The following is a 71,734-nucleotide window of genomic DNA, read 5'->3' as shown; positions in this document are numbered from 1 at the left end:
GTATGTTGGATTGGGAAGACTTACTACCATATACGACGATGAATGATGTAAGTTAACACACAAATACTACAATATAGTTAAACAAGTTATTACTAGTACACATTTAACTTTGTTTGAGCTTTTATATTGTTAGAAGACCAACTATCCATTACAGAGACTGACACCCACAGAGGCTGAGCTTGCCACTGATTGGTGGCAAGCTAGTAAACGGTTTTTTGATGGGACGGATGATGAGAACCCCCCACTTCGAGAGCCATCACCTGATCGGGCCGATTCTACAGCTCGACATCTGGAGTCATCACCAGATCGAGCCTCTTCTCCACCATCACCTCATGATAGGCGACCGAAAAAGAGGCCACGATATTTATCTCCATGTTCTCACCTCCACGGGATGAGTTAGGGGAGTTACGTAATGAGGTCGGTGCTTTACGTCATGAGGTCGGTACTTTACGTGAAGACAATGGTGCATGGCGTGATGAGGTACGGTCTTTACGTGGTGAGGTAGATGTTTCACGTGATGAGGTATCTACTTTACGTGATGAGGTAGTCGCTCTACGTGAGATTGTTTCATCGTTATAAAATGAGGTTCATACTCTATGCAATGAGGTAAATTTGTTTAATATTATACTAAAAATGCAAATAATATTTTTTCGGCATTATTTATTTATTTATTTACTGATTTATGTATTAATTTATTTTCAGCAGCCCGATAAGGTAGATACTTTACGTCGGGTTTTTCTTGCACGACGGAGTTCATGCGTCAGACGTCGTGCACGTGCCATTACGTCTCCTTTCACCCCACTAGTGCCAAGACTCCATAAGAAGAAGCCCGATTCACCTGTCATCGTTCAAGAGACGCCTCCTATCATTCAAGAGGCTTCTCTCATCATTCAAGAGGCCCCTCCCACCGTTCAAGAGGCCACTGTCATCGTTCAAGAGGCCCCTGTCATCGTTCAATGGGTCTCTCCCACCATTCAAGAGCCTGATTCACAATACGTCATTTGTCGACATATTGATAAACCCCCTCCCGTGCCTAATATGCTCCCGTGCCCAATATGATGGATGCGTGTTGGCTTTCGTATGAGTTATCGGCCAGTACCATTCCTCAGCAGGAGAGGGGAACACTATTGGACACAATTACGGATAATACCCTTTGGGCTAATACCACAGTTGATTTTTATCTACATGAGCGGAGCCAGGGGTGTTATTCTAACATATGCAAACTCGACGATGTTATGCATTTGTTTCTTGATCGGTATTGGTGGGGTATTTTATTAGGGGTTGAAGATAATGGCTATTTCGAAGAGGGTAAGTATTACATTCTTCTTATATTTCATTTTGATTAATTTTTTTAAAATTTATTAATAAATTCACTAATATATGTATTTTTTTTTATAAAACAGCATATTGATGCATGGGTGTCACGTCTTCTAGTAATAAGGATATTGAAGAAAATAAAAAATACTCGATAGACTATTATGCTGACATCTTTTCACGTAGCTCACTTGAAGGATCTGAGAGATTCTTCATATATGTTGGGTAATGAAAAAGCTAAACTTTATCCTGCGCGGTGGGAGGTCGATAAGGTTAGTATTTATTTTTTGAATATTTTAAAGGTGTTCATAAATTTTATTTGATGTGCGTAATTATTTATGATTGCAGGTGTTTATCCCTGTTTTGGAACGTCGTCATTGGCTTCTCGTCGAGCTTCAGCTCCCATCCCTGAAGACAATGGTATATGATAACATGTTGAATTATATACCATTGTCTGATTTGAGAGATATTATTACAAAGGGATGGAGCGCTCATTTGGCTAAATACTTGGATGCGATTGATTATTGGACTAATTCTGGAAACAAGAAGCCAAAGAAGTTCAAAGTTACAATGATCAGAGACGAGACTGCGCCACAACAAACGTAGGGAGCCATAGGGGATTGTGGTCCTCTCGTATGCATGAGCTTGGAACGTTTGACGACAAGAAGTAAACAGTTTCTACCTCCCACAGATAGAGATAGAGGTGCAGTATGCTTGTGGTTTTGGCATTTTATGGCTAGAGCGATATATGTGAGACGCTGTCTACCTGCATCATCGTGCTGAAAGTCTGCATAAACAATTGGTAAGTTTGAGCAAGTGTTGTTAACATATATACTCTTTAATTGGTTTGAAAATATTTGGTTAAGTACCTAAAATTTAGTAATTTGTTGTTTGTTGGTTTTAGATGTGTAGAAAATGTTGTTTGAGCAAATTTTTGGTTTCTGCAGGTTAATCCTGAAGTGAGCTGTGTGAAATTGATGTATTTGTGCATAAACAACAGTCTGGGGTACACCTTTTTTGCTTGTTTAATTGAATTTTACATTGAAAGTTTATTTGTTTAATTGATGAGGAAATAAGAATTATTTTTTGCTTGTTTAATTGATTTGTAAAAGTTGATTTGTAAAAGTTGATTTGTTTAATTTGATGTGTAAATAAGAATTATTTTTTGCTTGTTTAATTGATTTGTAAAAGTTGATTTGTTGTTTTAAATTCAATCTGCATTATGTTGAAGGAAAAAAGACCTATTGAAGTTACAAATTCGCAACGCGAAAGTCAAATTCGCGTTGCGATTTTATCGTTGCAATAGTCAAATTCGCAACGCGATTTTCAGTTTACGATTTCGCGTTGCGAATTCAAGGAAAACACCTTCAAAAAGATAACAGACAACAATCTGATAAGTGATAACAACTGAACAGATCATAGCAATGTTCAAAATCAAGTTACTAATGAATGTCTAACTGAAAATGTATGCATTCACACATAAAATACACATAATACAACGTTTGCATTTAAAAATCACCTAAGTTAATAAGTCCCAAAAGGTGAAGCCGGTTGTGATTTTGATTTTGATTGCGATTTTGATTTCCTTTTGCTTGGCACCATATGAGCTTTGGATTTTGATGAGGATCTATATTTTGGTAGAGGAAAAGATGATTTGATGACACTGGTAATCCACAGGTCAACCTTGTATGACCACTTTCCTTACACCGACTACATGTCGATATCCTCTTCTCTTCACCCTTAGACGGTATACGATAGTGATTTTTTGATCGGCCATGTAGCATGCTGTCCATGACTGGTGGCAAAACTGTTTGTAAGTCATCTGGTATGTCCCACTCAGAATGATGTGAAATAGGGTAGACAATCTCGGCATAAGTCTGTCGATATATTTTTGTAGTGTAGCAATCCATAACGTATGCGCTTGAATCATCTTGGTTTAGATGAAGAGCAACTTTTATAACATGGTCACACGGATAACCAGATGTTTGCCATTTCTTATAACTGCACGTCTTTGCATTTAGATCGACAAGCCCATTTAAGTTATTATCTAATACTTCAAACAAAGTGTTTGAATATGGTTCAACTCTCCATGACGTTGACTTCACAACACGTTTTGTTATCTTTTTTTCAATCCATGGTGTAACACGACGTTCCAATGTTCCTGTAAATTTAAATAAATAAAACTTAGTAAAATATATGATAAGTTATGAATTTAAATAAATAATACATGCATGGTTTCTTTTCTTGTAGTATCATTGTTGAATAAAGGCTCAAAAAACTCCATTAACATAGTAATGGATAATTTCCGGGAATGACGACTTAGAGCGTTGATTGATTCTGCACTATTAGACGTCATGAAACTATATCTTGCTCCAAGTTGATGTACTCTTGACCATCTTTCAAACTCGACATCTTCTAGTGTTTGAGCACATTGAGGCAAAACACGTCTTAAACATTTTATATGCTTATAAAAATCCACTTCCCGATAAGCTTTTACAGCCTTCAAATATGTTCATTTGTGATTTTTTATACCAGCAGACCTTGATTTTAGATTTATGTACAAATGAACACCACAAAGTCCATGAAAAGCATCTGGGAAACACCTTCTAACAGCGTTGTCAATTGATTTTGCCCTATCGGATATGATTATCAGATTGCTAATAGGACCTATGCAATTCCTAAGATGCCCCATAAACCATATCCATGAATCAGAGGTTTCAGATTTGCCAACCCCGTAAGCTATTGGCAGTATCCCATTGTTAGCATCCATGGCTACTGCTAATAAGTTTACTCCAAGGTATCGACCTTTCAAATGTGCTCCGTCAACTATAATAACTGGGCGCATGCAAGTAATAAATGAACGAATCTACAAAATCATATACACAAGAAATATAATCATTTAAATGTGAAATGCATACAACTAACAAAAATGAGTCAACAAAATTATAATGATTTACTAACCGCAGCACCAAAAGCGATAAACAACAACTCAAAGCGACCATCTCTATCTGTTTTGATATGAGTTACCGACCTAGGATTTTTCAGCTTTAAATTGTGAAAATAATCCAGCAGTTGGGCAAACGATGCTTCTGGCGACCCCCTCAACAATTCCAAGGCATAACATTTGGCTCTCCAAGCTTGAGAATATGAGATACTAATCTTGAACCGAGCACTCATGTCAGTCATAATTTCATGTCCTCGATATACCCTTCCATTCAAAAACATTAACTCGGCCAGAAAACCACCCAACACCTTTTTGTTTGCCTGTCTATGGTGAGGAAAAACTTGGGTTCTTGAACATGTATGTTTATCAATAAAAGTCCTAACTTGAAACATTTCGCAATCTTTTATCCTCTTTGCAATCATACACCACGTATAGTTTTTTTCAATCATACACTTTGTTTCGAAATGATCTTTGCTTGATTTGTTAACTTTTAGTTGATAGCTATCTTCCACACATTTCGTATATAAAGCTATCTTCAAGTCTTCCTTTGTATCAAAACAATCATCTTTCTTGATACGAATAACTTTTGTATAACAATCAACTGCTATCTTTACCAACTCTTCTTCCGGTATCTGAAGTAATTCTGGTATATTCCAGTTATACTCCCGTGGCATTTTCTTCTTTTTCTTTTCTTCGGGGACTTCTTCTTCTTCTTTTTCTTATTCAGGGTTATATGAATTACAAAATGGATGTTCAACATGTTCATTCACAGTCGTAACTTCCTCCTCATTATCATCAATAACATCTTCCTCGGCAGCGGCTGTTTCATCATCAAAATTTGGGTATTGACCAATATCAAAATCATTACATGCAGTGTCTGTTTCTTCTTATGAAACATCATCAAAATCCGAGTATTGACCAAGATCAAAGTTCGGGTATTGACCAAGATCAAATTTTGAATACTGACTAGTACTTACAATTTTTTCTGTTGGCTCATAATCGTCTAACTGGTCAATAGGAAAACCGGAATTTGGTGCTGAAAGTTTATTGGGATTTGGATTAGGAAAAGGTTGTGAGTTTTGAGATTGTGTTTGGTATTGGAAATGTGGTGAAACAAAATTTTCTTGGTGATGAAATTGTGGTGAAACCATTAAATTTTGAGGTTGATAACAACGTTGTACATTGTGAGCACCATAAACTGGGGTTGAAGAACTTAGTTGATTACTACCGCTACTGACCCAACTTCACTACTTCTAGGTTCAACAACATAAAATGTAACATCATCTTCTTGCGAAATACTAATGTAAGCAATGAATCGTTCAATAACTTCATTGTCGGTTAACAAATAAACTTTACCTTTTCTATGATAAGATAGCCTAAATCCACTTAGAGTCTCTAAATTCAATTTCTTTGCAACACATAACATTAGAGTTTCATAAGTTAACTTTTTTAATGACAATTTTAGTTGAAGATTCATGGGTAAAGGCACATATTGTAAAACACCATGAACATTCTGCCATGACCCTCCAAAACACAAATCTATCTAAACATGATCAACATTAGATGATTTCATTCTACAAATTGTAAATTAATTTACTAAACAAACGAGCTATAAACTACATATCATCACTAACTTAGAGAAAAGCATACCTTTATTAAGTTGATAGTTGATAATTTGGGAGAAAAATCATTGAAAAATTATATAGAAATAAAATTATGTAAAAGAAAATTAGAGATGGAGAAGGATGTCGTTGGATATAGGAACAAATGTCGCCGGAGAGAGTGATAGATGAAGATGGAATGAGTTGCAATTTAGGGATTTAGGTTATGAGTTGTTGATGTTGCGTAGTTATATACCCAAAACATTTGTGTTGCGAAACTAAAACCTGTTGCGAAATTAAATTCATGTTGCGAATTCGAAAATCGAGTTGCGAATTTGAAATTCAGTTGCGAGTTTGAAATTCAGTGTTGCGAATTTAACTATCGCGTTGCGAATTTGACTTCTGTGTTGCGAATTTGACTTCTGTGTTACGATTTACAAATTCACGTTGTGATTTACAGATTCACGTTGCGAATTTGACTTTTGTGTTGCGAATTTGACTTCAATGTTGTGAATTTGACTATCGTATTACGAATTTGATTATCGCGTTGCGAATTTGACTTTTGTGTTACGAATTTGACTTCTGTGTTGCGATTTACAAATTTGTGTTGCGATTTACAGATTGGCATTGGGAATTTGGAAAATCGCAACCCGAATTTGGAAACTGGGTTGCGAAATTGGAGTTCGCGTTGCGAATTTATTGGTCATTTTCGCAAATCCAAAAAAAGTTGGTTAAAATCGTATATTATAAGACATTTTCGGTCACTGAGGTTATTTTCTCTAATAAATATCAAGGACCGATGATCAATACCAAGACCTATCAAACAAAGACAGAAGAAAGAACAGCCGGTGCTAAGAAGTTGAGCGAAAAAATTTCAGAGTTTTATTTAAATAACATTTTGTTCTTTTTTTTTATAAATACGAGGTAAATATAAAATAGTTGAGCAATAATGAATTCTAATACTTAGGGATGGCAATGTGTTGGATATATACCAGATCCAGCTAGACTCAGATCCAAATTTATTTTCACATCTTGGATCCAGACCGGGATCCGTGGGTCTAAAAAATTGAGACCCAAATCCAGATCCAATGGATCTCACAGATCTGGGTCCAAAACGGGTATGTTAAAAACGACCATTCAACCTATTTTTAATGTAATAAAATTATCATTGACTAATTTCACATCACATATCCAATAGAGGAAAGATTAATTTCAACAACTAGTGACATAATAAAAAACAATGAACTGAAGTCTAAAAAAATCCAACACAATTACACAATTAATTTAGCCGGGACTTACGTTTCTGTCTATATGCAGAGATTTTTCACAGGGATTTATTTGCAGGGATTACTTCCCATTACAGACGCGCATATGAACACTGCATAAAAGACTGTTCAACTATGTATTTATTTATTTATTTATACATGCATTGTATTTTATCTTTATTTTTAATTTTCTGACTGCTGGAGGTCTTCCACGGAAGTTGCTCTCAACCTGGCGTTGGGGGCATCCTACTACCCTACCTCCCCTTTACCCCATTGCATATTGAAATAGGGTTTTGTTGTTGTTGTCTTTTGAATAACACAAACATTAAAAAATGTAGATCATGAAACATTCTATTATCGCAAGCCGAGTTTAAAATCTATAAGAACTCAACCTTATAAAAACTCAGGCATCTCTCCCTATAAAAACATTTATATATATATTTTAAAAGGCTTAAAGGTCACTTTTGCCCTTGTTGTAGACCAAATTTATTATTTTTCGCCCCTATCGTATTTTCACATCAATTTAACTCTCAAAGTTGTTTAATTGCATCATTCTATGCCCTTCCTCTAACTTAAAACCCTAAATTATAAATATTAAGTTAGTGTTAGATGTAATAGGGTTTAGGGTTTATAATTTAGGGTTTTAAGTTAGGGGTAAGGTTATAGAATGATGCAATTGAGCAACTTTGAAGGCTAAATTGATGCAAAAATACGATCGGGGAAAAGGTGATAAATTAAGTCTACAGGTCAAAAAGTTACATTTTTGCCTATTTTAAAATATATGTCATTTATATAAATTTTAAAACTAAAGGTGGATTGTTCTATAAACGGGTAAACGGGTCTAGACTTGATATCTTAGTGTTAAATTCAGACCAGTATTTATACTTTAATAAACGGATTATGATTCGGTCTGGATGCGTCGGGTCCAAAATTTTAGGATCCAAACCAATAAAACAGATTTGGATCTACGAATTCAGGTTGGGCCCAAGATCCAATGTCATCCCTACTCATACTCTTCATATTTGCGATGCTCGAACTCGAGATCTCAAGGAATAACAACAAATCTCTTAACATTCTATTTCTTTTTAATAGAGGTCGCTAGTCTTATTAAAAAGTGAAAATATAAAAAAATTACAATATCACCGACGATTAAACAAAATTAAAGAAAAAATTGAGCTAATCTATAAGAAACAACAAAAAAACCTACCACTATTTAAACATTCAACAACTCAATTATTTTCATTTAATTTTTTATAATTTACTATAATTTAATTCATTAATTATATATAAAAATTATACACCATTAATATAAAATATTTGAATATATTTCACTAAATTTATTTTAACTAATAAAATATTTTAATTTTTATTCTTGATTTCAAGCTCAATTGTAGGAAGTTGTACTTAAGTTTAATTTCGAATTTTAAATAAAATTAAGGTATATTAAAAACTCTATTGGGCTCTCCTGCATAACTCAATAAGAATAAGACAGCTGGTTGATAAAACTTCGAACTGCATTGGATGCCCTAGTATTTGGAAATATAATGACATGATACTAGTAATTCCATTGTCGTCCCGTGGTTAGGATATCTGGCTTTCACCTAGGTGACCCGGGTTCAACTCCCAGCAATGGAAATTAAACATTTTAGGGTAAACTTACATACAATGTAACTATAAGATTTTTAATTCAACGAAGTCTTTAAGGAGAACTGACATGATACATTATTCTTCTCTGAAATATTCTAAAGTCACCTTCTTCTAAATAGCCATTTATTACTTCTCATTTCGTTGTTATTTTTATGGTTGGTCATAATTTCCGGTCGAAAATAACATTGAATTATTCTTTTTTTTCCCTTTGACACAACTCGTTGGAATTAGGGTTAGGGGTGTTTAAAATTGCGTATCTGGTTTGTCGGGTACCAGAAATACCGGGTATCGGAAATTTTCAGGTACTAAAATAACGGTCCCTATCCCGTCTCATGACATTAGGGTACCTGTAAAATTCGAGTACCCATATTTTTCGGGTAATGGGTGTATGGTTCATAATTTTTTTAAAAAAAATTGTATTATTTTTTAAAATATATATATATATATATATATATATATATATATATATATATATATATAATTCTAAAATCCTAAAGTTTAAAGTTCTATAATATATAATTCACACATAAAATTCAAAAATTCAAATTACAAAATTGAAAAAATATTAAATAAAAAAATAAAAAATATAATTAAATTTCAAGTTTTTCGAAGTTAAAATAAATATTTTAAAAAATAATTTAGATTGTTAATGTGAAATAATTTAAGAAATTAAAATTTTAGAATATTATGGTAGCAAAATTTAAGAAATTAGAAATTTAGAATGTTATAGTGAAATAATTTGAAAATTATAAATACATTTAATATAAAATAATATATATATATATATATAAATAAACCTAATATCGGGTCAGCGGATACCCTATTAAGTAACATTTTGTGACTCGGATACCCAAAAAATTTAAAGGACTGAGTACCCGACCCAAAAATTCGGGTATTTTTAAAATAAATACCCGATATTTTTTAACCGAGTCAACGGATAGTCGGATTGGGTTAACTGGATTGAATATTTTTGAACACCCCTAGTTGGAATACCTTCTAATCTCCTCCAATCACAATCTAAATTAAATTTAAATTTTTTATTTGTCACTATAAATTATTTAAAAATATTAAATATTAATATTACATGTTATTTACGAATTAATTATGAAAACTATTAACTGTATATACAATTTTGTTCATAAATTATCTAAACTCAAAAGATTATTTTGTAAATAATTTAACATAATTATAATGTAATGTCTGTTTAGAATTTTTCTTAATTACTGACAACACAATTTATAGACGTAACTATTCTAACTTAGGACCTCTATAGAGAGCAGTACTTCTTTTAATTATTAAGATCACTTGATAGCTCTCTTTTTAATTATTAAGATCACTTGATAAATTCAACTCTATAAATTATTAGATACTCTTAAAATTTTTGACGGTTCAAAATATATCTTTCTCCACACACACAAAAAAAAATCCCATAATATAATTAATGTATGCATGTTTTTCAGCACAGTTAATGTACCATATTGTGTATTAGTAAAAGACAGACGTAAACCTGATTGCTATTAAATTGTAAAGTCGATCTCAGATGAACAATTAATTGTTTAACGTATTATATTAAATGTATAATTTATTTTTATATAATCATTAATCATATGATTGTATGATTAATTATGTATTTTATTTGTTTATATTTTATAGGTCGATTAAATAACCTAGTGTATGATTTAATAAAAAATTGGGTAAAGAATCAAAATGATATTTGACTATAGAACGTTACTTTGTTGAGTCATTCGACTATTAAAAGTTATAAAATGATTATCTAACTATATGATGTTTTTCAAACTTGTCATTTTCTATTAAAAATTGACGGTTGTCTAAGTAGGAGGTTAACATTGTTAGTAATGCTCAATCCTACATATAGTGGGAAATACATTGGGATTGTGTATTTGAGGTTTTCATTCTCCACTCCCTTGTTGAGTGATAGTGAACAAGAGGGCTTATCGCGCACTTTCGTTGTCGTCGTCCGTCTCGTCTCGTCTTGTAGTCGTGTGCGAATTTGTTTCTAAGGTAGTAGTTTTTACCATGACACAATTCCGGTGTGATTTTGCAGTCAACTTTACCAACAATTTAGAAATGAATTCATATACTGCAAATATAACATTGCCTTTGAGTAAGCTGATTCCTGATCTTTCCATGCTCGACGCACTCGATGGAAAAAATTACATGAGGTGATCCCAATGGATTTTGTTATTCTTTGAACAGCTTGACCTGGATTACATTTTGCTCAAGCCATCGCCTATCATTATGCCGAACACCTCAATTATCGGAGACAATGCCAATGCGATCCAGTCTAATGTCGCCTTTGCAGCAGCTGCTGTAACTACCGCTACTACCGATAAATATGAAAAGGACAATAAGATAGTGCGAGGACATCTTCTTAGCCACATGTCTAACAAATTGTTTGACATGTTCCTTAGAGAAAGAAGTACCAAGGTGATCTGGGACACTCTAGAGAAGAAGTACAGTGCTGACGATGCGGGCATAAAGAAATACGTTGTCGGAGAATGGCTCAAATTCCAAATGACAGACGATAAGCCATAATGGATCAAGTCCATAACTACGAGAATCTGGTGACCGACATCGTTGCTGAAGGAATGCAATTGTGTGAAGTACTCCAAGCCAATGTCCTCATCGAAAGCTGCCCAAGTCCTGGTCTGACTATTGCAACTCTCTCAAGCATAAGAAAATAGATATTTCACTTAAGGAACTGGTGGGCCACATGAAAATTGAGGAGGCCAACCGTATAAAGGATATGTTACAAGTTCCTTTAGTAATATGTCTTTTAAATTTAACTTGGAAAGATTGTGAAACGAGATAATCTGAACAAAAATATTAAACCTCATAAGGATGCCAATTTTAAGAAACTGGGAAAGGCCAAAGCTGATGGAAAGACGCTCAAGTGTTATGTTTGTGGTCTAGCCGATCACAAAGCCTATCAATGCCAACACTGCTCAGACTGCTAGAATGACAACAACCCAAAAATACATGTTGCAGAGAATGATGATGACAACATTGATGTGGTGGTTTTTGAAGTTAACTTGGTGGAGAATATTTCTGAGTAGGTGGTTGATACCGACTCTTCCAAACAATTATGTGCAAGGAATGATTTTTTCACTGAGTTCGAGGATGGGAACGGAGGTGAACGAGTGTACATGGGGAACTCTAGCAGTTTTAAAGTGTTGGGTAAAGGCAAGGTTTTACTCAAGCTAACTTCCAGTAAAACTTTAGCCTTAAATAATGTTATGTATGTACCTGTCTTGCGTAGAAATTTAATAAGTGGTGGTTCCTTCTGAATAAGAAAGGCATTAAGTTAGTTTTTGAGGTAGATAAACTTGTACTTTCCCAAAACAGTGATTATGTAGGGAAATGTTTTTTTAAACGGGGGTTTATTTGTCATAAAAACTCAACTTAATAAGAAAAAAGCTACCACTTCCACTTATATTGTTGAATATGTTGATATGTTGCATACTAGATTAGGACACGTTAACGTTCATGCTTTAAAGAAATTAATGAAAATGAATGTTCTTCCTAAATTAGACATAACTAGCTTTAATAAATGTGAAATTTATATAGAAGCCAAGCATGCTAAACCTCACTTTAAGATTGTTTCTAAGAGAAAGACTGAATTGTTAGAACTCATTCATACTGATCTAGAAGACTTTAGAAACACTGAAAGTAAATGAGGAAAACACTACTATATAACTTTTGTAGATGATTACTTGAGATACACAAAGGTTTATCTCCTTAGAACTAAAAACGAGGCTGAAAACTTATTTCTTATTTATAAGGTAGAAATTAATAATCAGTTTCATAGGAGAATCAAACGTCTTAGATTTGATAGAGGTGGTGAATACATATCAAATTTCTTAAAAGAGATGTGTGAGAAAAATGACATAATTCACGAAACTTTAGCCCCTTAGTTTCCTCAACAAAATGATATAGACAAAAGGAAAAATAGAACTTTAAAAGAGATGATGAAATCATTGTTGATAAGTTTTGGATTATCTGATAACATGTGAGGGGATGTCATTCTATCGATAAATCATATCTTGAATCGAATACATCATAAGAAGTTAGATTCAACTTATATGATTTGTGGAAAGGATACACTCAAAATCTATAATACCTGAAAGTGTGGGGGTGTATGGATAAAGTGGGATTGTCGGGTTTTAATAAGTCTAACGTATGATCTAAAACCGTTGATGCATTGTTCATATGGTATGCTACAAACAACGCCACATTTAGATTCATGCTTCTACAAGACTATTCTATTTGTGAGTCGAGAGATGTCATTTTCTTCGAAGATTCTTTTCCCTTAAAGAAACCTATATTGAATGATAAAACAGAAATAGAAAACATTACATCCACTTCTTCTAGTGTACCTGCTAGGTCTACTCAAGAAATTGAATTCGAACCTAGAAGAAGTAAAAGACAATGAATTGAAACATCTTTTGGACCAGATTTTATAACTTCCTTTATTTCTGAGATAAATGATTTAGACTCTCTTTCTGATCCTATAGCTTAAATATTTCTGTTAGATGAGGATCCTAAGACTTATGAGGAAGCTATACGATTTATCAATGCTAGTTTCTGGAAAAGCTCTATTAATGATTAACTGAAATCGATAATGTCTAATCATACTTGGGAATTGGTCAACTTGCCTAGGGGATTTAGAACTATCAACAACAAATGGATCTTCCGGAAGAAATTGAGGTCATATGGTTCTATTTAGAGGTACAAAACAAGACTAGTTGTCAAATGATTTATTTAAAAATTTGGTATAGACTTTTTCGATACCTACTCTCCCGTAACGGAAATCTCAACGATCCGGGCATTATATGCTTTAGCCTCTATTCACAATTTGCAAGTACATCAAATGGATGTAAAGATTGCATTTCAGAATGAAAACTTAGATGAGGAGATCTATATGGAACAACCTCTTGGTTTCGAGGCGTTTAGTATGGAAGACAAAGTATGCAAACTTAAAAAGTCGCTTTATGGCCTCAAGCAAACTCCTAAACAGTTAAATAGTGGTATGAGAAATTTCACAGAACTATTCATAGTTTTGGTTTTGTTGTGAATGGTTTGGATGCATGCGTGTATTCGAGGATGTTTAGTGTTGATTGCATCATCATAAGTTTATATGCTGATGACATGTTGATTTTCAATAACAACATTGAGTCCATTAACAAAACAAAAGATTTCTTGTCCACTAAGTTTGAGATTACAGATTTGGGAGAAGTCAATGTAATCTTAGGAGTCAAAGTTACCAAAACTGAAAAGAGATTTTCTTTGAGTCAAGCACACTATATTGAAAAAGTGTTGAAGAAATTCGACAGTTTTGATGTCGTCCCGGTTCGAACTCCTTATGACCCTAGCATACATCTCTTTAAGAATAAAGGAAGTAGTGTTTCTCAAACTGAATATGCTAAAGTGATCGGGAGCCTAATGTTCTTAATGAACTATCATAGGCCCGATATTGCTTATGTTATGAGCAGACTTAGTAGATATACCCATAATTCAAGTAATGAGGATTGGTTTGCTCTCAAACGCTTACTCAAGTATCTTAAGGGTACAATGGATTGGAAACTTGAGTTTGTTGGCTATCCTGCAGTACTGGAAGGATATTGTGATGCCAACTGGATTTCTAACAATGATGAGGTAAGCTCTACGAGAGGGTATGATTTTACTTTGGGTAGAGCAACAATATCGTGGAAATCTGTGAAACAAACTTGTATTACCCATTCCACTATGGAGTCAGAGTTTATAGCTCTTGACTTAGCTAGGCAAGAAGCCGAGTGGCTCAGAAATTTATTAGCTGAAATTTCGTTGTGGGGAAGACGAACTCCTCTTGTTTCCTTATTATGTGATTTGTAAGCTGCGATATGTGTGGTGAAGAACCAAGCTTAGAATGGTAAAAAAAGACACATTCGCGTAAGGCATGAATTTGTTAGACAATTGATAAGGAATGAAGTACTCTTCTTAGAGTATGTGAAGTAGGAAATGAACCTAGTAGATCCGTTTACCAAAGGGTTAAGATGAAAACTGGTACTAGATTCATCAAGGAGGATGGGTCTAAAGCTCATTTGTTGAGGAATTTGTGGTGGATACCCAACTTAGTTATCTAAGTTTAATGTGGTCAAACAAAACCATGAGAAGACTCATAGTGTACATTTATTAATCTATCCCTATGACGAATAATGTACATGCCCAGGTTGAGCTTAATTGCTCTTAATAAATTCATAGTCCAAGCTTTCGGTGGTCTTAGTGAGAAAGACTTGATAAATTTACTGATTTTGGTTTAATATCTATTCTTAATAAGTTCATAACCTAGAGTTGAGTGGGTAGTCCTAATTGATAATGACAAGATGATCTTACCGCTAAAAAAGGTTGAATTTTATGAAAAACTCTTAATGAATTCAAATCCAAAGTTTGGATGGTCATAGTGAGAATGACATATTGAATTCATTGATTAAAGAGGTTGAATATTTATTCTTAATGACTTCTTATCCCAAAGTTTGGGTGGTTCATTTATAATGAACTTGAAGAAAGTAACTATACCCTCTGTGAGGTTGAGCTGTTGTTTAAGCTCTTAATTATTTCATAGTCCTGTTAAGGATGATTTATGCCGAGATAAACATGATGAAATAACCTACGTAAATAAGAAGGATTAGCCACCTTCTATGAAAAACGTTGGCCATTTTTCTAGCACGCTTACTAGAATCCTGAGGTAAGATGATCAAATATATATTTTTGTATATATATTATCTTACAAATGAAAAAATATGAAAGAATTTTTATGGTATATATACACCTTTCCCCTATTTTTATATGAAAATTTATCTAACTTTTAGGTAGTAAAAATTTTGAATTCCCAGACTTAACACATCGACATATGCTTATGAAAATATTATACTAATTATTTTAATTTTTTTTAAAAATATTAAATAATTTTTATTATTTTAAAATCAAATAATTTACAAATCTTCAATATTTGGTTTTAGTTCTGTTTTAACCATAAATATTATAAACAATAGACTTAAATATACAAAAGGTGTCCAACCTATGTCCATTTTTTCAGTTTAATGCTTAATGCTTATTTTGTTCCAGTTTGTAAATTCAAATAATTTACAAATCTTCAGTATTTGGTTTTAGTTTTAGTTTTGTTCTAACCATAAATATTATAAACATTATGTTTAAGTATACAAAAGGTGCCCAATATATGTCAAATTTTATAGTTTAGTACCTAACGTTTATTTTATTTCAGTTCGGTGCCTAACGTTTCATTCCATTACATAAAATGGGTCAAATTATAACGAAGTATTAAATTTGGTCATTAAGTGACATGTGTCACAACCTTGTAGTTTTAAAAAAATTATTTAAAATTTAAATTTTAAAATATATATATATATATATATATATATATATATATATATATATATATATATATATATATATATATTAAAAACACAAATTTTGAAATAAACCAAAACTTTAAAAACCTTCATTTCAATCCCTAAACCCACGTCGACTGTCGCCTTTTGCCATCGATGAAGCTCCACCCGACCTCTCCCCCCTTAACGACTAAAATTCCCATGAAGTCGTGACCAATCGACAGTTGTTCGGCCTTCGAAATCACGTGGGATCGCGATTATCATCCTAGGGTTTGCGGGGTATAAAATGTTAATTTATCGTCGATCGGTCACGATTTTATGGGGGTTTTGGTTGTCGAGGGGAGGGGAGGCGGGTTGAGCTTCGTCGAAGGTAAAAGGCGGCAGCCAGAGTGGGTTTGGGGTTGAAATGAAGGTTTTTAAAGTTTGAGTTTATTTCAAAATTTGTGTTTTCTTTATATATATATATATATATAATTTTAATTTTTAATTTTAAATAAAAATTTTAAAATTACAGATTGTGACACGTATCACTTAACGTGAAAATTAACGCAATTGATGGCTCAGGAACCTAAATGAGTAACAAAATAAAACGTTAGACACCAAACTGAATCGAAAAAAATATTAGACACTAAATTAAAAAAATATAGATTAAATATATTTTGTATATTTAACCCTAAACATTATGTTACTTACAAAAGAGGTGAGCGAGTAAACGACGATATCCACCGAATCAATAAAATTGTACGGACAGATTGGGGACCCCACCGAGGATTTGAAAGAATGGAGACATTCTTTCTATAAAAAAGGGATTAGTTTGAATTTAGCCATTTTGGCGTTTCTTCCGTTTCATCCCTTTTTTCTTTTCTTACATTCATCTCCCGATAGTCTCGCTGTTCCCTTCGATTCAACGAAGCAGATTTTGGATCATTCCTGCTATAAACCCCTTCCCTCTTCTTTCAGAATCAGGGTTTATCTCATTCATTCATTCATTCAATTCCTTTTCTTTTCCTTGTTTCCTAGTTTGCTTCCCTGGCCAAATTCAATGGAAATTTGAAACTTTCCACACATTTCTCTCTCAATTTCGGGGAAAAGTGCGGGACACATACATAGAGAGAGAGAGAGAGAGAGAGAGAGAGTGGTTTCGCAATTTCACGACGATTTCTTCTTTGTTGATTAATTGGGAAACAAACGAATCAATGCTCTCCTACTTTTAAAGGAAATAGACACTGAAAAAGAAATAGATCAGGTAATATAAGATTGCACGAAACAAAGGAAAGGAATGTTTGAATTTGTGTGTATTCCTTTTATTTATTTATTCTTTGGCTATTAATTTTCGGTGCTTTTAAGTGCAGTGGTCTTGCAGAGAAAATTTGTGTGAAACCAAAAGAAAGAAAGAAGAAATGCTTAATGGAATCGGTCAAGTAATGGAGGAGGAATTTTACTCCATCGAAGAATCGTTTGATGATGGGCAATGTTTCGATCTTGATTACGAGTTTGATGCACCTCGATGCTTTGATTTCAGTAGCCCAGAAACTGATTGGGAGGCTGAAGAAGCAGAGCTCTGGTTCGATTCAGCTGAAAGCTATGCGCCTTCGCGTAAGCCTTTTTCCCGTGTTTGTTTATAATTTAATCATTATGCTTTCAGGCACAACCTTTTTATTGTCAATTCTTCTGATGATCTTATAATATATTTTATTTTTCAGCTTTTGTAATAAAGTTGAAATGGAGATGTGATATAAATGGGGATGGAGAATTTAGCAATGGTTCAACAGAATGTGATGAATACAGTGGAGGTATATTCTTGTCTTCATTTTTTTAATTAGCTTGTTAGTTTATAATTAGTGCTTTTCTTTGTAACTTTTGTTTGATTTAGCTGAATCAATGGGTTGAGATGAATATGGTTTCTTTTTGAAAAAGAGTTTTTTTATTAATCAGCAAAAAAAAAAGACTTTTTTAATGATAAAAAAAGAGCCTAGAAATTCAAAGTACTAATGTTCTCCCCCCCCCCCCTTTATTTGTGGATCAGAAGCATGTAATGGGTGTTGCGGAGGTACTCAGGTGGCTAAAACTGATAGTCCGGCCAAGGCATCTCCATCAAAGAGTTCAACGTTGATGCAACCTACAGCAAGTTACTTGGCGAAGCAAAACCAATCTCGAACTGGTCTTTCCAATCAATTTCAAAATAGGTGTTACTCTATTGTTGTCGGATACCATTATACACTGACACTTGCAGTTGAATTCTGTTTTAATATGATTTTTCCCCAAATGCAAGGGTTAATTCTCTATTGGAGTCGTGATAAATTTAAAGGCTTTTACTTGTTGGTTCCTTTATTACACAGGTTACACAAGTCTGCTGACAGATTCAATAAGAGTGTTTCCTTCAATGAAGATGCTACCAAAAGACAAAAGCTGGAATTTGGTTACTTACGCAAGGTGCTGTCACTTATGTTTATCTGATATTAGTCTGGGCCTTGTTTTCCTGTATTGCGGTTAAATGGTCTCTGTGATTATGGAACCAGATCAATCATTATTATTTGCATGTGTTAATGTCTCAGCTTACCTCCTATAATATTTCATGTGATGCTGAAAATTGAAATAATCTGACTGGTCAGATTTTAAGTGACAGATTCCGGGAAAGCAATATACTCCATGAATATGTTACGTCCAAGAGTATTTTTTAACCCAAACTGTAATTTGGCTTATGATATTGTTATCCACCTCCTCCTACTTCTTAGTTGTATGTATCACGCCATACAGTCGTGTTCCTGCTTTGGTTTTTTGTTTGTTGTTACGTGTTACTTCACTGTTATTTTTTGGTTTTATTTGAAACTGCATATACAGATCAAATTTTTTTGCTAAACGTTGAATTTTGTACTAAGAAGATGTTCGATGATTCTAATTTTTGTAAAGCAGGTTGCCCATTTGAAGCATCAATCTAAGTTTGAGCACAAGGAACCAAAAACAGTAAGTTTTAGAAGTATGACAGTGTTTTATGTTAGACTAATATCATATTATTTTTCTTTTGTTGCAAACTAATCATGGCTTATTCAAACATGCCATCACCATGTGTGTCTTTGGAGGGACAATATATCTGCAATAACAGTTAACAACTTAACATTATCGGCATTGTCAATTTTGTAAAAACTGAGTTTGTTTTCCAGGTCAGATCCCTTGATGGTGTTCCCAGTAAACCTAAAGCCACAATTCCAAGAGAACCAGAGCTACAAACAGCAAGAAGGGCTCAGAGAAACATGTGCAATTGATTTCCTATCGTTTTTTGCTGTCATTTGTCTCAAGATTATGTTTTTGCACTTTGCTTAAAAACTGATAGCGAAACAGTGTCAATTTCAGGTCTAAGAATAAGGAAGAGTCAGATGAAAGTGCAAAATCAAAAGTTCATTCGTTTAAAGCACTCCCCTTAAACAAAAAGGTTAATACTTTTAGATCTTGAAAACTAATGTTACTTGAATTTTTTGACGCAATTTTTTAGAGAAGTTTCAAGTATCTTTGCTCTTGAATGTGTAATCTCGATATTTTCTTTGGACTTGATAGATTCTTGAGGCTCCTTCACTGCCCCTTCCCAAGAAAAGCCTGCCCCAGCCGCCAGAGTTTCAGGTATTGATTACCACGCGAACTTTCTAGTTTGTATCCTCTTATGATTGCCTTTTTTGTCATTGTCTTGAGAAATATCCTGCATGACCCTGTACTGGATTATTTCATTGCTTTTAGGTGTTTCATTTGAGGACATCTGAGAGAGCCAAGCAGCATGCATATAATAATGTGGGTTATTTAAAATTTTATTTATATTACAGCTCTTGTATTGTTTTTAAGATTTCTCTTAAGTTTTAACCATATTTGGATTCTACAACTTGTCATTACCTTTTCAGTTATTGGGATTCAAGAGTTAATAATATCCTCTTTGCAGGCAATGAAAGTATCTATGCACGTGTCAACGTCAAGAAATGAAAACGCCCGCCTCAGAAGGTAATGGCACTTTGGCGTTTAGCTTCACTCAGTTTTTCTTTTTCTTTCGCATTCCTCCCAGCTCTTGATGTTCTTTTCCTTTGTTTACATAGCTTCAATTCTATCAATTCACTAAAGGAGGAGAAACATGAAGCTATTAAGAAATCTAAAGCTTGTGCTCCAAATAAGAAGGTTGCTTTGGTATACCGATTCTTCCTTGTTCTACAGATATTTTATTAAAAAAATATTGCATGCAGAATCATTTTGTTGGCTTTTCAGGTAAGTTCTGGTAAAGGTGCAAATGGTGTCCTCCAGAATATGAACCAAGCAACAGCCACAACGAGGCTTCCAGATGAACTACCAATAGAACTACTCAATAAGGTATTAGATCTTTTACCGAACTTTATTCGGCAACAACCTTTAGCCTGAAATGAACCTCCTAAAATGTATTTGGAATAATTCACTCCTTAATCATCCTTAGAGAAAATTCTCAATCTTCTCTTGTTTTGGGCTTGATAATACTTCGCTGTTCACTTGCATGTATATCCAGCTCTCGCTGTCATCCGAACGCCATTCTGGTGAGAAGTCTCAAGAAATAATGGCTATATCTGAGGTTGGTTCCCTAGATTTTTATTTTTTTATTTTTCTGAACCTAAAGCATATCTATAAATTGTTTTCTTATTAAGTTCTTCCACTTGTTGAATTAAGGGATTGAAAGAGAATGAGCCAGGTACTTTACTTCTGCAGCGTCAGGTACATTGAATGATGTTTATATGCACCCACTAGATCACAGAATTGAAGTAATTTGACACATCTTCCTTCTGATCCTGCCTTCACATTGAATATAAAATGTGCAATTTGTAGATCATGAAAGTGGCCAAGGAACTTTTGCAAAGGAATGGGAGGATGCAGTACCCATGTAGAAGGGTAAACAATATTGAAATTGGGCGACAAGAGAACATTAGTAGGTAAAGCCTATTTTACCCTGTCGAATTTGAGATGCTCGTTCCCCCATACTTTTATCAGTAACTTTGATCTATTAATTTTCCTCCTTTTCTCCTTTTATCTGAGATTATTGGCAGTGTTAGTTAAATTTATGCCAGATGATCTAATTTAGCTTTATGGATCAAGAATTAAACACAAACTAGCCTGTTGCCAAAAAAAAAAGTTCTGTTTCGAGTTTTAGAATTCTCGTACAAACCGAAACTACCTCGTATAGATTCAGGCGTAACTGGAAACAACATAAAAAATCTTGACTAGTCAAAGAAATGGCTTTCTTATGGTTTTGGGGTTGAGTGTTTGAAATGAACATGATATTCTTGAGTTAGGCCATTAGATTTATGGTTGAGATACATCTATTTCAGCTATTATTTTTGTCCACTGCATATCTTTGAGAAGTTTCTCCATATAGAGGATAAACGAACGTCAGAACCTTCTCATCTTCATGTAATTGGCTGTCACAGGAGATTGAGATTGGATGTAGTTTGAAGTCCCTCGCTGGTTTCGGTCGTCACGCTTCAAAAGCGGGCAAACGTCAAGCAAGTTATTGTTGACAACAGTGGATACCTGTTTCTAAATAATTGAATGATGTTTATTCCTTGGGAAGAAAAGGAAAATATAAGAAAAGAAAATTGAGTGATATTTATTCCTTGAAAAGAAAAGAAATGCTTTTGAGAAGATAGCAGCCCCACCATTTGTTTTTAGCCTTTGTCATGTTTTCCAGGAAATGAGAAGTGCACCATGGAAGCTTAGGTGTTAAATTTGAGCAAACTGGTCAAGCTGATCTGATCCTAACTTCTGGATAAGTTCTTTAGACGCTATCAAAGTTTGAACTTGATTAAGCCATTATCCTTCTGTCTGGGAATTAATTTTATATATAAAAAAAGGTCAAAAAGATCATCAAAACCAAATAAATTAAATTAATTTTATAATAAAAACTGAACTAATTGAATAGAAATTGTAATGACTGAACAATTAAAATATTATTACATACATTTGCTTCATTGTTAAAGTTAAATAAACATATAAGGTAATTTAATATAATAATTATTATTATTAGTCTCTAAAACTTATACATTTTATCTATTTGATTTTAATTTAAAATAATTTAACCCGTCATATTTAATATATCATATTTTTACGATACTATCTAATCAAGCGAGTCCATCAAATCAAAGTAATAATTAGATAACAATATTCTACCATGAAGCAGGAATAAATTGTTGGTAAATTGTTATTACATCATAAAAATAGCTCTAATATAATGTTTTAAATTTAAATAGTTAAATCTATTAGATTATTTTAAATAAAAATTAAAACGATAACTATAAATTTTAAGGACAAGTTATATTATATCAATTTATCATTTCTTTTTAATATTTAATAGTTGTTCGTCATAATATTTTAATTAATTAAATTATATTTTTAAAAAAATAAATAATATATATATAACCAAACTAGTAATTGACTTGGATACATTTCACCTAATGTTTTTATTCCCAATCAAAGTATGTGGGATAACATTATCTTGGGATCTGAATTGATTTAGACCATCAAGAAGAAAAATTGAATGTTCATGGCCTATGGTACATTCAGCTTGGAATTTCTTATCAAGGATATGGTTTTCAATGATAAATGGCTTCAACGAGTTCGACAATGTATCAGCACAATTTCCTATCAAAGTTGATAATTACACACGTGCTAATTGAAAAAGGGTATTTGGTTCTCGTTGCTTTCCCTATATAAGGCCATTCAACAAGCATAAGCTTGACTCTCTGTCATGACCCCATGTATTTTCCATTTGTTGACTAAAATCACTACATCTAGAGAATTTGCGTCTGACGAAGTTCTTGTTAAGGTCGAGACAAGGACTGATATTCCAACTGATCGTCTCACACGGCACAAACGTAGGTAGTTCTGTTAATTTTTTAAAAACGGAAGATCAAGTTAAAATCAAAATGTAACATCAATGATGATTTTGAAAAGAAGAAATAATTGGGTGATCAAAGTGGAATTAAAGTGATAAATGTATGACTAAATGCATAGTTAAACCAAAACAATAATGTAAATCAGAGTTTGGCTCATCATTTCCTTTTAACGTTGTTATTGCAATTTCGTTTTTCCCTCGAGACAAAACCTACTGCACCGTTCGTTGCCTACATCAGTGGTCGCCGATGACGCTGTTAACGGGAATATGGCGTATTTTAAACAGAGATGATGTCCGATGGTTTAGTCCAACATGATTCTTAAAGTATCGGTTTCAGCAAAATAGCTTGGGGCCCAACATTCGATGGAATGTTTTCAACTAAAACAGCCTATAAATTAGCACTACGCCAACAACAAGCGGAACAAGCTCCGGGATGTTATAGCAAATGGAAATGGACAAGGTTTTACCTGTGAAATCTGAACTGGCCGAAACGAGGAATCCTCACTAGTGCACAACATGTAAAGTTAAAATTTCTCAACCCTTTGCAAGCTCTTTGAATTTCAGGTGGTGGACATGAACAATCCAATTCAAATTTCAAATACCATGTTCGTATAAAACAATTAACAGACGTCTCAAATGTTTTAGCTGCAAGATGAGTGCAAGAAGAATACTTCCACCACATAGACGATGCATATCCTAGATTACAGTTGCGGTAAATAATCGGAAAGTGACTTCAAAAAAAGAACAAAAAAGATAAAAGAAACCTCTTTAAGATGACGAACTTTATCCTCCTCATGGAGTCATGCTTATGGCCTAAGGCATTGGATCAGCATTGTGCCACCCATTATTGCATGGTGGAATGGTCATAAACTCGTCAAATTCCTGAACATATATGTCGCAGCACTTCCACTGTAGAGAGATTAGAATGAGTGATGGATGGTAAGAATAGAAAAACAGGCTAACAATATTTAAAATATTGTAATAAATGGCAACATTTCATCATAAAGAAGGATTATATAGCATACCCCTCTCACTCGGTCATGGAAAACAGCAGGTCCAGGATGGTAACTACATGCAGTCTCATGGTTATCTATTTGTTTGAAAACTTTACCACATCCTTTATTTTTGCATGTCTGAGGCTGGTTTATATCAACTATCTTCTTGGGTGGAGGAGGAGACTCCTCAACATCAGCACTGCAGTTAGCCGGTGCAGCTGGGGTGGGGTTCGGTGCTTTGGGCTGTGAACCTACAACGTACACAACTTCAGCTCTATATATGATAGTATAGCAACATAATTTCTCTACTGTAAGGAATACTTGATGATTTCAAATTCTATGATACAGACAATATTTGGATATTACACTTGGCGCTTGCAAAATATAAACCTCAAAACTTAGGCTAAAGTTCCTAAGCAGTCAGTGTACTATAGTAAAAGTACAATTTAATCTACATAATATAAAACTGAGTAATTTCATCATCATATGGTGCATACAAGTAAAATTGATAACAGCAATTGTGAAAAACCATCTAAATATTGAGTTGTCTCTATTGTCAGATTCCAATTCATGCTTCGTCAGATTTTAGAAATCCACATCATCATGTAGACGGTGTTTCCATCAAAATCAAAATCAGTTTTACTTGTTTGCACCAATACCAAATCTACAAGGACTACAGTATTCAGTACAGACCGCCTAAATACTTTAACCCAAAACTGAAGAGCTCAGAAACGAACCATTAATCAAATCCAGTTTTCTGAATACTTCAACTTCTAAGATACACAAAATACTCTTGATATTATTGAGTGCAAAATGTAAACCTCAAAAGTGAACAACATAACCCAGTAAGAGTTTTTGCTTTTCTTGGAAACCAATCATTAATAATAACCAGGTTTCTGAAAGAAACCATGGTCCAGAACAAAGACTGCAATAATTTTCCTTTTTTGGTAAGTACTATTTTGTTTAACACAAAAAATGTTGGAAGATAATCATAAAATTGAAAGAGAAACTAAGATATTAAATTTAATGAGAACCAAAAGACGTGCCAATTTCTCAAGACAAAAATGGCATGCAGCAGATAAGGAACGATGATGCACGGGATTTTATTTTTGGAGGATTGATGCACTTAAAATTTCAACTCACTTGAGGCATGATGTAAAAAATGCATTGACCAAAGGAAAGGAATACCTATAAAACAATATTTTTAAGCTTTCCATCGCTAAGATTACAAAGTGCAATTGTGCCCTATTTAAGATGATATTCATTGTAAGAGACCTAAGTAGCATTTTCTCTTTTTTAGGTTTTTTAATATGCTAAACATGACTTTTTATGGTCTAGAAAAACGGCATGAGAAAGTACTATGATCATACCATGGTCAGAGCAAAAGAAACCCTGAGAGCACCTAGCACAAGATTCTTTTGATGTTGCACTGGTGGAAAGAGTAACAACAGGACTAGGAGTTCGAATTGTCTTAGTAGCAGCTAGCTTAATCGACACTGGCTTCTCCGTTGTGTGCTTACCTGTCTTACATCTGCACTAAAAAACATTACATTGACTAGATGCAAATGAACGATTAGATTTATCAAGCAGTGAATTTTTTTCTCCATAGAGGATCCCAAGCATTCAATCCTTCTCTATATTGCCTACTCAGAAAAACAGCAAAAATCATAGTACAAGACCTAAAAGAATTAAGAGAGGTACTTACCCGGGAATTTCTAGGAATAAGCTGAAATCATGACTTCTTTTTTTGCAACAGCTCCACTTTTTCATTCCATCATGAAATATAGGCTGAAAAAGGAAGTTAAGTTTGCAGTATCAGCTAAAACTGATGGTACAAAAGATATTTTCAAAAGAATAAAAATTGTTTATTGTAACAAATTTATATTTACACCCTGTTCGCATAAATTCACCCATGCAGAGGAACCAAGCCAACATGTAAGACAGCAAAAAAAATAAAATAATAATATTAATAATAATAATAATAATAATAATAATAATAATAATAATAATCAGAATGATTCACTAGATGTAGTAACATTCCAAAACTCATATTTAACCATGACAGTTACAGCAAAGTCATTCTTGTACAAGCTGAAAATATCACCGCCGAAAACATGTCAAATTTTATAAAACAAGCTGCAGAAATCCACAATATATTGCTTAAGGTGCAAGGGAGGGAGGTATAACACAAATTTGTACAATTTATAACCGGAACACAGAAAGCCTCATTATTTTAATTATAAGAGGAAATGAGGAGGAAAAGAAAAAATTAATTTAACCAAATCTAGGGTTAACTGCAGCTTCTTTATGAATACATTAACTTCAAAATGTGAATATAATAGATGCTATAACTACTCATATTGCAAGAGTAAACCATGCAAGCAAAAACAAAAATCTAATGCTAGAATAATAATAAAGCGACCATGAACTTTATGCCTTCGTTTTGATAACACCCAAATCATCACTTCCTATTTACACCTAAATAAACCATTAACCCAAATCAAATTATTTGAATAAAAGCTAATTTGGGTACAAATCAAAGCATACTAAAGGCCTGCTTAAGAAAATAGGTAAGTAGGTTAGGATTTCTTTAGTATTTTAAAACCAAAATATTAACTGGCAGTCTGACATCTCAATTAACCGGTCAATAAGACATGTTATTTTGATTAAAACGATGTAACCCAGTGAAATTACAAACTCAATCATAGACTATGGGGAAAAAAGGTGTAATATAGATTAAAAATGGGAAATTGAAGGAGGTGGATACCGAATCGTGGAAAGAGCAGGAACCCTCGGGATTATCGTCTTCCGTGAACGTAGCGTTGCAGCCGATTCGCTGACACCGTAGCTTAACAGCTTGCTCCGCCATTAATAGCACTTTCGAAAAATGCTGTCGTCTTGCCGATTAATTTTCCTTGTGATCTTCACCCCTGTTTTACAAGTCGGTTGACTTAGACGACGGCGAGGAATTGGAGGGGAATCACCATTTCTTCAAGTTTCACGGGGTGCTATACTACTTGTGCGGTTGTGCCGGGTTGGGGACGCTGCTTCCCTTTTTTCCTTTCTTCTTCCTAGGATACCACGTGGAAACATCATGACGGTTTATCACCGAATACCTTTTTTCTTTTTAGAAATCAAATTAAAATATCACTATATTACATTAAAAATAATTTTTATAATTAATTTTCTAAAATTACAGAATATGTATTAAAATTTTAATGTTCATATAAATAAATATAATTCTTTTAATTATAATTAATAAAATGATAACGCAGTTGCTCAAATTTACAACTTACACCACTTTGATACAAGGATTAGAATTTACAAGAGACAAAGCCATACATACCATACACACAAAAATAACGAAGAATATAAGAATGTATTATGCACACCAGATGACTACTCTGACAGTGTCATAAGATCCTAACACTTCCAGATGACTGAGTTGTAAACTGCAGCAACACGAAATGTCACAATAATCTCTTGTGTACTTCCTCCATGGAAACTTTCTCCTGCGAAATCAAGAGTCGTTTAAACAAACAATATTTGATGATCCATCCATCCATGTATCCAAATCTCTGTAATGTATTACAAAATCCAATAATGGAGAAGAGATCAGATCAGATCAGATAGAGAGAGAGACCTCATTGTTTTGGGCTGCTCTCTGAGGGAAACCATTGCAAAAGAACACCCAAGTTCATCACGAAAGGTATCGATTTGAATAAAATGGGACTTGTTACCTGCACAATATCATGATTTGTAATCGTTGCTGCTGTTGGTTTTGCAGCCAAGACGATAAAGAAAAGAACAATGTGAAGTTTCAAAATGTGGTTTTTGCAGCGGAGATAGTTACCAGACTAAGAGCTGTTGTTCCAAGGAGAAGCAGATACATCTTACCTTTCAGCATCAGCAAAATTCAAGTCAATAGTTGCTACACAACATTTGCAATAATACTGAAATTAAGGCATATTAGAGTTTGATTCGAATTCGATCTGACTCGAATTGATTGGGGACAATAGGAAACGTATTTTATGCTGATCGAGAGCAGAAAACATAGTTAGAGTAGATTTCTTGCTATGCAAGTACCGTAATCAAGTTTCTTGCTAAAAAAAACACCATATCCTTAAAATTTGTTGTTGACTAATGACATACAAAAATGCAACCAGGAATATATTTATGGAGCGAGAATGAGATTAGGTACCTCAACAAGGTGAAGATTTGAGGCACGACTTAGAAGAACAAAAGCAAATTCTCCAACTTGAGCAAGCAACACTCCGATCTATATCATGTACGTGCAAATTACAAATGATGCTGAAATTGTGTGATGAAATTAGATGTTCCCTGTGCATTTAAGAGACGACCTTACATGGAAAGATGTCCTGACATCATATTCGAAACACTTGGCGACCACAGTAGCAACAGCTGTCTTGACAACAATAACTAGAGTAACAGCAACCAGTAATACATCCACATGGTTCCACAGGAAATGTACGTGTACGAGCATCCCGATACCAGAAATGAAGAGAGCTGCAAATAGATTGTGAATTGGTTCCACCTATAGATTGCACAAAGCAACAAATCCAGAAAAGGTTTTGATTTCATCATTCCCATGAGAATAGAAATATGAATTATGAAAGAGTGAATGTTGCATAAACAAAGAAATACAGCCACTTGAGCCTTTTAGCTTATTTGTAGACTCACTCTCCTCTAACAGACTGCATACCGTGTCCAATGTCTAATACGAAACATGAACACTAGCATAAATTCAAACATGAATGTAGCATCAATCTCCTTGAGTTAAATACGATATAGACCATCTGCATTTATAGATATTCACTCATGTCCTTACGTACTGAAAATGGAAGATCGAGAACACTTAAAATACGAAAAGTAAAGAGGCTAAGCCTTAAAAAAATTTAAGACGAGACTAATTGGAGAGTGATTACCTGGTTTAAAGTATGCTGCGCAAAATCAGTAGTAGATATCATTACTCCAGCTACAAATGAACTCAACTCAAGGCTGAGACCCAGATTATCACTGCACTGTGAAGATTAAAGAAGTTCAAGAGCGTTAAAAGGGTGATGGGGAAATTTTGCATGCAGTAATACAGCAGTTCGAATCGTAGCTAGCAGATTGCTTACCCAAGCAGACAATAAGCAGAAAGCCACAGCAGCAAGCTGATAAAGTTCATTTGTCTGGACGATAATATCAAAATGTACTTATATTTTTAATCACTACCAAGATAAAGTAACAGAACAGGAGAAAATGAATGTTAAAAACTTACTTGAGATGATATCTGCATCATTAGCTTTAGGAAGCGAGGAACAAACGACCAAGACAATACCGATGCAATGGTAAGAAATAAAGATAATACAAGCATCCTGACATTGATCATCAGTAAGTGTTAGATCTCAAATCTACTGCAACAGATCAGAAGCTGTTTCTGAGAGAAATGGAGTAAAAAGGAAGAATCAGGGTAAGAAAAAACAGGACAGGTGATGAAACCAAAAATAAGCTTACAGCTTTCCCACCGAAATCATTCCATGTAGTAGGCCACTGCTACCACCCAAAACCGAGAACAATGCAAATAACAAGCCAACGGCACAATCCTGAAATAGCCAGAGGTGAGGGAACGGATGTATATGCAACCAAAACAATAAATAAAGTCTCTGAATCCAAATTCTAATTAAACTGATGATAGTTTAAATCATTTCTATTTAACCTGAAAAATAAGAGTCCCAATGGTAACTTGACCATGAAGAGCATTAGTGCTATACTGTTCTACTAAAAACTTCACAACCTGATAAAAGGAAAGAATGGATGAGTATTAGATGCATCAAGTAGCAAACAAGAATGAAAGAAAATACTAGTATCCTGGAATGGTATGGGGAAGTACAACTGCAGTTGATGACATCGAGAGGAAGGAGCCAACAAATACACCCTCAGACAAATCTGCTCCACATATCTGCAGGTCAAGAGATGTCTAAGTTTAACATCCATCTAATTGGTGTCTTTATCGGAAGTATAGAAAATGTACTTGAAACACTGTACTACTGAAAATATGCCACACAAGAGCTTGAATGTCATAATTTGAAGTAGTCCTCCAAATACAGCAACTGGCCCCACAACTTTTAACTGCAGCACAAGAATTAGTGGACATAGCTTTACTAAACTAGGATAGACATTTCCAAGCAAGCAAAAAAGTCCGATAAAGAAGAATTCCCAAATGCAGTAGACATCCTACCTTTGCCAAAGAAAACTCCAACCCAAGAGCAAAAAGAAGAAAGATAACACCAAACTGTGCAACAGTTTCAACCTACATAAGGAGAAACGAGAAAGAACTCATCATCAAAATAATAACAATATGAAAGAACATATCCTGATCACAAATTTCTATAGGACAGCATCAATAAAAGAATTTTCAGATAAATAGTTAGACATTATTTGTTGCTACCAGCTGGAAATAAACTCGGGAATGTATCAACAAAGAAAATGATCATCAAAGGCAACATCTTTGGAAGATGGCTCATACAGGCTCCCTCCGAAGGTTCCATCAATGAGTCTATCTCAGTAGTAGACACCAAAGCATGATCAAATACTGACGCATCTGATTTTTGGAAACAACAGTGCCAAGCTATTGGTGGTGCCATACCTGTACCATTTCACTAATGAATTTCAGACCCCCTGGTCCATTAAGTGAACCTGCAAGAAGATAGCCCACAATTGTTGCGGAAGACGGCTATCGGATAGAGCAAAATCGCAACTGATAATTTGAGAAAATAAAAATGAAGATAAAAAAGAGACAAAATTTACGTGGAAAACCCCTAAATAAAATAGGGTAAAAACCACGGGCAACGGTAGAAGAATTTCACTATGAGAAAATAGGAATTACAACCTCTCTCGATCTACCAAGGAGAAAACAATGATAATTCTCTCTCGATAAAAAGGAGAAAACAACTCTCAAGAAACTCTCTAAATTCTCTCTAGTATTGGAAGAAAGCTAGAATGCTTTGAGATGGTTTTGAAGCTAAATGAGCTAGGGTATTTATAGTTGAAACTTAAGGACTAATCTTATAAATACCCTAAAGTTTAGTGACTAAAGTTTATAATTTACCCATTTAATTTTCAAACATTATTGCACCTAATTTTGACATTGTTGCACCTAATTTTGACATTGCAATATTAGGTGCCTAACTTGAACCAATTTTCCAAGCTTTGACATTTCAACAATCTCCCACTTGAAGATTTGATTGGAACAATCATATCTTCACACCATTCTTTCTACCTTGTATCATCATGTTGCTTACGTCTCTGACAGGCCACAAGAGTATCGAAACCAGGTAAATTTATCAGCGTTGATCGCCTTCGTCATGAAATCTGCTATGTTGTCTTTGGTATGGATCTTCTGTATATCTACCGTTCCTTCTTCCACCTTTTCACGAATGAAATGGTACTGAACTCATATGTGCTTAGTCCTTGAATGAAATGCTGGATTCCTTGCTAGATGCAAGGCACTTTGACTGTCACAAAACAAAGAGACATACTCTTGATTGTGCCCAAGCTCCTCCAATAGCATCTTCAACCAAATTGCTTCTTTACTGGCTTGTGTAGCTGCTACATATTCTGCATCTGTTGTGGACGTAGCCACAACTGACTGCAATTTTGAAACCCAGCTTACAGCTCCACCAGCAACTTTGAACACATATCCTGTAGTAGATTTGCTTTTATCCAAATCCCCTGCATAGTCAGAATCTACATACCCATTAATTAGTAAGTTTGATCCTCCGTAACATAATGCAATATTTGAGGTCCCTTTGATGTATCTTAGGATCATCTTTACTGTATTCCAATGCTCTTTGCCTGGATTCGCCATGTACCGACTAACCACTCCCACTGCTTGTGCAATGTCTGGTCTTGTGCATATCATAGCGAACATTAAACTTCCCACTGCTGATGCATACGGTACTCGAGACATCTCCATCCTCTCTTCTTCACTGTTAGGACTCATACTGGAGGATAATTTGAAGTTAATAGGAAGAGGGGTAGAAATTGGCTTACAATCTTGCATGCTAAATCGTGACAAAATTTTCTTCAAGTAATTCTTTTGTGAAAGCCAAATCTTCCTATTACTTCTGTCTCGATGAATTTGCATCCCTAGAATCTTGTTTGCTGATCCCAAGTCCTTCATTTCAAATTCCCTAGCCAGTTGTGCCTTCAATTCTTCAATATGATCTTTGTTGGGTCCTGTAATCAACATGTCATCCACATACAACAGCAATATAACAAAATCGTTATCACCAGACCTCTTGAAATAAGCACAAGGGTCTGCATTAAGTCTGTTGTATCCAAGGCACATAATGAAGGAATCAAATCTCTTATACCAACACCTCGGTGCCTGCTTTAGACCGTACAGAGATTTGTTCAACCTGCAAACCAAGTTCTTCTTTTCGTCTTCTTCAAAACCTTCAGGCTGGAGCATATAAATCTCTTCTTCAAGATTTCCATGAAGAAAAGTTGTTTTAACATCTAGTTGTTCCAGATGTAAATTCAATGTAGCACACATTACCAAGACTACTCGAACTGTTGTTAGTTGAACCACAGGAGAAAAAATTTCATTGAAATCAATACCTTCTTTATGAGCATATCCTTTGACCACCAATCTTGCACGATACCTCTCCACTTGATCGTCACCATTTCGCTTGATTTTGAAAACCCATTTGTTACCAATTGGCTTTCTTCCTTGTGGTAGTGGCACAAGGTCCCATGTATTATTTTTATGAAAGGCTTCAATTTCTTCTTGCATCGCCATCATCCACAGTGAAGCATCTGAGCTGTTTATTGCCTCCTGATATGTTGATGGCTCACCGTCCTCTGTTAAAAGACAGTATGCAACATTTTATTCTATAACATAATCTGAGTGCCAATTGGGACGTCTTCTCACACGATCTGATTGACGAGTTGTTGGAGCTTCAGAACTCTCTGGTTCTTGTTCATCATGTGCTGGTTCTGCTTCAGAAGAATCTCCTTGTTCAAACTCCTTTTCTACATGTATCTGTGTAGTATTTGACTTTTCAGCGCTGTCATTGTCTTCTTTTCTTTGTAGCTTATCTTCTACAAAGATAACATCCCTGCTAATGATCACTTTGCGGGCAGTGGGATCCCACAAGCGATACCCCTTTACTCCATCAGCATACCCCAAGAATTTGCATTTTCTGGATTTTGGATCCAGCTTTGAAATTTCTTGGGCGTTGTACATCACGTACACAATACTTCCAAATACATGGAGGTTTGAATAATCAACTGGTTTACCAGTCCACATCTCCATTGGTGTCTTCAGCTCTATTGTAGTTGATGGAGCTCGATTCACCAAATAACAGGCGGTATTGACTGCTTCAGCCCAGAATGATTTTTCTAGGCCTGCGTCCCTCAACGTTGCTCTTGTTCTTTCTAACAAGGTTCTGTTCATCCGCTCTGCCACTCCATTTTGTTGAGGAGTGTTCGCCACTGTGAACTGTCTTTTATTGCCTTCTTTCCTGAAAAAGTCATCAAATTCTTCGCTTGTGTATTCTCCTCCATTATCTGTTCTGAAACACTTGATCTTATTTCCAGAATCAAGTTCCACCCGCGCTTTGAAGTTTTTGAAAGTTAAAAACACGTCTGACTTCTTCTTAATAGGGTGCACCAAAATCTCCTGGAGTAGTCATCAATAAATGAGACAAAGTATTTTGCTCCACCTAGGGACGTTACTGGTGCTTGCCATACGTCAGAGTGAACCAATTCTAGAACACTTTTGCCTCTAGAATTTGATGTGTTGAATTTCAACCGGTGCTGCTTACTTGTTATGCAATGCTCACACAAAGGAAGTGATACCTTTGTTAAGCCTGGAAGTAGCTTTTGCTCCACAAGGACTTTCATTCCTTGTTCTGACATGTGTCCAAGTTTCTTATGCCATAGCATTGCAGAATCTGAACTACATGAGGCAACAGAGGCTTCTACTTCTAGCAATGTCTCTCCCTTCAGCATGTACAAGTTTGCAGCTATCTTTTCACCTTTCAGCACCACAAGCGCTCCACGGAACACCTTCATGATTCCTTTCTGTGTTTCAATCTTGCTTGCATTATTATCCAACAATCCTTAGGATAATAAATTTTTCTTCAGGCCTTTCACGTGCCGCACATCTCGAACAACTTTAATTGTTCCGTCATACATCTTTAATTTGATGGTTCCCACGCCAACGATCTCTAAGGCATGATCATTGCAACTATAAACAGATCCTCCTAAGACAGGTTCATAATGATGAAACCATTCTCTTCTTGAGGTCATGTGATATGTTGCTCCCGAATCAATGAGCCATATATCTGCAAATCGTTTTCTTCCTTCCACGGTGGTTGACGCTTCACAGTATAGAGCATCTCCATCATCTGAAGTGTTTGCGGTATTGCCTTGTGGATTGGAGTTTTTATTTAGACTCCAACAATCCTTCTTCAAGTGACCCTTCTTTCCACAGTTGTAACACTTTAAATTCTTCTTGCTTCTCGACTTCGATCTACCATGTTTGTGACTGCTGCTTTGGCCACGTTCTGTTGATCTCCCTCTCATCGTTGTCATCGTTGTCAACGCTTCTGCTTGTTGCAGATTTACTTGTCTGACTTCCTTGTTCTTGCGTCGATTTTCTTCTTGTAGAACAACAGCTGCAACGTCATCGAAGACTAGACTGGTGACATTACTGTTTGTCAAGTTGATGATGAGTTGATCATATGAATCCGGTAGACTTTGAAGTAGAAGTTCAACACGTTCTTGTTCTCCTATTTTACAGCTTAAGGATGTAAGCTGAGAAAATAAAGTGTTCAGTGTATTTAAGTGCTCCGTCACTGAAGTAGATTCTGGCATACGGAGAGTGTACAATTTTCTCTTAAGGAAAAATTTATTGTGCAACGATGTGGCCTCGTACAGTTTGGTGAGATGATCCCATATCTCCTTAGCTGTCTTCTTCTCCTTGATACTTGACAATACTTCATCTGTTAATGCTAGATGAAAGTTTGCCATAGCATTTCCATCCATTTCGATCCATTTGTTGTCGTCTGTGAAATCTACTGGCCTTTCGCTGATAGCTGCTAGACAATCGTCTTTCCTCAGGATGGCCTTCATCTTCAATTTCCACAATGAGAAATTTCTCCCATTGAATTTTTCAATATCAAATTTCGTTGCCATAGCTTCTTCTACGGATAGCTCCCACTATTTCACTATCGTGAATAGTTCTCTGGAACCTTCAAAGAATGGGTAATAACTTCTTATTTTCTTATGTTGGAGGATCCACCTTTTGGTGGCAACCACAAAAACAATAAGCAGATATTACACACTCTAATCTAGCTCGGATACCAATTGTTGCGGAAGACGGCTATCGGATAGAGCAAAATCGCAACTGATAATTTGAGAAAATAAAAATGAAGATAAAAAAGAGACACAAAATTTATGTGAAAAATCCCTAAATAAAATAGGGTAAAAACCACGGGCAACGGTAGAAGAATTTCACTATGAGAAAATAGGAATTACAACCTCTCTCGATCTACCAAGGAGAAAACAATGATAATTCTCTCTCGATAAAAAGGAGAAAACAACTCTCAAGAAACTCTCTAAATTCTCTCTAGTACTGGAAGAAAGCTAGAATGCTTTGGGATGGTTTTGAAGCTAAATGAGCTAGGGTATTTATAGTTGAAACTTAAGGACTAATTTTATAAATACCCTAAAGTTTAGTGACTAAAGTTTATAATTTACCCATTTAATTTTCAAACATTATTGCACCTAATTTTGACATTGTTGCACCTAATTTTGACATTGCAATATTAGGTGCCTAACTTGAACCAATTTTCCAAGCTTTGACATTTCAACAACAATAACCTATCACAAGTATACATATAGAAAAAGTAAAGAAATGCAACTTCTTCTTTCACAACTTAGCTGATATAGCTACACAAGATAAAGAAAATGACTATTTAATGCAAATTAGAATAATGATAATTGTAGAATACAAACCGGTTGCCCCAAACATGAAAATACAATACCACCAATGGTAGCAGACATTATGATAACCACCAAATCTGAAATTAACCTGCACAAGGGAGACACAAAATATTACAACATCTTTGGATTTGATAGTTAAACAATTCATTAAATCATAATCTCAATTGGTATACATGCTATACATAAAATCAAAGCTCAAAGGCAGAAACTAAAGCAAGAGAACAATTGGTTTCAAGGATTATCCATTACGATGAAGATGTGAGGATAAAGGAGATGAAGATGGCAACCTCAAATCAACTTGGAGTACTGGATACTTGGATTTTTTATTGGACATTACAAACACATTATCCTAATATCATATGAAAAAAGGAAAATTAAAATGATTAGATCAAAAATAAAAACAACCTACATAAAACTATACAATCTTCCTATACACATAAGAGAAAAAGAAATAACATCAGTCCCCACCGTTATGTCAATCAAGGTTGTTGTCTCATACGAATCTCCATTTTCCAGGGAGAAAACAACTTGAATCAAGAATGATCCTGTGCCACTGTTTAAAATTTTAAAATTTCGAATAAGTTCTCAAGTGATAAAATAAGAAAATATTATTCTATTCAACAAAATGTTTATTGCCCTAAAAATTTTTATTGACATACTTTGCCTCTCCCGTATCATTTCTCTTCGTCTTCTCATGAGTGATTTTAGCTACAGTCTCCAGGACAGCCTGAAAAACATTGAGGAAATATTTTTAAGACAACAAAATGAAGCATTACACAGAGCAAGTGGATTCCTTAGGAATGAAGTTAATAAAGGGCATATTCTGTATCTATTATGCGTGATATTGACGCCAGACAGAATAGTGATTATCCTGTAGGCTAGCTCCGACAGACGATTCACAAGAGAAAATTCGCCCAAAAACCAGAGAAAAAAAGTCTCTAGGGTTTAATAAAATATTATAAAATCAATAATCGTCAAAAGCAGTCCACAAGCCGGACTGTTATAGCTAAAAAAAATCGTCTTTATTCGAATTTTGCCAAAAATAGCAAAAATCGTATTTATTCGAATTTTGCCAAAAATAGCAAAATCCCGAAAATCACTCTAAATTGAAATTCGAAATAAAATAAGCAATCTCCCAAAAATCCGGTCTAAATCGGATTTAAATTGACTTCCTAATTAACAATCGAAATATTACCATAAATAGTAAAAAATAACTAAATCTAGTGATTCGGAGGGGAAAACGGCAGAATTTGAGGTTGAAAAAAAGGCCACATGGAGCGTAGCTCAATGTGGAGAGCGTGCGCGTCGAAAAGAGCTTTCCGGATTGGGGTCTTATGCGCGATTCTGACACCTGTAGCCAAAGTTATGGCCAAAAGACTGAAACATACTCAAAACGACCCCAATAAGGAACATGTCACAATCAATTCCCGCCTTTGCGCTGATCTGCCAACTCATGGTATCTCAGCGCCATCAACGTGCAATCTGACAGCTCAGCATCATCTGTCTCAGATCCCCCTGCATCAGATATCCAAACCCAAATCCCCCTAAACAACTACATGAACCCCAATGAATAGACATTACATCAACCAGAAATTACAAAGAGAAATATGATCAAAGGAAAAAAAATATACGCATAGAAGACTGAAACTGCAGATGAAACATAATAGTCCAGTTATTGCAGAATCAAAACATGAAAAACGATTTCAATGCCACGCACTGGGCTTCAAAAGAGAACCAAACCTACTTGCTGATCTGCTACACTAGTATTGAAACTGCTTGCATCAGATCCTAACAAAAACCAGAAAAGCAAATAGAATATCAGCTGCAAAGCATTTGAAGAAGCTATCCACTCCACTCAATCAATTAACTAAAAAACCTTACAAGTTTCAAAAGACTGAGAACTAGGGGACATTATAGAAAGAAGCATGTATAAAAGGAAATGGATCCTCTACTAAGCTTAATTTCGAATTCGAAGCAATACAAGTCAAAGCTGCAAAAGTTTAAACTATGCTGAACATTTCTTTTCATCCTTATACATCATGAATTTTATTTTAATTTCTATGTTCTTGCATCAATATTTTAACTTGTAAATTTTGTAAGATGATAGACTAGCGCTTTTACTAGTATCTTACTTCAAATTGCGCCTGCATTATTTGGTGAAATCACAAGAACCACAGCACAAAATCAAGATCCAATTGTATGTTCTTTTCTCTTCCGTACTTTTCCTTGGCATATAGAAGGACTAACTTGTAGACACCCGTTTTTGTCCGGGTCTTAAAAAACTATTATTATTATTATTATCATTATTATTAATAATTATTTTGTTTACATATTTTGCAGGCCCAACTCAAAGCCCAACAAACCCAAATTACATCAGGCTTGGCTCAGCAGCCCACTACAATGAACACCAGGACCCGACCCGAACCGACCTAAGGTCAGTTGACCCAAACCAGAAGCCTAAGTTTGGGTTAACCCGGCCCAATACCAGGGCCAAACAACTGACCCATAAACCTAGCTAGGGTTTCCCTTCATTCCCAGCGTCGCACCATAAGAGACTGTCTGATCTGGACCCATCTAACGGTCCAGATCAATGGCCATTAGGGTTTTTACCCTAGCTCCAATGTTAGCAGTCGTCACCGTCAGACTCTTCAGCTCCTACCGACACGTGAGCCGTCGTCGAATATCCCACCGCTTGATGTTGTCATCAACAGTGACCGATTTATGTACCAAATCATATCAACAGTCAAGAAAAATAAATAAATGGAAACAGATCCAAAGAAATCCCGAGGAAATTGGGTTCTGTCAAGCAACAGGTATAGGGTATTCATACCCTATTCCCTCGGGAAAAACAAAGAGCCATGACCATAAAAGAAAAAGAGATTACAGAATCCAAAAAAGAAAAAAAATCAGGGAGAGAAAAAGGAAGAAAAAGAAGAAAAAACACGAGAACAAGAGGGAAAAAGGAAAGGACAAGAGAGAACGAAAGGAAGCTAAGGGAAAACTTACCTTTGATTTTGTATTTGAGACCTCATCGGAGTTCAAAGAACCCTTCACAGAAGGTAAAAATCCTTCTTATTTTCCTAGATCTAGAGTTTTAAGGTATGGGGTTTTGATTTTTTGGATAATGGAAGGGGTTGTTTTATAAGAGAAAGAGAGATAAGAAGAAAAATTATGTATTTTTTACTTCTTTTGGTCCCTGTGGCCACCGATCTACGGTGGCCAGGGAGTTGGGCTTCCATCCTCGGTGAAGGACTAAGGGAGAGAGGCAGAGGAGAGGAGAGAAACGAGAGCTTCGGGATCTCTAATTTATGAGGAAATAGATGGAAATGAGAAAATGAGGGGTCTCACCAAACTTAAGCCTTTGAGTTACCCTTATATCTTAAATCCTAAACAACACCGGTTAGGGAGGGGTCTATTGTAATTTCAGCACATGGGTAAATTACGCTATGGGGCCTTTGTTTTTTTGTAATCTTTTTTTTCAGTCATTGGTTGTAATTTATGTGCATCCGATTTTATTCCCTATGTTTGTAAAGTTTGTATCTTGGTCACTTGGCTGTTTGTTGTTAATATTCTGTAAATTTAGACATTGTACTATGCATTTATAAAACTTTTATTTTGATCACTGCTTATGTATTTTGGGTTAAATATTGAATATGACATGTATGTTTTACTTTCATTATATTTGTAACATCCTCAATACCGGGTTAGTGACCAAAGTGTGAAATTTAAAAATTTAGTGACCAGATTAAATAAATTGAAAAGTTTAGGAATCAATTGAAAGATGTTGGTGTAGGATGATTTAGTAAATTAAGGAGAATGAAAGGGGCAAAAAAGTCATTGAACAAAGGATGTAATAAAATATTATTTGGGGTTATTTTATAACCCATGTAAAGCATGTGTAGGAAACAAATGTTTCAGATAACTCTACTTCCTTATTTCTTCATATTCTTCTTCTCCCAACCGTGAAGCACCCAAGCCAAGGTTAGTTGGATTTCTTCTGGTTAATCCTTAAAATTTAAGTATGGTTTTGGTTAAGGAAAACTTAGGAAACATGATGGAGATGAAAAAGATCATAGAAACTCAAAGATTTGTAAGTTATGAAAGATTAAAGATAAGAAGTGAATAAGTGAAATTTTGAACAATGATGTATAAATGAATTTAGAAGTTGAATTTGACTTGTCATATGTGTGAATAAGAAGTTATAAGTGTTAGAAATAAGTTTGGATTACATGAAAAATTTAGTAAGATTCTTGGTTTGAAGAATTTGGATGAGATATGAGAGATAATAAGGTGTTGGAATGATAAAAGTTAGTTAAAATGGTTGTAGTTGAGTTTGGTGGTATGAAAAGAGTTTTATATGAGGAAATCTAATGAAAAGTTGTGGAATTTTCGGGTGAAACCAATTTATTATTGACAGGTGCATCGGTACTCAGGTGCATCGATACACTATGAATGAGTACCGATGCACTAAGACCAATTTTGAAGGTTCATCGATACACACTGGCAGGCATCGATGCATGAAAATTTCGAAGCTATTTTGGGAACCGATGCACTCATAGTGCATCGGTACACTCCTAAAGGAAAAGTTGAAGTTTAGTTCATTAAATTAACCTAAGTTATTAATACCAAGTTATAAGTGTTGAAAACATTTTTATGTTTCAATATAACAAATTAAGTTTCAATATAACAAATTAAGTTTAAATGAATTTTAAGATTTTACAAATGATTTTATAAGTATATTCGACACAATTATTCGAATATCAAATCAATTACTCCAAGTCTTTTCAAGATCAAATTCAAACCTTACTAAATGTGTAAAATTGTGTTTTATACTTGATATATTTTTGAAACAATTTTCACAAAGTATTTTGAACCAAAATCAAGCCTAAAATTAAATTTTCAGAGTGATGCACCAATGCACCAATCCATGCATCGATGCACCATGAATTAAATTAAACATCGAATGCATTTCATGCATTGATGCACATACCATGCATTGATGCACTGAGGATTTTATGAAAACATCGAATGCATTTGATGCATCGATGCACTCTGGCTATTTTGAAACATCGAATGCACTTGATGCATCAATGCACTCTTAGTGCACCGATGCACTAAGGGTCTAATGGTCAAAATATTTGAATTTTACACTAATGCATCGATGCACCATGGATATGCATCGATGCACTGACGCTCCCAACTGCTTTAATTAATTGTTTTCACACTTAAACGACTCTATTGACTCCACTAAGCATCCCAAACATTCAGAATCATTTGAAGGTGTATTTAAACAAGCTTAGAAGCCATTGATCAATAACAAGAAACAACAATCAACAAGAATCAAGAGAGAATCAAAGAGAAAGCATCAAACCTCAAGTTTGAGCATTTTCAAGCCTATTTCATTCAATATTCATTTTTGCTTTCAAGAACACTTATTATGTTCAATTGTATTATTCTTGAGTGTTCTTCCTTTGTTCTAGAATTATGCAAACATCTTGCCTTGTGATGATTTTCTTGTAAGTTTGCAAAATTTGTATTGTTCTCTTTGGGAGAGAGTGTTCTCAAAAATTTGGGGTATAATTCTTGAGGGATTTGTAAGGTTACTCTTTGTCCTCAAAAGAAAGACAAATTAGTGAATTTGTGGAAAATCCTTAGTGTGGATAGCTAAGGTAGTGGACGTAGACTTTGGTTGAGAAAGTCGAACCACTCTAAATCACTGTGCAAATCTTTTCAATTTTCTACAAAAGCTTCCACCAAAATTTTAATTGCCAATTCACCCCCTCTTGGTCGATTCCATCGATTGATTAACTCAACAATAAGGTTTAGGCTTCTGATAATCGTTTCAGAATTTATGTTTATGTAGATATCGAGCCTAAACGAGTTCCGGAACAAGGGACAAGTAAGATTGATTGAGGGAAAGGCAAGGAGATATAGGTGAGTGCATACTATAAGTATAGTACAATGGAATAAGACTTGTGATAAGTCTAATTCCTATGTTGATTTTCATAGTACAATAGTTATGAACATGCATACATGATAATTATTATGATACATGCATAAGATATAGATGTTCATATGATTTGATAAATGATATATGTGAATAGATTCAAATACACATGTGATATAATATGTGATATGAGAATATGACATGAGATAAACGATATGAGCTATGTGATTACAAGAGAAATGACATGAGTACGTGAACATATGAAACATAAGAATAATGCCCATGGTATATGATATGAGCGCTATAGGTATAGTTGGCATGCCAAGAGTTGGGGGTTCTACGTGGTCTTTCGGGACAAATACAGAGGTCCTTCGAGACAAATACATAGGTCATTCGGGACAAATTTCACATGCCTCTAGTGGGACCCCATACGAGCTGTGGTGACAACAATAGTGCACAACATCAATGTACTCGAATACCTTGAGTTCTCAGTAATGTGCATGGACCTATAAAATGTTATCAAATGTAATTGCCTTATTATTGTTATATGTTACCATGTTATTATCGTTTACATTGAATTACATGTGACATGATTGAATGGATAGATTGCATGATTGAAGTGATTTACACATAGGTACTGAGAAGTAGGATGATCAAAGTTAAGTTCAAAGGAACAACATATCTCCGCTCAAAGATCAGATCAGAAGTAAATTATACAGTATGTTTTGTTATGTTATAAATAGGTTGGCATGTAAACAAAGTCGGTAAATTAAGTATTTATACTCTGATTGAGTTTTTTAACGTTTTAAACATATATTATATAAATGGTAACTTTATACTGATGAAAGCTTAAACTTTTATGAGTTTTATATAAGTTGAGCTGAAGTTACTGTAGCAGTGCATCAGTACACTCTAGCAGTGCATCGATACACTCTAGCAGTGCATCGATACACAATTTATATTCGATGTTTTTATGCATCGGTACACTGTAGCAGTGCATCGATACACTGTAGCACTGTTCACCGTACTATTCATTACTGTTCACGGTATTATTTATATAGTCTTATACTAATCATACAACATAGTACTATTCATAAAAACATTTTTGCCTTAAATATGTTATAATGAAACATAATTCAACGGTATCTTATCGTATTTTCTTAATATAAGTCCAAATGTTTTGTTGTCTTATAAGAATATTGTTTTAAAAAGTCAATGTGACATCTCGAACTCGTATCCGGGTTGGGTACGGGTTGAGGGTGTTACAATATTTTAGTCCTTTATTTACTATATAAAAATGGTGATTTACCTATTTGGTCCATAATGTTTTCCTAATGTATTTTTAGTCACTGTTTAGATTTAGTTTGGGTTATTTGCTTGCTTGGACCCTGTGGTTTTATTTAGGTTTTGTTTAGATCCTTTGTTAACTATATTTAGCATTTTAATCATTGTGTTGAGTTTTACTTTATTTTTATTTCATCTGGGTTTTTATGAATTAATATTATGGCATATTCGTATAAATATATATTACTTAATACATAGTATTATTTATAATAAATTTTAATTAATTTATGTTATTGTTGCTAAACTTAGTTGTGTTTAATTCGTTTGATATTCACAATTTCCTTAATATATATACATACTCGAAGTGATTTTTAAAAATATTATTCATAGAGCGGGCGTGGAAAGTACCATTTGATCGAAGTGATGCAATCCTATACGACGTTCTAATGGAATATGAGTTTGAAAACACGAATACTTTTATATGAGTTTATTGTAATCATTATACTTTTATTTTATTTTATTTCTTTATTATTTTTTTATTTTATTTTATAATGTTGAATGCTTTAATTTTATTTTCATTTTGTTAAATTTAAATGTTAGTATTAATGATGTATATTCAAGTCAAATAAATCATGATTTTTATTTTATGCCAATTTTCGATATCATTTTTTTTAGTAATTCGAAGATGGAATGTTCTTTACGGATAAGAAATATGCGAGATAGCTTTCTCGATGGAGGATTGCAAATCTCGGGATTTCTTATCAAGTTAAATGTTTTTCTTTTAATTTAATTAATATTCAATAAATAGACTGTAATTTCACTTTAGATTCGAATTTTAATTTCCACTACTGCGACAATATATAAGCGATTAAGTACTAATTTTGGGTGCTGTGGGAGTGCTAATCCTTCCCCACACGTAATCAACTCCCGAATCCGTTAAAATGAATCTTTGATAACGCATACCAATTTTTGTCTTAAAAAGTAAATTTTCTTAAAATTATTTTAAAAGACGTTTTTAGGTATTAGACGTACCTAACCCAAAAATTGATGACGAATCCTTTCAATTTAATACAAATTAATTAAAAATCCGTCAATTTTTCAAATCAAAGTCTTAATTTTTTTTTAAGATAATATTTAATTGCTTTTTAAAAAAATGGTTTAGGAGTATAAATTATAACCAGTAAAAATGTTAACCTTGAGGGCGATCATTTTCTGAGAAATCTTTCTCAAGAACCCAATCGAACATTTTAGCAATACTCCCTTCCCCGGCACCCGGCTACGACTGATTCACTACGTTGCCGTAAAACATTTCCCGGATCTCCTTATCGGATCTCGCCGCAACGCGTGTCATCAAGTATAATAGTATCAGCACCAAACGATAAACGCATCCTAACACTCTATACCTCGCTGTCAAAATCGTCATCGATTCCGTCAATCTCCTTCTCTCTCTCTATTTTTTTTTAAATCTTCTCAAACAGAATTTGCAAACTCAAAAGTGAACAAAATAAAGAATCGATGCATGAGTTTGAACTTCGAAATCAGGATGGAAGAGAAGAAGTTGTATTATGGAAGCTGCTGAGTTGGGTAACTGGTACTTAACTGTCAAGGCGGGATCATACTTCATTTGCGTGAATTACAAATAATAACAAAATTGCTTTAGGGGCTGAAACAGAATATATATTGGTTGGCGCGTTACGTCGTTAGGTACGGGGCATAACCGCCATTGTGCGCACATTCAGGGACAAGGCAGAAAGAAAATCAAACTTGCGGGGACTAAAGTTAAACTAAAATTTTTAAGAGGTTAAATTATTATTTTAATATCCAATTACGTTGCTCATCAGAAAAATAATATCCTCTTGCTAGGGATAATCACGTGTTCTTTGAGTTTCATGCGGGTGAATGTTGCATTCGTGATGAGGCATCAGGCGAAGTTATACTACGAGGCAATCAGCAAGGTGGCCTTTATACATTTGCGTTGGATAATAATAGTTTGAGTACTTGTAACAAACCAAAGGTGTTTTTCGGTGAATGTCTCTTGTAATACACTTGATCTGTGGCATAGGAGGTTAGGACACCCAGCTCTTCCTATTTTAAAGACTGTTTGTAAGACAATTGTTGTTGATATTTCGAATAATGCAAATCACACGTGTGTTGCTTGTTGTTTGGGTAAAAGTCACAAGTTACCCTTTATTGAGTCCGATACTATATATGATGTTCCATTCCAGCTTGTTTTCTCTGATCTCTGGGGCCCTGCACCTGAGCCCTCGACTGGAAATAGATATTACATTTCGTTTGTAGATGCGTGTACAAAATACACATGGGTTTATTTTTTGAAGGATAAGTCACAGGCACTTGTAGCTTTTCAAATGTTCCAAAGGATGGTTAAGACACAATTCTCTCTACCTATAAAAGCTGTGCAAAGTGACTGGGGAGGGGAGTACAGAAACTGGGCGAATGAATTAAACCAAGAAGGAGTTTTACATAGGGTCATGTGTCCTCACACGTCTGAGCAAAATTGGGTTGTAGAACGTAAGCATCGACACTTAGTAGAGATGGCGCTTGTGTTGTTAGCTCAAGCCTCCCTTCCAGTACATTTTTGGTCATATGCAGTAGCTACTGCAGCTCATCTTGTGAACAGATTGCCCACCAAAGTGCTCGACAACGTGTCACCATTCGAGAAGCTATTCGATAGGAAACCAGACTATAAATTGCTACGTGTGTTCGGTTGTAGGTGTTTCCCACACTTACGAGCGTTTCAACCACATAAGTTGATGCCACGATCCAGAGAATGCACGTTCTTGGGTTATAGCACTCAACATCGAGGTTTTTAGTGCATTGACCCCAATGGTCGAGTGTTTATTAGCAGGCATGTTAAATTTGATGAGTTTGTTTTCCATTTTGTAGAAAAAAAGACTACTACATGCTGTCATACTCAGCCTTCATCGAGATCAGCAACTCTTGAGATTGTTGCTAAGCATGACAAGCCATGTCTTCAAGAAAAACTGCCACAGCATGCATCTGCTAGTGACACTTCGCATGTAGATGCTGTGTTGAGTAAAGATAGTCACGACTCCTTGGTGGCGGGGGGCCGATCTGCCCGATAGTGATAATGTTCTCTTGCTGCCTACTGAAGGTTCCTCCTCAAGTGCTGGTTCGAGTAGTAGTGCTGAGAACAATGTCGATGTGCAGCCTGTCAATGAAGCCTCAGTTGAGTCTTCGGTTGATGTTGTTCCTGTTACCAACAATCATCCCATGCTTACACGTAGTAAATGTGGTATATTCAAACCGAAAGTGTTTGTTAGTGAGGTCGGTGGGACAATTCCTGCGGATGTCCATCAGGCTATGCAGTTGAGTAACTGGGCAGCTGCTGTGCAAGATGAACTAGCAGCCTTGCAACGAAATGGTACGTGGTCGTTGGTGACACTGCCAGCTGGACGAACAGCCGTTGCGTGCAAGTGGTTGTTCAAGTTAAAACAGAATCCGAATGGCACTGTCAATCGTTACAAGGCACGCCTTGTTGCAAAGGGTTTTACACAAGTTCCAGGGCAAGATTTTAAAGAGACCTTCAGTCCAGTAGTCAAGTTCCCAACGCTGAATGTTGTGTTGTCCCTTGCTGTCACAAACAGATGGCCCCTAAGGCATGTAGATGTGAACAATGCCTTCTTAAATGGTGATTTGAGTGAGGACATCTTCATGCAACATCCACCTGGATTTGAACGAACTGTTGCAGATGGCACTAAGCTTGTGTGCAAACTTCATAAGGCCCTTTATGGGTTACGCCAAGCACCAAGAAATTGGCACTCTAAGTTGAAGGACAGTCTGTTGCAAATAGGATTTTGGCCATCGAAAGCTGATGTTTCATTGTTCATCACTCGTGCCCATGGTGTATCAACATTCGTGCTTGTTTATGTCGATGACATCCTTGTTACTGGTGAGACTGTTGAGGAAGTTGAACGAGTGGTACAAATGCTTCGTGATAATTTTTCCTTAAAAGACCTTGGAGACCTAAAGTACTTTCTAGGTATTGAAGTTTAGAGATGTGCTGGTTCTCTAATGCTCACTCAAAAAAAATTTGTTTTAGAGTTGCTGGAGAAAACGAATATGTTAAAGGCCACACCAACTGCCACACCTATGACTGCCAATAACAAACTCTGCAGTGGTGAAGGTGAATTATTAGAGAATGCGAGAGAATTTCGAAGTATAGTAGGATCGTTGTTGTATGTTTGCCATACGAGGCCGGATGTAACCTACAGTGTGAGCAAGATAGCTCAATTCATGCATGCACCATGAGAGTGTCATATGCTGGCTGCAAAACGCATATTGCGTTATCTAACTGGAACGATTGAGTTTGGACTTGTGTTTTCACCATCCAAGGAAGCAATGCATGTAAAGGCTTTTGAAGATGCTGACTGGGGTGAATGTGTTGATGATCGACGATCCATGACAGGTTATTGTGTCTTCATTGGCAGCAACATGGTGTCGTGGGCTGCTAAGAAGAAAAAAGTGATTTCTAGATCGACCATGGAAGCTGAATATCGAAGCCTAGCTGATGCAGCAACAGAGGTTACATGGGTGGAAGCACTCCTAACTGATCTAGAAGTAAAACGAAAAGAATGCCCCATTATCTGGTGTGAAAACACCAGTGCAATTGCGTTGAGCGTCAATCCAACTCATCATGCGCAGTCAAAACATGTGGATTTGGATGTTCACTTTGTAAGGGAAAAGATTGCATCCAACCAGTTGTGCGTTAGCTATGTTCCTGCTACACATCAAACTGCTGATGGCCTAACAAAACCATTGGCTAAGACTACATTCACCACTTTTCGTGCGAGAGTTAATGTGATGCTGCTGAAAGGTGAAGAAGAGGAGAAAAAGTAGGGAGAATGTTGAGAGATCATGTGTAAAGAGTGCACATAATCAGTGTGCTCTCGAGTGTATGTGAGCAAAATCTCAGACTGTTAGTCTGTTAGTCAGTTAGGCGTGCTGTTATGCAGACGGTTTTCTTACTCTTGTAGCTATAAAAGCAGCCTTGCTCAGCTGTGTAAAGTGTGAATAATATACTGCAAATTTACATCTTATGTTGAGTTTCTAATATGGCTACTGTGTATTTTGGTAATTTAGAAACTGTTCCTTATACTAAGCGAAAGCATTTCGTGCTCTTGTCTAAAGAAATGGAGAAAAAGTTAGGGGAGTCCCAATTTGAGCAATTGAAATCTGGGTTTAAAGGTAAGATATTGCCTGCAATACACCCTGAAAGCGTTAGAGTTCGACTGATTGCCAAGAATATTATCGATTCATTGCAGAGAGGGTTGAGCCATGATCAGATATGGCGTGATTTGGAGTATGCATCGCCTGAGAGTTCACTCGAACATGATGCAACGGCGACATTGGGTGGGAGGGAAGAAGATTTGGGCATCACTTGGTCTCGTGAAGATGAGATTCTTGATGATAAATGGGTTCAACAAAGCAGGAAGGAAAGTCGAGAGAAAGGGTCGAGCTCGAAGCCGACTACTAATCATTTGGAAGGATTGAATTGGGAAGTTTTGGTCATCAATCAGCCTGATGTTAACGCTATGTGTTTGCCTGGTGGGAAGATTGTGGTCTTCACAGGGTTGCTTGAGCATTTCCGAACTGATTTCGAGATAGCTACCATACTTGGACATGAGGTATACATTGGTTATAAGTTCAGCTTGTTGTTTTTTGCTGGATTTGTCAGTGATATGTTATCATTGTGTTTGTCTGATTATGTTGCACATGCAGTGGCTCGACATATAGCTGAAACAGTAACAAAGAATCTGTGGTTTGCCATTCTGCAATTGATACTCTATCAGTTCATTATGCCTGATCTGGTCAACACAATGTCAGCACTTTTCTTTAGACTCCCCTTCTCTCGGAGGTATATTTATGTTTTCTATATTTGTTCTGTTTATGAGGGGAAAGTAACTTACACAATAACTATACAAATTTCTAACGCATAAAAATAATTAACAACATAATGGCTAATGCATGTGTGGTTGTGTACAGTTTGCGTATGTTATATGTGAATGTAGCATTGTACTTATATGCCATGTTTCTCGAGCTTAGGTGCGAGTGTTGGGTAAGGGTGTATGTTTGACATAGATATATTCGAAATTTTTCATGATTTCCATGTAATTGAGAGATCTTTGGAAGATCATATCCCTATACCTATGTTCAAATATGTGCTAAACTCTGATTCTTTAAGAAAAGTGAAAATTCCGAGAAACGTTTGATGCTAAAATGGAACCCCTAGTCCGCATGAACTTTTCAACTTATTTTTTAAATGTATGGTTCTTCCAATACTTGCATGCTGCATTTGCAATGCCATTAGGCTGTGGATGTACCATAAAAAAGTAACAGAGCAATGCCTTTGTGAATCCATTTAATGGAAACAAATTCTTTTCGGACTTGTTATATTCATGTTTGTTCGAGGAAATCAATTACTATGAAGTAGAATTTGAGAGTTTTACTTGTGATATTTTCTTCATTTTTAACTATTATCTTCATAGGTTGTAAGATCTTATGCTAGCCAGACTCAACTATCGGATTAGATATGTGTGTCACGTGGCTATATACCAAGTTCTTTCCTTAAAATTTTCCTATATTTGGAGGACCATACTTTTTTATATGCCCTTGTTAGACGGATATCCGTATTTGATACTCATACCCGAGTACAAGGTCCTTGTTAAATGCCATTCTCGTGTTCTTCTCAGTGCTTAACCCCTGCTATAATTTTTGACAGGATGGAACTTGAAGCAGATTACATTGGACTGTTGTTGCTCGCATCTGCCGGCTATGATCCTCGGATTGCTCCCAAAGTGTTTGAGAAAGTAGCTAAGGTTGCAAAGGAATCAACACTGCAAGATTATCTCTCGACACATCCTTCTGGAAAGAAAAGAGCTCAGTTGCTGGCTCAAGCTCAAGTAATGGAAGAAGCACTCGTGATTTACCGAGACGTAGTCGCAGGACGTGGTGTTGAGGGCTTTCTTTAGGATCACACCACGCCTCCGATACGCTTCTCTCAGACCACACACCCTGAAAGCTAGACCAGGCCATGGTTTAAGAGCTTAATAACTTCAACTTGTTACCTGCGTTCACCATTTTTCCAATTTTTGCTGGCTTTATTTCTGATCAATGCTTTCATGTCATGCGGATTTGGTTTCTTCTGGGTTAAGTTTGCTTTTGACCATGCCTTCTCCGGCAAGTGTAAATAAAATTGCAAACATGACAATGTTGTTTCTTTAACGAAGATTTATTTGGTAGATGGATCATATGTTTTCTCAAGTAAATTTTTGGGCTAATTAGGTTGTCTGAGTTTTAAGAGAAAATCATGGGCCAATTAGTCAGACGGGCTAAGTTTAAGAGGTAAAGGAGGATGGGTTTTTTGGCCCAATAGGGCAAACGGGTAATTTATTTGGCCCAATAAGACAAATTCGAGAGGAGACGAGCTCTATTATTTTTTTAATATTAAAATTTTAAAATTATTTTACAATTTATTTTTTAAAATAAATATTTTCTTAAAGGATTCATTATCTTGAGGTGATGAGTTCTGTTAAATAAATTAAAATAATAGCCCACGTGAGGCTTATTCATCAGAGACTAATAAAATAATATATCTAATGGAACTAGTGACCTTGATGAGAGGATTTCCTCCTCTCATTTGTCGTATTGGGCCAAATAAATTATTTGTTTGCCCTATTGAGCCAAAAAACCAAGAGGATGAGTATTTGAGTTCTAATTCGAGCTTATAAAATTGAAGTTTTTTTTTTAAAAAGAAGAAGTTGAGTTTGATTTGGGTCGGAGTTTTTAAAATATTAAGATTGAGTTAGATTTTAGAGTAAAAAGTAATTGATCCAAAAATATTAATATAATTGAATTTTATGGACTTAAAGATACATTTATAATATCATTCTATACATAATTTTTTAATTATATTAATATATTATCTAATAAAAAATGAAAATTTATATATATATATATATATATATATATTCAAATATATGAACTTTTACCTTAAGGGTGCGTTTGGATGGGGGTATGTGAGATTACTGGGGGAAATATTTTTTTCGGGAATATGATTCTCCCATTTGGATTGCAAAGATTCCCAACCCCCGATAATAAGCCATTCCCAACAATGGTATTTTGGGGCTTTCACCGGGAATGTGATTCCCTCAATCCTTTAGGTATTGTTACATTCCCGGTATTTTAGTATTTTGGACTAAAATGCCCTTAACATAATTTTTTTCTTCAAAAATATCATTCTTCTTCCGTTGAATAATTTTTTTACGAAGGTTAAATTGAAAATTTATTCTTAAACTATTTTAAATTTACAAAAAAATCCATAATTAGAATTTTATATGAAGTTCAGGGGTTAAAATAAAATTAAACCTATTTATCTTTTAAATTTTATAAAAAAATTATATAAATTTTATGAATTTATTTTTTTTAAATATAAATTAAAAATAATAAAATTATATATTTTCTATAATCTTTTATATAAATATTTTCATTTTAATATTTACAATTCAACTTGTTAAAAAATTGATATATAATAAAGACAAATTAGTAAAATATACATTTCAATAATCTTTTATTCCTTTAACCAAACACTGTAATCTTATATTTCTGCTAAACAAACCAAACACAACAATACAACATTCTCAGTAATATGTTAAGTAATGTTACATTCTAATAATCATATTCTCAGTAAAGCTTGATTTCTGATTGGACGACAGATTAAAAGATGTTATATTTGAGTCGAACTCAAATGGATAAAAATTTCGGCTCTCAACACTAATCAAGACAACGCCTTTAACATGTTTTCACTCTTGTGTGCACTCTCTCTTTGGTAAGCCATTTTCTGAGCTTGGGCAATGGGCATGGTGGAACCGAAATATTCAACGCTCAAAGCCACCATAACACGCTTAATCGAAGAGTTCAAGACTCTGAAACAGCTCAAACAAATACATGCCCAAATCATAACTTCTCCAAAGCTATCCAAAACCCATCAAGATTTTCTCATGACTCGCCTCCTCTTCGCTTCTGCTCTCTCAGAATCCGGCTCTCTTTGCTTTGCGACCAGGGTTTTCAAATTCATAAAGAACCCAACACTCTCCGTATATAACATCATGATTAGAGCTTACGCTTCCAAACCCGGCGACTCAGATAACAGCTACATTTTGAACCTTTACTTCTCTTCAAACAAATGCTTTTCAGTGGCATTTCGCCGGATTGCATTACGTTTCCTTTTATTATAAAGGAATGCGCCAGTAGGCTTGATAGCCGTGGAGGGCGTAGCATTCATGGGGAAGCTGTTAAAGATGGTTTTGTGACGTTTACGTTCAAAATTCGCTGCTAAATTTCTATTCCGAATGTGGGTTTTTAAACAGTGCCAGGAAGTTGTTTGATGAAATGCCGAAGTGGGATGTTGTTTCGTGGAATTCGATGATTATTGGGTACTTGAGAGGTGGGAATCTTGACATGGCATTGGAGCTGTTTAGACGTATGGAGAAGAGGAATATCATCACTTGGAATTCGATGATAACCGGTTTCGTTCAAGGTGTGAGGGGTTAAGAGGCCTTACAATTGTTCCATGAAATGCAGAATTCAAGTAATGATAATGTTAAACCGGATAAAATCACAATGGCGAGTTTACTTTCAGCATGTGCTTACCTTGGTGCAATTGATCATGGGAAATGGATACATGGTTACTTAAGGAGGAGTGGCGTAGAATGCGATGTGGTGGTCGGAACAGCATTGGTTGATATGTATGGTAAATGTGGTAGTGTGGAGAGGGCAAGTGAGGTCTTTAAAGAGATGCCTAAAAGGGATGCCCTGGCATGGACTGCTATGATTTCTGCATTTGCACATCATGGTTATAGTAAGGAGGCTTTCAACACCTTCGAGGAGATGGATGCCATGGGAGTGAAGCCTAACTATGTCACGTTTCTCGGGTTATTGTCAGCTTGTGTTCATTCCGGAATTGTAGAGAAAGGTCGCTGGTGTTTCAATATGATGAAACGTGTTTATTCAATAGAACCGCAACTTCACCACTATGCTTCCATGGTTGGCATCCTCATTCGAGCCGGTCGAAGAGGTAGAAGAGCTTATCAGAAGCATGCGAATGGAACCGGATGTGTTTATTTGGGGGGCATTACTCGGCGGCTGTCAGATTCATGGAAATTTAGAATTAGGAGAAAGGATAGCAAAGTATTTGATCGGTTTGGAACTGATGAACCATGCTTTTTATATCAACTTGTGTGATATATATGCCAAATCTGGTAGATTTGATGACGTGAAGAGAACTAGAGCCTTGATGAAAGCAAGAGGTATAAGAAAAGAAGCAGGTATTAGCCTGATTGAAGTTGATGGGCTCGTTCTCGAGTTCTCGGTTGAAGGATGTGGATGAGATAGTGGTGGTCTTAAATTTATTTAAGAATGAGATGAAGGGTGAAAGTACCCTGCATTACTATCATGGGGATATTGTTGGATTCAGGTAATTGATGACCGTTTATGGATTATTATTGGCTTTCTCCTCTTTTACATGTAAAAGCTTCATATAGCACTGCATTAAACCATAATGCTTTCTTCATATATGTTTTCCAATCTAATCCAACTCCCTAAACATCATCTCATCAATGTTCCATAAAGCATACCTCATCTCATCAGAGATCCAATTGCTTTCTTCATAGAGGCTACCGGCTGATGCAGAGTCCAGGCTGAAACCCTCCGTGTCATAGTCGCTGCTGCCAACGTTGCAAGTTTCGTTTACTATTTGACCATACATACTTGTACTTGTTAGGTCAGTTTGCTCTGGAATGTTGGTGAAATCTGTGGGACAAGTCACAGAACTCGAATTTTCAGAGGAATGGTTTGAGTTGCCTGGGATTCTGATTGTTGACAGCGAAGGGTCTATGCAGTTTAAAAATTCACACGGCACTGAGGTTTGGGAGCTCATCCCCTTCAGAGAAGAAGTCTGTTCCACTTTTTGAAGCAATCCCGGCATCCGTAAACATCGAACCGCTTCGAGGAAGCCCTTGCTGTTGTCGACATTGAGTCGGCGTGCCTGTTTTTGCACCCTTGTTCTCCAATAGTTCTTGATCTCATTGTCTGTTCTTCCCGGAAGATGTTGTGCGATCTTGGACCACCTAGGGAGAAATACAAGGCCATTAGTTAACAAAGGTAAACACCAAAAGGGACATCTACAACGAATCAAAATCACCTGTTTCCCCACTTGGAATGAAGTTCAAGAATTAGGAGCTGCTCTTGTGGAGTCAGGTTTCCACGTTTGATGTCGGGTTTTAAGTAATTCAGCCACCTCAATCTGCAACTTTTACCGGTTCTCTTAAGACCTGCACATTTGGCCAACACATTCCAACGACCTTCTCCATGACGAGTAATGTAATGGGTTAGGAGAGTGTCCTCTTCAAGGGTCCATGGCCCTCTTCTCAGCTCACTGTCCTCTTCCACAAGGATAGGAGGAGGCATAGCCATATGTAAGTGAGATGGGCACACTGAAATCTATACGCTTGGAGGAACTCGAACAAGGTTCAAACTACACCTAGAAGGTACAAAAACTTGAAGAACAAAGCATACACTGCAATTGGTTCATGAACCATTATATAGGTTCAAATTGAAGGAAATGGCTCTGAGCTGGACTAGTCCAAGTGTCTCGCTTATCTCCCCTTTGAACTTATTGCCCTTTGTTGGCTATCAGTCTTGTTCATCTTTTTACAAGGACATACATGATGATAAGACCTCAATGTTGGAGATGGTAGTTATGTCCTTGTAGACTCGATAATTTATGTATTCATTTAGTATTTTTTTATCTACCACAATTAGTTATTTTTTAGGTTTAAGGGATAATTTTATCATCGTAATAAACTCAAATTAGTAATTTTATCCATAATTTTTTATTGTATCAATTTAGTCCTTGACTTCGTTACATTACAATTAATCTTGTTCTTTGACCAACAATATTAGTGTGACATTATAAACTGTACATTAAGCCTCTCATCACATCATTATTCACATATAAATTATCACGTCAACATTATAGACTAGTTTTGTAATGGTCATTGACAGGTTTGTTGATTAAAAAAACAAGATTGATACAATTCAATGAATTTAAAAACTAAATTGTTAGATTAAAAAATATGAACAATAATACTGATATGAATTTAATATAATAATAAAAATACCTCTTAAGCCTTTTTTTTCTAAATACAAATAAAAACATGTTGTATATTTATGTATTCACATGTTATTAATATTTTTTAGTATCATGTTGTTCTCATATCATGATTTTGGTTATACTATTCATAGTATGTCATTATTGTATAATGATATTTGTATCATTTATCATCAAATCTAATTCATGGGGTTTAAAAGTCCACGACTGGATTGAAAACAACTTATGGCATCCAAAATGCTCAATAATTGATGGCAAGAAAGCTTTTGATTTGTACTTTGAAAAGAGCCCGTGATGAAGCATAAAGATGTACTTATTATTTCAAATTTGAGTTGATAATCTCTATTAGTGGCGAGGAAGACTTTTTTGTTATATGATATGTAAACGCTTGAAAGCTCATGTAACTTGTATAGATCTATATGGAGATGTCATCCTTTTACAATAAAATAATATCTGATACCAAGTACAAACGAAGTTGGTTCAAGTAGTAAGTAGTTTGAAATCACTTAAGCAATGTCTCATGTTCGAGTTTTTATGTATACAGAAAACCCCATCGAGAGACTCACCCACAAAAATTACCCAAGAGTAGTGTTGTTTCCAACATGGAGTAAGTGGAGATTAAGCATTGTGAGGTTATGGGATAGTTCTGCCGTACGACAACCTAGTATACGGCAAAGTAAAGACGCTACCGAAATGTTAATATTTTTTAACATTTTCGGTAAAGTGCTAAACATTATTTGTTCTACCGGAAATGTTAATTTCTCTACCTAATTTCCGGTAGAAAAATCGGTAAAAAAATAACATTTTAGGTAGCTCCAAATATTAACATTTTAGGTAGAAAAAATAATGTTTAAGTAGCGTTTTATCAAAAATATTAAAAAAATATTAATATTTTCAATAGCGTCTTTCTTTAACCGTATATTAGTTATGTCGTACCTTAGACATCCTAGGTTATGGATTGATGTGAAAACTCCAAAAGCATAAACATGTTGAAGCTGTGAAGCACTGAGCAACTTGGTTTATTTTCTGCTTTGACTTATGCAAATATATGATTTAACAGCTCAAATTCTGTGCCCCTAAAAGTCAATATCTCACTTCATGCACCGGTAATTACTAGCACCGACTTCAAAAGCAGCATCGCCATTTGTTTACGTTATACACTTAATTTGTACACATAATTTATTATATGTTAAGATTTTATAAAATATAGTTAGATCGACGTGAAATAGATTATAAAATCGAGATTTAACGTGGTTTGAATTCATCTCTATAACAAGGAGTTGTATAAATTATAAAAAATATTACACGTCTCCAAAATAATTCTTTTAAAAATTGTAAATGTTAAGACATGCATTATGCTTATAGAGAAAAAAATAGTCACAAAGATTTGAGTTATTATAATAAAATTAATTTCAATAACAATTAAAATTTGAGTTATTATGTAACAACTTCTCCTTTGTAAAGATATTATTTTCTAAAACCTTAATAAAATGGCGCACAATAATGGTTTTCTCTGGGTGCACGTTAGCAAATCTAATGAGATATGAGATTTTCGTTGTGTCTCCTATGACTTTCATCGATTTTTCTTTTTCTCTTATATTTGAGGGTTCTTTTTCTTTTCTTCATGAATGTTTCTGAGAAGTTGGATTGTTTGAGAGATGTTGTAACCCCTCAAATCCCTAGTTAGTAGTTTGGGTCAACCCGAGACACCTAAGTTGAGCCCAATAAACTTTTTTAAAATAATTGAACCAATGAGAGTTGGGATTGGGCTTAAGTTGGGCCTAATAGCTTATGTTTTGGTGATGATTTTAAATAGGAGTACAGAAAGAGGGACCAAAAGTTCCATTTACCCATAGCTTAAATAAAAAGATGGGAAACCCTTTTATATTGGGTAACCCGCACGAACCCCTCTCTCATCCTTCCCAAGCACTCTTCTTTTTCTCTTCATATTTCTTTATTCTTCTCCTCTCTAGGTTAAGGCTTAAAGGTGGAAGTTTTTGAATTTCTAAGGTTAGTTTGAGTCATCCAAGGTAAGAATATTAATCTTTCTCCTTCAAGCTATAAATTAAGACCCATATCTCAAGTTTTGGTAGTGGTTTCTTAAAATGAGTTTTTAGGAGGTTTAAGAGAATTAAGTTATTCTAGTTTATTTTGAGTGTATTCAAGTTATAGGGAGTGCTATTAACCTCAATTCAAGCATTTAATTATTTTGGTAATTCATATTTTTGCTTTGTTTAAAGAAAGAGGTTAGGGAGAGCTTTAAAGATAGAAGAAAAGAGAACATGGTAAATCGTAGCTTTTGATGTTATTTAACTTGTATGAAGCCCTTTTATAATCAATTCTTTCTTACATAAACTTATATTGGTCAATTTGAAGTGTTGGGATGGTTTTGTGAGGTTTTGAAGTGTTTAAACGTGTAAAAATGATAAGTTACAGAAGAGGTTTTGAAACCCCCTCTAGCTGGTTTCAAAACCATTTGTCCAGAATGTTAAATTTTATAAAGGTAGGGAGATTTCAAAACCCCATGTCTAGACCCCAAAATAAATGACGAGGTTTCAAAACCCTAGAGGTTGGTTTCGAAACCCTTGCTTGAAATTGGCCAAATAGGACTAGAATGGTACATGAATAGCCGTGGAATTATAATATTCTTCAAACTGGGTAAACTTCCAATAAAATGTTAAGTAAAAACAATAATAATGCTTAGATACATTAGAAACGAGATCAATTAGGGTGCCATAAAACTAACATTGTATGAATACTCGGAAAAATATCAGGATACCTGGGTTACTTTAGTAGGTGATTGTAGTATCGATGATTAGAATCAACCTGAATATCCTTAGGTAGTAATCAAGGCACTTTAAACTGACTAATTAGGGCCAAGGCCCGATACTCGCAAGGGGTGGGTTAGTCGAGGATGTTGGTCGATATAGAGTTTCAGGCCTCATATTCGGTAGACTAGAGGGGTATGTGAGCTCCGAGATGCAAAACCCTCAGTCACCCCATGATGTCTACTATAGAGTAGAGAGTGGGTCTATGAGTATACTCACTGATGTATTAGACTTGATAGCTTGAGCATTTATTGATATACTTTTAGTATGATATAGTTGTTAGTGTGGCACTGAGCTAGTTAACTCAGCGTTTGGAATGTGTTTCCTTACGCAGATTAGGTTGAGCATTCTAGAAAGCCTTTGAGTGACCGACGTCCAAACCAAGTGCAGATCAGAGTACGTCTCAAGTTTTTTAAAGGCATGCATATTTATAGACCATGTTGTAAAGTCGAGTCATAAATTCATTTAAAAGTTGGTCTGTATTGTTTTGAATGTTTATGTTTATTTTGGAAGCTTCCCATTGTAAAATTTTAAGTATTTTTATGGATAATTTCTTATAAAAATGTTTTTAAAATGGTCATTTTAAATTAAGAGAAATGGAGAAAAATTTGACCAGCCACTTTGGTGGTCCCGTATAGCATTCTAATCGATCGATTATGTGTCGTAATGGTTTAGGGTGTTACATTTAGTGGTATCAGTGTAACACCCAGAAAATCAAGTTAGTAGTTTAGGGTCTTATTGTTGGGGTTCAAGTAATTATATGAAGCCAATTTAAATCAATTGGGTCAAGGGTGAGAGGATTGGGCTTGTAGGAAGCCCACAAAGTGATGAAACTGGCATTTTTTATTTGGGCTTAAAAGAGGAAGGACCAAGGAAACAATTTTACTATTGTTTGAAAATAAGGCTGAATTTCATTTAAGAATGGTGATGTAAACGAGGGAAAAGCTTGAAAACTCTACCTCATTTTCTTCCCACCCTTTGTCTTATTCTTCCTCTCCCATTATTTGTCTTCTTCCTCTTGAGAGCTTCAAAGTTGGAAGCTTTAGTGTCTTGTAAAGTTCATTCGAGATATAGAAGGTAAGAAATGCAACCATCTTATTTAGAGCTTCAATTCAAGGTCACCATTGTAAGTTTTTGCTATGGTGGGAAAAAATGGATTTTCCAGAGGTTTTAGCTATATGACTTGGAAGTGATTCTGATTTGTTTCCAAGAGTTTATAGGTGTATCTCTAATCTTTTGAGACTTAAAATGAGATTGTAATCCTTTTGTTCTGCTTGGTTAGTGAGAGAAGATGGGGAGTGCTCAAAGGCTAAGAACAAAGACGAGTTGGTGCTTAGGTGATTCCTGGAGCTTTCTCCTATCAACTAGAGCTAAGGTAATACATGAACTCCTCTCTACCTCATGTAGGTCAAAAAACTATCATTTGCTTGCTTGATGAGTTTATGTGCTTAAAACTAGCTTTAATGGTAATATGTATGTTTGATGTTTATGTTGTGTTTCAATGGCTCATTTTGGTGTTAATAAACCCTATAAGACGTAATAAACACCTTTTAGCCCTTAGGAGGCTTATGAATGACCGTAGGATGTCATTTTTTTTGCCTAAATAGGGCACTCAGGTCCGTCAATATCAGTATCGTAAGAAAATCCATAAGAATAGTATCGATATTGTTCTTCGTGTAAGGAACAAAATTAGGCAAATTTAAGGGTAAGTATCAAACCCCTTCAAAGAGTATCGATACTCGGGGTTTGGTATCGATACTCGAGGAATGTTATCAATACTGACAACCATTTGTGGACTCCAGAAAATAATTTTGGTACTGATACTCATGGGAGTATCGATACCAAGTGGGAGTATCGATACTCTCCATCAGGGTGTCAATACTGGGATAAAAATTTAAACATCAAAGCTAAAAATGATATCGATACTAAGGCCAGTATCGATACCCTAAGGCCAATATCGATACTGGCAGGCTCAGTATCGATATTGAGAAACTCTTTTAGGCAGAAAAATTTATTGATTTCCTAAGGTTTAAAATGAGGTTTATGGGAGCATTGAGGGTTCTTAAATAAGACTATAAGTGATGATAGTAATTGAATCCTTTATGTACAATGACATTTAATGGTATGACATAAAACTAGTATTTAAGAATCGGGTAAACTTGAGCGATGAGGTTAAGGACAGAGGATTTCGAGTGCACCACCAGGAACACGCTCCCAACCACCACGAGCCAACATGCGAATCAAATAAATGACTCGAATGATGCTCATCAGTCATATTACATATATTATTTCATTTTTTATGTTTTGCATTGTTTGTGTCATTTATTCAGGCTTTCCATGACATTTACTTTTTGTAACATTTAGACAGACAAACAATTACCGAAACTTTGTACCTACCTATGTTGAAAAAATTGTTGATATCATTTTAATGCCGAGATTCTTAGGACTTAGAGATAATTTGAGATTGTCTTAATGATTCTTGTGATGCTTTAATTGTTTACCGAATGTCGTGTTTGGTTGATTTGTGGGTATTTTGGTGAATAATTAATTATCCTGCATGTTTTTGTTTAAGTTATATGTGAATTGTTAGAGGTGCTCAACTGGCTCTAGCCGAATAAATTGCCACAACAACTTTTTAGCACTAGAACACTCAACTGCTAAAGAAAATTTGGTATGCTTAGTGAATACTAAGTAGGAAAGATACTGTGAATAACATTAGTGAATGAAAGTCTTCAAGAGATGACTCTACCTAAAAGGCTAGAGGGTCTGTTGCTGACACCATCTTACTACTCAAGTACTTGTAGGCAGTTGTGATAAGTTGAAGCTATAGTTAAGCTAATTAATTGTTGTGACATCTTTTGCCTTATTGATTTATTTGATAATTATGATATTCTCTACAAATACCATAGTGGTGAACCTTCTTGACTAAGAGCACACACTTACACGAGTATCATAGGTTGAATTGAGTTAATCTCTTGTTGTCTTGAGGATTAAAGGCGATAGAAAGAAAATTGCTAAGGTTTTGAGGTAAAAAGTGCAAAGCAAGGGTAAGAGTGATGTTATCTAATTGTTGTGAAAAAGTGGACGTCATGCATTGCTTGAGGACAAATAATAGTTTGAGTTTGGGGGTGTGTTAAGCGTATAAAAGTACTAAATTTTCTACCATTTTACCTATAATTATTGCTAGATTTAGTTTTGATCTAGTTGCATTATTAGTTATTCATGGATGATTTCGTAGTTTCCTTTACAATTAACTTTGATATTGCATTTTGGTTGGTTTTTATGGAAAAGATATTGTTGGTGTGTGTTAATTGCTGCAGTTTAGGAATTTCCCTAGCAAGTAGAAAATTTCTTGTCATTTGAAGATAATCATGGCACAAGGGGATAAGTCCTAAAAAGTTGGGATATTCACGTAGAAATTAAGGACAGAATGAAGTCTTATTTGCAAAGGATTTGAAGATAAAGATAATTTAATTCCTCTTTTATTAAAAGAGATTATTTCTTCTTTTATTATAAGAGATTTATTAGCTCTTTTAGTCTAATTAAAACTCTCCTTCAACAAGAATAAAACAAACCTAATATACTCCTATAAAAGAAGACTAGGATGCAACAAAAGAGGAGGGAAGAGCACAAGAGAGAGAAAGAAACTGGCACATATCATTTTCTTTTTTTCTTCTTTATTTATATTTTCATGTTGTTGAGAAATCTTTATCTTGTAATCTTTTTGCACCCAACCATGAAATAATTTTAATTGGCTTGGGTTATTGGGTTTTTTTGTGGTTGTGAAAACTCTTGGATTTGTTTAAGTTCTTGATTGCGATTTGAATTCAAAGTTTGTTCATTCTTAGTTCTTTAATTGATTTCGAGTGAATTGGGAGAGGATCTCGAGAATTATCCATTTATCTAATATCGAGAGAGTTAGATTCAAGAAACGAATGAGCATGATCTTGATTTGAATGAACATTAGTGAAGGTTAATCCATCTTAAGGATAAGATTTGGATTTCAATGCCTAAAAAGAGCGCAAGATCGATTGTTGTTCACCCATGGTTAACGCATGGATGTATCACCATAACATGCACAATTGACCAGTCCTTTGGGTTAAGGATAACAAGAAGACATTGAAGAACGTTTTACCGAGATTTGAAGGAGTAAACCAAGTTGCTACGACAATTGAATCATTTTTAGTTGCCAAGGCAATCGAGTTGCCTTGACAATCAATTACCCAAACTATCCAAACAATTGTCACACCACACTTCCCGATAAACCAACATGCTCTCTCACTTGATATTAATCTATTTTTATTTACTTGCTTATTTATTTTATTTGTTTATTCATACTCATACTATTACCAATTTATTTCTTTTACACTGCAAGAAGTTAGAATACAGAGTTTCACTAATCCCTGTTGAGAAGATATATTTTCTATATTATAACTTGCGACGTGTACATTTACACCAATTGTGAAGCACTTAAATTACGAAACAAAGGGTTTGATGTTTTCTGTGTTAAAGATTTTTTTACCAATCTTTGTCTATTGTTGGTGAGGTTGGTGGGCACAGGGTTATTACTACTACAATTTATGGCAAGTAAGCTAAGGTTTTTTCTAGGTTTGATAAATTCAATGTGGATTTTTCCTGTTTTATGGAAGCTTGGGTTAAAAGTGATAAAGTTGCTAGGATGATTGCTAATTTTTCTGTTGAGTGGGAGTGTTGTTCTAATTATTATTGTATTGACAATGGGAGGTTGTGGATTTTCTAGAGGAAGGGTTTGATGTTTTCTGTGTTGAAGATTTTTTTACCAATCTTTGTTTATTGTTGGTGAGGTTGGTGGTCATAGAGTTATTATTACTGTAGTTTATGGAAATAATAATGGGGTTGGTAGAATGAATCTTTGGAGACAATTGTTAGATATGGAATATTTGGTTGGGTTGTATCCTTTGTTGATACATGCACCAGAGTCCAGAATACATGCTTCTTTGGACTAATATTTCTACTCGAACCTATTAGAAGAACAAAGTCTCGAAGATTCAAAGCATATCTATTCGGTAAGAATAATGTGAATGAATCATTAAACGATTCTAATGTTGCTCCCTTTAATGTTTCAGATTCGAGGTTGAATGTTTTTGAAGAAAGGGAGGATGATACATGCATCACAAGGCTCACATCAAAGGAAGAAGTAATAACTCTTCCAAATGATCCACTCGTCCAAGCATTGGAAAAGAAGACCAGAACAATAGCAGACTTGAGACGACTTTTTGAATGGGATCCTGATCTTATTTGGTCAACATGTCTTCTGGACATACAACCGTCTATCTCTTATATTTTCAACGGCTCTTTAATCGTATCAATCTGATATCGGGAACTCAAGATATGACCATTTTATTGAAGATGGTGCATGCAGGAAATCCTATACGGGATTAATACGTTATTTTGTAAATATTACGAATTTTCAATATTTATATTGATTATTTGTAATATAATTTAATATAGGATGATTAATTATCTTTTAGGATCAGATTTATTATTTTATTAGGAATTAAGGTTGGGTTAAAACAATATTTTTAGTTATTATTATTTTATTAGGAATTAGAGTTAAAACATGTTTAGTTTATTATTATTTTATTCTTTAGTTATTTAGGACCTTTAGAATTCAGCCCCTATATAAAGGAGGCTTCATTCAATTTTGTAATTCAGATTTCTTTGATTAATAATACAACGAGAGTTCGTTTTTGCAAGTGTTGATTGCCTTGTGCCTTCGAAGCTTCTTCTCCTGGAGTTCTTTCAAGTTCTTGTGAGGGAGATTAATCTTCACACTCCAATTTGCCTTTTCATCGCGACTAGGAGGGTTGGTTAGAGCCATTTATCGTGTTTGCCTTTTCATTGTGACTAGGAGGGCTCGATAGGACACTTATCCATCTATTTTTCCACAAATCCATCCGCACCATCAATCATCTTTACCGTTCACCTTCATAAGGGAGATCTTTTGATTTCTTTATTATCTTATTTCATCTTTCATTTATTTATCTTTTGTTTATTTTATTCTAATCGTGTTGTCTTGATTCCAGCACATAAAAGAAACCCTAAACAATCTTAACGACTGCCGCCACCTTCCCATATTCATCACCTTTGTTCTTCATCGAGTCTAGAGCTTTCTAGGTTTGATTCTTCAACAAGAGCAATGTTCATTAACCCGCCACCGCTTCCTTATCATTTGTTGATAGGGGACTTCAATGTAGTTGTTAGGGGACTTCAATGTAGTTGTTAATGCAGAGGAAACTTCTGATTTTGAGGTGGTGGGTCCTTATAGATCTACTGACATGGAGGAGTTTAAGTTTTGTATTAATAATTTGGAGGTTTTGGACCATCCTTATGTTGCGCCTTTATTCACTTATTCTAAAAATCAGGATAGGATTTTTTTAGCTCAGAAATTAGAGAGAATGCTAATTAATTCCCAATGGCTTGTGGATTTCCTTGATTCGTTTGTTGAATTCAAGGCTAAGGGAATGTCAGACTACAATCCTGCTCTGGTTTGTTTTAGGAAGGATAATCAGATTGATAGGTTGAAACCTTTTAAGTTGTTCAATTGTTGGGATACTTACGAAAAGTTCAAAGATGTTGTGAGTGATATTTGGCAATGTATGTGCATGGAAGTGCTATGCATTATTTGTTTATTAAGCTGAGGCTTAATAGGATTTATTTGGGTGACATTTTTGTGAGAGCCAAAGCTAAAAGGGATCAACTTGAGCAGGTACAGTTGCTTAATTTTTTGAATGCTGGTAGTAGGAATTTAGTTGAGGAGAGAATTATTCAGGAAGATCTTAGGGAGTTGGAGGTGGCTAAAGATTCTTTTTATAAACAAAAAGTGAAGGTGTACTAGATTCACAAAGGCGATAAAAGTAATAAGTTCTTTTACTTCACTGTGCTGAGGAAGAGGAAGAAAAATATTTTTAGGCTCCTCTATGCTGAGAATGATGCTCGGTTGGAAAACTTTGATGAGACGGCTGATGAGATGGTGAGATTTTATATTGACCTCCTTGGTTCGGAGAATACTAGTGTTAGGAGATGTTCTGTGGATCTCCTTAAGGGACTGTTGAGTTATTACCTGCCTCAGGATGTTGAGGATGCTTTTATAAGGGTGGTTTCCATGGAGAAAATCAAGTATGCCTTGTTTAAGCAAGTGAATAAGAAGAGCCCAGAGATCAATTATTATACTGCCTTCTTTTTCAAGGCTGCATGGGACATAATGAAAAATGATTTTGTGGATACTATTAAGGATTTTTTTTCTATTCTAGTTTGTTTCTCCCTGTCTTAAATGTTACCTCAATTGTTTTGGTGCCTAATATTCCTAATGCAAGCATGGCCAGAGATTTTCATCCTATCTCGTACTGCTCAGTGGTATACAAAACCATTTCTAGTATTCTAGTGAGTAAGTTGGTGGTTTACTTCCCTGGTATAATCTTGCCTAATCAATCTGCCTTTATTAAAGAGCGTAGTATTTTGGATAATACCATGCTTGCTCAAGAACTTGTGAAAGGCTATTCTCGGAGTTCCCTCTCTCCTAGATGTGTACTTAAGATTGATCTAAGGAAGGCTTTTGACTCGTTTACTTGGAAGTTTTTTTTATGAACATTCTTGATGCTCTAGGTCTTTCTAAGGTATTTAGGGGGTGGATTAGAGGATGTATTGTTGGTGCTCTATATTCTATTGCTTTTAATGGTAGTTTGGTAGGCTACTTTAAAGGGAGAAGAGGGATAAGACAAGGTAACCCTCTGTCACCCTATCTTCTGCCATGGTACTAAAGATTTTGTGTTGGGGGTGTTAGTGTTCTATAGCAGTTTTATGAGATGTTTGGTTTGCATCTTAATACAAGGAAGTTAGAATTGTTTGCTTGTGGGATGTATGAGGATATATTGGTTGGTGTTCAAGCTACTACAGGTTTTAAGCTAGGCAGACTCCCTGTGACGTACCTAAGTGTCCCTTTAGTTACGAAGAAACTGGCTGTGAATGATTGTTTGCTTTTAATAGATAAGATTAGGGATATGTTGGGGTTGTGGTCTAAGAGAAGATTGAGTTATGGGGTAGGTTGTAGTTAGTTAAGGTTGTTTTATTTAGTATTACTGGGTTTTAGTATAGGTAGTTGATTTTGCCCAAGTGAGTGATTCATAAATTGAATAGCTTTGTATGCGATTTTCCTAGAAAGTGGATGACTTGCTTGCTAGGGGAGCAAGGGTTAAATGGCATCAAGTCAGTGGGCTGAAGTCTGACGGTGGCTTAGGTCTGAAGAGTTTGGCCTATTGGAATAGGGCTTGTTGTTTTCTTTTGATCAAGAGTCTGTTGGCATGTGAAGGTTCCCTCTGGATAGCTTGGGTTGGAGAATATGTTTTAAAAGGGGAAGACTTTTGGTCTGTGAGTTGTAAGCCTCGTTATAGCTTGTTGATAAGAAAGCTTCTAAAGCTTAGGAATGAGGTTGTCAGCTTGTTTTCTAATATGCTAGATTGGGGGAGGTAAATTGTGGATGGATTTGGGAGCGAATTTGGGATAAGAGAGACAAGTTTCAGTGGGATGAGCTTATTTAGCTTGTCTGCCTATTTGGTTCTTGTACAGCTCTACTGCTTTCTTTTGGATATAATAGAATTGACTTATTAAAAAAAAATTAAATTAAGGCATTAAGCAAGCAATTGTGTAGGTTCCAAAAAGCACTTAATCCAGCAAACGAGTTTTGAAAGCCCAACTAGAGCGGAGAAAGTAATTGAGTTGGGCAATCAGCTGGTGAACTTCAAATGGGCTGAAACACTAATATTATAATCCCCGATACTCGTATTTTCAAAAGGGTTTAAATTCAAGTAGCTGGTGAGCATCTAGTGATGAACTGCTGCTCAATCAACGTTATTATTTGTGGATAGGCAGTCAAAATCCATATTATTAGCACATAGCCAATTGTGTTGATTATTAACTCTATTTTATCATCTTTGGTTCTTGAAAATGATATAAATTTCAATATATAATCTATTAAATCAATTTTTCTCGAATTTTTTTTATTAATTTAAACTGATCATTTCACACAATGTGAATCGATTAATAAAAAAGTAAAAAGTTTTACATCGTTATGATTATAAAATTACTGAAACACATTCATCACATGTAAAAAATGATTCTTTGCCCTACGTTTTCGACAACTCAGCTAGCAACAATAGCCGAGAGACAAAGAAATGACTTGACATTATCTTTTATCTTATTTTTTTTATATGTGACGCAAATGACAAGGAAACGAATGCACGAAACAGTTAATAATACATAATATAATATATATGGACTATGAATGTTAAATCAATAATATTTATTTAATATAAGAATCTATTAATTTATTTATTTTTGATCGAAATTATATACTACCATTCATAATTAGGGAAGGTAATTAACATAAATTCGATGGATTCAGATTCGATTCGATCCGATAGGATCGGACTGCTTAAAAAATATTTGGGTTCAAGTTTGGTCGGATCGGTTTTCTTAAGGAGTGAGGTCGTATTGGGTCGGGTTCGGGTGTAGGGTAAAAAACTCCGACCCGACCCAACCGACCGACCTGATGATATTATTGTACTTTTTTTTATAAAAAAATATTATTTTTTAATTAAATCCTTAATTTATATGGAGTCGGGTTGAATTTATATTCTAAAAATCAGATCGGATCAGAGTCGGGTGATGAATATAAAATTTTCAAGTCGGATCGAATGTAAAGTATAAAAATTTCGGGTTGAATTGACAAAAAAAACTCGATTCTAATCCAACCCCTTTCCACCCCTATTCATAATAGAAGCAAAAAATCAAGTTATCATCCTCGATAATTTAATCAGATATATTTATATAATTTTGTAAAATTTTAGAGTAAACATCATCAATAAAAGAGACATAAGATATTTAATTTTAAATAATTCCTTTTTATTAGTATAAAAATACTATTTTTTAAATTTAAATATTTTATTATTTAATTTGAATTTGGGTCCATTGATTTATACTCCTATGTCACCGGTGCTTTGAAATTAAATACAAGAGATCTCAAATCTTGTTGTGAGTGATGTGGCCATTATACTGTTGGTATAACGGCTTTATTTATTTTATTTTTAGTTCAACCACACCAAACCCATGGAAAATCAACAGACCTTTTTTTTTTTCTTTCACTTCTTCCTTGCATTTTTGTAAGAAGAAAAACAAAAGATTTTACATAGAATGAGTCGAAATTAGCACGTGATAATTAATTAATTAATTAATTAATTACTATTCTAAATTATAAACAATATGTTTTCCTTTTTCAAGTGATTTTTTACTGTGTTTTTTGTCGTCTCACTTCTGCACAAAAGAGCAATTTTGATGTTGATTTTTTACTATTTGATTATAGGGTAAACTATTAATTTAGTCACCCAACTATCACTTTGGTTCCATTTGATCATCAAATTATTTTTTAAAAATCATTGCTAATGTTATATTTTGTTTTCATTTCGGTCACCATCGTTAAAAAAATAACGATGATGCTAATATGTCAGCGTAAGATAATGTCATGTCAGTGATTCTGCTAATTTTTTAATAACATGTGACCAAAATGAAATCAAAACATAACATTAGTGATGATTTAAAAAAATAATTGAGTAGTCAAATGAAACCAGAGTGATAATTGAATGATTAAATACATAGATTACCCTTAATTATATTACTAAATTATATTTAGACACTTGAACAACTTTTCAAAAGTATACATTGAGACGAATATGTCAACACAAAATTGTAAAAATTTTGACCATTTTTATTATTATTTGTTGTTTTCATGGATGTACCTACACGGAGGCAGTCGCCCATTTAAAAATTTAAAATTATCATATATTTTAGATTTTTTATGTATTTTCTATTGAAAATTTGTTTTCACCTCTTAGAATTTTATAAGTTTAAGTTCGTGCCACTAACATAAAATTATACGTTCGTCCCGAATTGCTTTTATGTTTTCTGTAGAGTAATAATGTTTTAGGTTTAATTCTGCCTCTAGCCCCTATAGTCTTTTGATTTTAAAAATTCAGTTTCATATTTTAGAGATATACACATGTTAAAAAATCCTTCTATCTTAAACTGCTAACTTTGGAGGTTCAACATTTGATCTAATTGTGAATTATATATAAAGAAATAATATTTAATATTTAATTTATCAAATAAATATGGATGTTTAATTGTCGATGTCATGCAAGATACACACTGTATTTGTACCCTATATGCTTGATTTAAAACTTAATCATATAAATTGCCTTTAACATGAGGGAATAGTTAAAGGTAATAAAATAAAGTACTCTCTTTCAAACTTTTGGAACAAGTAAAGAATTGCAAACAGTGACAGCTAAATTGTATATTATTATTTAAATTGAGACCGCCGAGAATGCAAGAACTTCCGACTTAGTTACCCAAACATTACTATTATTTTTGGGTAAACTACATCATATATCATTTAACTTTAGGAAATGTATCATTTATATTATTGAACTTTCAATATCTCCAATTATTACACTAAACATTGGTTTTGACATCAATTATATCACTGTACTGTTGAATTTTAATGACACAATGTCACCCCTAAAGTTAAGTGCCTAAATCGATGTAGTTTTAGGCATCAATAGCCGCATTAAAAAATATTGTTTGTCCATGTCACCAAATTGTTCGGATTTTAACGACTCAATGGTATAATTGAAGTCAAACCCAAAGTTTAGCTCTATAATTAGAGAAATTAAAAGTTCAAAGGTATTGTAACGCCCCAAATTCCAGGCTTGTAGTTTCGGGTCTACCCAAGAGGTAAGTGGACCCCGCAGAATTTATAATCCAAGTCGTTTGACTTAATTGGTTTAGATTTAAGCCCAATTAACCATAAAAAGGGGATTTGTGAATTTCATAAATATGAGGAATAACCTTTAGTGTAATTTTCCCATTTTGGAAAGATGAAGACTTTTTATCTTTTTCATCTCCATTTTCTCTTCATTTTTCCTATCTTCCCATTTTCTCTTCCTCCCTCCTCTCAAAGTTTCTTAGAAAAGGTAAGCTCATGAGAACATTTCAAGTTTTATTTTCATTCTTAACCCTTCAAGCAGCATGGATTTAACCATTCAAGCCATGGGTTATTTGTTTGTAAGAGAAAGTTGAGGGTTTTATCATCCAAGCTATGGTGGGGGTGATTTCTAGCTAAATGAGCTCAATATTAGGATTCAATCAGTAAGTTAGTGTATTTCTAATCATTTGGAGTATTTAAATTCCATAAATTACAAGTTTTTGCTAAAGATTTGAGTAGTTGAGCATATTAGGATTTTAAACTTGATTTCAAGATCAAATCACGTTGTAGGTGTTAAAAATGTGTTTTTAAGACCCTAAATAACTTACTAAAGGTTCAAAAAAATTTAGAAACTAATCCAAGACGTTTAGGATGATTTTAGGTGTTTTTTTTAGCATAAAATAACCATTTTGGAGTTTCATTATCGAGACCGGTTAAGCAATATCGAGCCCGAGGTGATTCGGGGGAAAATTAAGGTTTTCAGGAAAAAAATATCAATACTGCAATGGGGGTATCAATATTGCCTATTAAGTCTCGATATTGAGAGTGATGGTCTCGAGATCGAGCCCCAATTTTAGCAGCAAAATGCAATTTCGGTATAAATACTCATTTGGGTATCGATACTTGACCCTAGGGTATCGATACTACGAGTAAAGTATCAATACTACTCACTTGGGATGGTCATATTTGACACGGTTAAGGCCAGTAAGGACTACAGACGACCCATAATAGTAAGACTTAGTTTGTGAAGGACATGAATGACCAAACGTATCTAAAACACTCGTAGGAGTAAGTTACATCGGGTGTAACCATATTAAGCATAATACGCCAAAGTATCTTCAATCAAGGATGTATACAAATAGTTGGGATCGAGGATCATTACAGAAGATATCCGATATACGGCATGAAGAATATGACAGATTCAGTATTGACGAAGAATGTGGTGCTTCGAGAACGTCAGTGAACCAAGAATGGATAATATGTCCTACTACTTCAATATGGTTTTGGGACAAGTACGATAAGAGAGTTAGAAGTGTTGTTACCCAGTAATGAACCCGAGTCAAGTATTGGGATAACTAGTGATTTAGTCAGTGAACAACAAACACCATAATGTCAGGGAATTGTGAAATACTTATAGATCTCTCCAGAGATAGCGATGACTAAAATACCCTTTAAGTGCTAGTAAACCTTTTCTTTACGTCCTACGCGAGAGGATGAGCGGGATAGTTCGGGTGAAGAGAAAAAATCTCACATGGCTTCAATAAGTTCGGTATAAAGTAGTCGAGCTAATTTTGTTGACTTAGTG

The 71,734-nt window shown here is 34.8% G+C and overlaps 5 protein-coding genes and 1 pseudogene across 8 annotated transcripts; 3 read left to right on the top strand and 3 right to left on the bottom strand.

Moving 5' to 3' along the window:
• Positions 1-17,432: 17,432 nt before the first annotated feature.
• On the top strand, positions 17,433-21,759 carry LOC120135016 (protein TPX2-like). Of its 2 annotated transcripts, none has more exons than XM_039151380.1 (16): positions 17,433-17,776; positions 17,884-17,973; positions 18,207-18,366; positions 18,520-18,613; positions 19,094-19,144; positions 19,342-19,433; positions 19,532-19,610; positions 19,733-19,795; positions 19,910-19,960; positions 20,106-20,164; positions 20,257-20,335; positions 20,423-20,524; positions 20,694-20,756; positions 20,852-20,896; positions 21,008-21,111; positions 21,607-21,759. In XM_039151380.1, the coding sequence occupies exons 1-16, from the start codon at positions 17,581-17,583 to the stop codon at positions 21,629-21,631; spliced, it is 1,353 nt and encodes a 450-aa protein (XP_039007311.1). In that variant the 5' UTR covers positions 17,433-17,580; the 3' UTR covers positions 21,632-21,759. The 2 variants fall into 2 exon arrangements, with proteins under 2 accessions (XP_039007311.1, XP_039007312.1); XM_039151381.1 differs by having other exon boundaries at positions 19,094-19,147; positions 20,891-20,896.
• Positions 21,760-23,749: 1,990 nt separating this feature from the next.
• LOC120134986 (cysteine and histidine-rich domain-containing protein RAR1-like) lies at positions 23,750-27,048 on the bottom strand. 3 transcript variants are annotated; one of them, XM_039151355.1, is made up of 6 exons: positions 26,832-27,048; positions 25,954-25,956; positions 25,770-25,852; positions 25,435-25,595; positions 24,095-24,315; positions 23,750-23,978 (listed from the first exon to the last, which is right to left on the bottom strand). In XM_039151355.1, the coding sequence occupies exons 1-6, from the start codon at positions 26,931-26,933 to the stop codon at positions 23,883-23,885; spliced, it is 666 nt and encodes a 221-aa protein (XP_039007286.1). In that variant the 5' UTR covers positions 26,934-27,048; the 3' UTR covers positions 23,750-23,882. The 3 variants fall into 3 exon arrangements, with proteins under 3 accessions (XP_039007286.1, XP_039007287.1, XP_039007288.1); XM_039151357.1 differs by lacking the exon at positions 26,832-27,048 and adding an exon at positions 26,075-26,096 and having other exon boundaries at positions 23,757-23,978; positions 25,954-26,023; XM_039151356.1 differs by lacking the exon at positions 25,954-25,956.
• A 1,190-nt stretch (positions 27,049-28,238) lies between these two features.
• Positions 28,239-44,562, bottom strand: LOC120135178 (K(+) efflux antiporter 5-like). Its single transcript, XM_039151499.1, has 17 exons — positions 44,511-44,562; positions 37,830-37,873; positions 36,745-36,812; positions 36,554-36,638; positions 36,373-36,434; positions 36,098-36,173; positions 30,717-30,803; positions 30,309-30,380; positions 30,116-30,199; positions 29,961-30,029; positions 29,787-29,864; positions 29,585-29,673; positions 29,349-29,445; positions 29,206-29,259; positions 29,011-29,106; positions 28,431-28,619; positions 28,239-28,343 (listed from the first exon to the last, which is right to left on the bottom strand). Exons 1-17 carry the CDS (start codon positions 44,560-44,562, stop codon positions 28,239-28,241), a joined length of 1,407 nt encoding a protein of 468 aa, XP_039007430.1.
• Positions 44,563-48,409: 3,847 nt separating this feature from the next.
• On the top strand, positions 48,410-50,577 carry LOC120135177. The gene is made up of 3 exons (XM_039151498.1): positions 48,410-48,982; positions 49,064-49,212; positions 50,077-50,577. The coding sequence occupies exons 1-3, from the start codon at positions 48,410-48,412 to the stop codon at positions 50,324-50,326; spliced, it is 972 nt and encodes a 323-aa protein (XP_039007429.1). The 3' UTR covers positions 50,327-50,577.
• Positions 50,578-52,181: 1,604 nt separating this feature from the next.
• LOC120135176 lies at positions 52,182-53,833 on the top strand (annotated as a pseudogene).
• A 92-nt stretch (positions 53,834-53,925) lies between these two features.
• On the bottom strand, positions 53,926-54,908 carry LOC120135057 (MYB-like transcription factor EOBI). The gene is made up of 2 exons (XM_039151418.1): positions 54,556-54,908; positions 53,926-54,481 (listed from the first exon to the last, which is right to left on the bottom strand). The coding sequence occupies exons 1-2, from the start codon at positions 54,825-54,827 to the stop codon at positions 53,941-53,943; spliced, it is 813 nt and encodes a 270-aa protein (XP_039007349.1). The 5' UTR covers positions 54,828-54,908; the 3' UTR covers positions 53,926-53,940.
• Between the last annotated feature and the right edge of the window lie 16,826 nt (positions 54,909-71,734).

Source organism: Hibiscus syriacus, unplaced genomic scaffold (assembly GCF_006381635.1).
Source record: "Hibiscus syriacus cultivar Baekdansim isolate YM2019G1 unplaced genomic scaffold, ASM638163v2 tig00110602_pilon, whole genome shotgun sequence".
Lineage (NCBI taxonomy): Eukaryota > Viridiplantae > Streptophyta > Magnoliopsida > Malvales > Malvaceae > Hibiscus > Hibiscus syriacus.
The sequence above is the reverse complement of the archived record's forward strand: the minus strand, read 5'-3'. Positions and strand labels throughout refer to the sequence as shown.

Coding starts and splice junctions, on each gene's coding strand:
- LOC120135057 (XM_039151418.1), bottom strand. CDS start 54,827: ATGGCTATGCCTCCTCCTATCCTTGTGGAAGAGGACAGTGAGCTGAGA. Junction 54,482..54,555: donor CATTCCAAGTGGGGAAACAG/GTGATTTTGATT, acceptor ATTTCTCCCTAG/GTGGTCCAAGATCGCACAAC.
- LOC120135016 (XM_039151380.1), top strand. CDS start 17,581: ATGCTTAATGGAATCGGTCAAGTAATGGAGGAGGAATTTTACTCCATC. Junction 19,145..19,341: donor AGCACAAGGAACCAAAAACA/GTAAGTTTTAGA, acceptor TTTGTTTTCCAG/GTCAGATCCCTTGATGGTGT. Junction 19,611..19,732: donor CACTCCCCTTAAACAAAAAG/GTTAATACTTTT, acceptor TGGACTTGATAG/ATTCTTGAGGCTCCTTCACT.
- LOC120135177 (XM_039151498.1), top strand. CDS start 48,410: ATGGCTACTGTGTATTTTGGTAATTTAGAAACTGTTCCTTATACTAAG. Junction 48,983..49,063: donor CTACCATACTTGGACATGAG/GTATACATTGGT, acceptor TTGTCTGATTAT/GTTGCACATGCAGTGGCTCG. Junction 49,213..50,076: donor AGACTCCCCTTCTCTCGGAG/GTATATTTATGT, acceptor AATTTTTGACAG/GATGGAACTTGAAGCAGATT.
- LOC120134986 (XM_039151355.1), bottom strand. CDS start 26,933: ATGGCGGAGCAAGCTGTTAAGCTACGGTGTCAGCGAATCGGCTGCAAC. Junction 25,596..25,769: donor TTATTCCTAGAAATTCCCGG/GTAAGTACCTCT, acceptor TTTTTAGTGCAG/ATGTAAGACAGGTAAGCACA. Junction 23,979..24,094: donor TCCATGACCGAGTGAGAGGG/GTATGCTATATA, acceptor ATCTCTCTACAG/TGGAAGTGCTGCGACATATA.
- LOC120135178 (XM_039151499.1), bottom strand. CDS start 44,562: ATGTTCGATTGGGTTCTTGAGAAAGATTTCTCAGAAAATGATCGCCCT. Junction 30,030..30,115: donor TGTGTGGCATATTTTCAGTA/GTACAGTGTTTC, acceptor CTTGACCTGCAG/ATATGTGGAGCAGATTTGTC. Junction 28,620..29,010: donor CGCAGCATACTTTAAACCAG/GTAATCACTCTC, acceptor TGCAATCTATAG/GTGGAACCAATTCACAATCT.